This window comes from Pollicipes pollicipes, unplaced genomic scaffold (genome assembly GCF_011947565.3).
Source record: "Pollicipes pollicipes isolate AB1234 unplaced genomic scaffold, Ppol_2.1 Scaffold_4881;HRSCAF=5763_pilon_pilon_pilon, whole genome shotgun sequence".
NCBI classification, from domain to species: Eukaryota; Metazoa; Arthropoda; class Thecostraca; order Pollicipedomorpha; family Pollicipedidae; genus Pollicipes; species Pollicipes pollicipes.
The window spans coordinates 56,683,225-56,754,314 of record NW_023596576.1 but is presented as its reverse complement, the minus strand read 5'-3'; the positions used below and the strand labels follow the sequence as shown (position 1 = coordinate 56,754,314).

The 71,090-nt window shown below is 53.1% G+C and overlaps 3 protein-coding genes and 1 pseudogene across 3 annotated transcripts in view; 2 read left to right on the top strand and 2 right to left on the bottom strand.

Moving 5' to 3' along the window:
* Window positions 1-11,790, top strand: part of LOC119100635 (heterogeneous nuclear ribonucleoprotein R-like) — a 46,144-nt gene extending 34,354 nt beyond the window's left edge. The window contains 15 exon segments of the mRNA XM_037223712.1: window positions 760-939; window positions 2,940-2,986; window positions 2,988-3,155; window positions 3,157-3,273; window positions 3,605-3,623; window positions 3,626-3,739; window positions 4,598-4,635; window positions 4,638-4,674; window positions 4,677-4,804; window positions 6,213-6,263; window positions 8,089-8,230; window positions 8,858-8,952; window positions 9,682-9,836; window positions 10,201-10,363; window positions 10,936-11,790. Of these exon segments, the coding sequence (XP_037079607.1) occupies window positions 760-939; window positions 2,940-2,986; window positions 2,988-3,155; window positions 3,157-3,273; window positions 3,605-3,623; window positions 3,626-3,739; window positions 4,598-4,635; window positions 4,638-4,674; window positions 4,677-4,804; window positions 6,213-6,263; window positions 8,089-8,208 (1,019 nt within the window). The 3' untranslated portion in view covers window positions 8,209-8,230; window positions 8,858-8,952; window positions 9,682-9,836; window positions 10,201-10,363; window positions 10,936-11,790.
* A 1,875-nt stretch (window positions 11,791-13,665) lies between these two features.
* LOC119100817 (two pore potassium channel protein sup-9-like) lies at window positions 13,666-21,077 on the top strand (annotated as a pseudogene).
* A 5,456-nt stretch (window positions 21,078-26,533) lies between these two features.
* Window positions 26,534-32,197, bottom strand: LOC119100818 (E3 ubiquitin-protein ligase listerin-like). Its single transcript, XM_037223971.1, is given in 7 exon segments — window positions 26,534-26,762; window positions 28,328-28,495; window positions 29,731-29,814; window positions 29,816-29,929; window positions 30,612-30,829; window positions 31,710-31,840; window positions 32,106-32,197. Coding segments are annotated over 7 exon segments (795 nt in total). The 5' UTR covers window positions 32,126-32,197; the 3' UTR covers window positions 26,534-26,702.
* Window positions 32,198-37,235: 5,038 nt separating this feature from the next.
* Window positions 37,236-49,390, bottom strand: LOC119100634 (E3 ubiquitin-protein ligase listerin). Its single transcript, XM_037223711.1, has 14 exons — window positions 49,264-49,390; window positions 48,637-48,699; window positions 45,843-46,037; window positions 45,496-45,605; window positions 42,856-43,012; window positions 42,372-42,490; window positions 41,694-41,886; window positions 41,082-41,255; window positions 40,470-40,660; window positions 39,546-39,675; window positions 38,673-38,703; window positions 38,592-38,605; window positions 38,037-38,177; window positions 37,236-37,475 (listed from the first exon to the last, which is right to left on the bottom strand). The coding sequence occupies exons 2-14, from the start codon at window positions 48,676-48,678 to the stop codon at window positions 37,236-37,238; spliced, it is 1,737 nt and encodes a 578-aa protein (XP_037079606.1). The 5' UTR covers window positions 48,679-48,699; window positions 49,264-49,390.
* Between the last annotated feature and the right edge of the window lie 21,700 nt (window positions 49,391-71,090).

The window sequence follows — 71,090 nt, the reverse complement described above, 5'->3', positions numbered from 1 at the left end:
CATAGTCACTAAGAAAGGCAGTATGAGTTCCCTTGTTAGGGCTACCTTGTCATGCCCAGGTGCCTCATTTTAATTTTCATGCAAGTGTGAGGGGCAAGTGTGTGGGCTGTGGAGTTAATATGCCCTGCATTTCCAGGACATAACATCATGGCAGAAGGAAATGGAAGATGCCGCAGTCAAAGAAGAACCAACAACTTCCAATGAAAGATCTGAAGACTTTCAAAATTAGTCGAGCTTGGCCTCAATGAAAAGTTGCTGTGAAACTTGATGAGATCTACAAAACAGGTTTGTGATGGAAATAAATGCCTTTTTTGTTGTAGTGCACACTGTTAACTGAAGCTTATGTATCACAAAGCTGAAGCTGGTGTGCTTGAATAGCCAGCTTATGTGTTCAAAATGTCATATTTCTATTGAGTTTTATCATGCCTGTCATGACAGCAACTGAGCAATCTCAGTCAAACCTGCATTGCTGGGTTTGGTGCATCATAGATCATCTTTGTACTGAGCCACAGGGAACATGTTAACTGCATTTTGTATGACATGCCTGGCTTTGATTGGTATGCCAGACATCCAGCATCCAGAAGATAAAAACATCAGCAGAGAAAGTAGTGAAGGTCAAACCACACAAGTATGCCACAATGTTCGCAAATGGTGTAGACACGTGCTTCCTGCTCCCACCATCTTCTGCCATGTCCACAAATGGTCTTGCTGTGTTCTGACAATGTAATGGCTGACAACTTACTTGGTGTTCAATTTCAGAGAAACTTATCCATGCTGACCTTGATGACCGTGCACTGGATGCACTCAAGGAGTTTCCAGTGGATGGAGCATTGACTGTTCTGAAGCAGTTCATGGACTCAAACCTGGAGCATGTGTCCAACAAATCTGCTTATCTCTGCGGGGTAATGAAGACCTATCGACAAAAGAGCAAGGCACAAGGTTAGTTCATATAAGGATGGGTAAAACCATTATTGAGAATATCATTGATAAAACACACAATGTCTGTTGTTCTGATGGCTCAGTTTGTGAGAATGCCAACCTTCCAATTCACCCACCGCTGCAGGGTGAGTTCAAGCTTGCTTTAGGCGCTCACTATTTTCCTGCGACAGTGTGGCTGGTGGCAGCTGGCTGGTGGCAGCGGCCGTGATAAAGGTCAGATGACGGCGTAGGGCAGGACGGGATGGGTGCCGAGTGTTGCAGCACATTAGGCTTTCGCCATGTGAGTTCTGCGGTTGACACGGAACTGCTTGGTCGGATGGTGGGGGGTCAGGGCTGACACAACAGGCACTGCCTAGCGTGAGCTCTGATTCCAGGAATCCATCCACTCAAAAGGGTTGGATTAAATTTTAAAAGAAGAAAACCAGGTGGTCCTTGGGACATCAGATGTCACCATGAGATTTGGTGGCGGTCCAATCAGATGCAACAATGGAGTGTTAGGCTGAGCTACACATCTGTGAGATAGTGTCCAAGGCCATAGAGCAATGACCTGGGGTGATGTATGAATGTCAGACTGAAAAGTGAACATGCCTGGCTTTTTCTCCGGAGCTTGCAGCGCAGGGGTAATTTCTGTGGCTCATTTTAATTTATTAATGGACAGACTGCAGCAGTCCAGATTCCACAGACTTCTTTATGGTAAGAATAGATGACTGACCTAAAATGACCTGGGCCAACATGTATTGTTGGGAGTATCACCTGGCATAGTTCTTGATGCCTATTGAAATGCAGAAATCAAACCAATTTGCAGGATTTTGGCTGCCATGACCTTAAGGTCACTGAAATGAACACCAGTGACCTTTTGCTTAGGAGACGGTTTCTAGATTCTGGGCAGATGCATGAGGCTGGGGGCACTATGGACCAATTTGGAATTTGACATTGTTTGACCTTTTTTATGGTGATGTCATGACTAGAAATCCGAAATTTTGACTCAGATAAGTCCACCTGGATGCCAACCTCAACCCTGTGAATTAGTTGTATCACTCTCGTGTTTTAGGTGGGGGGGGGGGGGGGGGGAATGACGTCCCTCCACCCAAGCAAAGGATATTCAACCAGGCACCTGCTTGCATGATAGTATTACTTATTGTAGTCACATCGATTTTTTAGCACATTTTCATGTATTTGATCTTGATGTGCAGCACATACAGCTGCATGAACATCTCCATGATATAGCCCTCGCCTGCTACGTGAGAGGTCATGAACATAACATCGTGGTCACCAGATCATTACATATTAAGACCCTAACCAGAATGGCAGCTGCACTGATATAGAACGCAGTTAATGGGTAATGTCAGGATATGGTTGGTGGGGAGGTTCACCACGTTCTGCACGTTGTTTGTATTATGACTCCGGACACTCGTGTCGCGCCCGTTTGCCGAGCGTTTTGCGGACTGGCGGAGGCTGAATGGTGTAAGGGCTTCAGCCCTCCGGAACTCCGTCGCATCGAATACCAAACGGGGTGTCGGAAAAGTTGAGATTGAGGTGAAAGATTGAGTTTTCCAAATGTCATGTCTTGCAAGTTATGCGCTGGGAGCATACTGTCGCTCCATGCGGGGATCCGCGGCCTGGCTAACATAAGGTCAGACTCACGTTTTCAACAGGTGGTGCCAGGATAAAATGCAACCTTCTTCGGGTGACTGTGTACTTCCACTGTCGGCTTTGATAGTGTGTAGGTTAAAAAAAAAACACGTAGGTTTGAAAAACCCCGACCTTGATTTACAGTCAAACTTAGGCATCGTGGCGTGCGGTGCCACATAACAGTGAACTGCTCAAATCAGCATTGTCCACATATTTTGTTGAATTTTACAATAGCCACCATGCACCATGAGTCTGAGCTGGTGCGTGTCGCTGAAAGTCAGGTATTCGGTATGATCGTCGTTACTGCTTGCTGTCAGGTCATGCTCCAGAGGGGGTTTAGTTTCTGTGATTGTTATGTTTTGTTGCAGGCCCAGCCTACCCTGCCACTCATGGCCCAGATGAAGACAAGATCAAGGGCGATTCTCGATCGCACTGGCTTTACCCTGGATGTCACTACTGGCCAGAGGAAGTATGGGGGTCCCCCACCAAACTGGGAGGGGAAGCAGCCAGGCTCCGGTTGTGAGGCATTTGTTGGAAAGATCCCCAAGGAGCTGTTTGAAGACGAGCTCATTCCACTCTTCGAGTAAGTGCGGAGATATCTGGGACCTCAGACTGATGATGGATCCGATGAGCGGCCAGAACAGAGGCTATGCCTTCGTTACATTCACCAACGAAGAAGGTGCAAGGGAGGCTGTGAAACAGGTATGTACAATGCACTTTTGGGTGCATGAGAGGAGATGTATGGCCCAGGATGGGTATGCAGTTTCAATCCAGGAGATTGGATTCAATTAGTATGCTTCAAATGTGCTACTGTTGGCAATGTATAGAAAACCTCAGGTCATGTTGGTTTCGTTTTATACTGGATTGGTTTTTGTGCCAGATCTTCTCTTTGCCGCAGTGGCTGGTAATCAAGGTGGAAAATTTGCGTGTCAATGCTGTTTGTGATCTGCACAGAAAATTTTGTTGAGGTTGCTATTTGTGGTGAGGTTGCTGCGTGTTTCTATTAATTTTTTCGGCATTTCTCGTTCCACAGCTCGACAATTACGAGATCAAAAGGGGAAGACACTCAAAGTCAATATCAGTGTACCCAATCTGCGCCTTTTCGTGGGAAACATTCCTAAATCTAAGGGCAAAGAGGAGATCCTGGAAGAGTTTGGCAAACACACAGGTAAATTTATTTAGGGATTGCTTTGTTTCCGTTCACGAAATTGAGTTTGGTTTCATTTACAGCACTGATAAGCAATGCGCTCCCTGGTGTGCTTCTTTCCCCGCCCGCGCTCACAGGGCATATTAATACGACTGGAACGTGTGATGTGACGGAACGGTGCCGTGTGACCCCGAATGCGTTGTACCCCCGAATGTAAATCCGTCCAATTCTTCGCTCGTCGTAGACCGGGTTGACAAACTACGATGCAATGCCGTGAGGTGTTGAAGGCGATTTTTCGATTTTTTGTGGGGGATTGAAGTCAGTGCTTATGTAAACGTCACATTGACGTAATTCAGCGGCTTGCACGCCCGTTACTGTAAATGGGACTTTCCGGTAATGGTAGATTAGGGAAACAATGTACATGACTGCCTTCCCCATTCTGTTCAGTCCCTTGCTGTCTAAAGAAGCATATTTGGCAGATCACCCTGTTATGAAATTGTTTTAGTAGGTGTTAATGTCCCAGCCCATCACTGATGTGTCCCCTGACTCATGGCCACTTGCTGTGGTAAACCAATATCAATTAAGGTTGGTCAATAATTCTGTTTTCCTCAGTGCTACCTGTGCTGGCGTCGTACTTTCATGGCGGCGAGCTGCGCTAATTAACAACATAATGCAGGCTTGTGGCACCATCAGTTGTAATACAGGCGCGGATACTTGTTTCATGAGCCACAAGGTGCTAAGGCGCAATGTCGTTGTGGTCTGATTCGCATGTACCGTGACTAGTATTTGTGAAAAATGCTGACATCCGGGAATGGTATTTAGAACTGCTTGCTGCAGCTGGAGCATCATCTAACTGATTGGACAATTGTGTTACCTCAGAGGGCCTGGTGGATGTCATCATCTACAGCTCTCCTGATGACAAGAGAAAAACCGGGGGTTCTGTTTCCTGGAGTATGAGACCACAAGGCGGCCTCTCTGGCCAAACGTCGTCTGGGGAGTGGAAGAATCAAAGGGTCTGGAAGCTGTGACGTGATCGTTGACTGGGCTGACCCCCAGGAGGAGCCGGACAAGGAGACCATGGCCAAGGTACGTCTGGCGTCGGATAGTTTAAACGTAATTGTCATTGAACCTGTTCTGATTTCTCGCCGCTGCCCTGCAATTAGCGGTTTCCCTTACTGGCACGCACCTTTGTCGTGTTAATGTCGGAACTAGCGCGGCGGCACTCGCGTACCGTCATTCCCAGCGCCTATTTAGCGTTGGCGATATATGTTGGCAACCCGACGGTGGAGACGAGTGATTTTGCATACATGCTTTGTAGAGATACCAATAGTATTGGCTTAGTAGGATGGAGTTCATTGTCAGTAAGGGGTAGAATGGCCTCTTAGCCAACGCGCTTGCAAGCACTGAATAGCACGGTATTGGGATGGTTACAGCATTTACCACCCTTGATCTGTAGAGAATACGCTGGACCGATTTTCCAGCAGCGCTGGGTACGAGTTCCCGCGGAGGGCGTCCTGTGTGACTGGATTGACCGGCGTGTCAGCTGGCAGCTAGGTTACGGGGCTCAACCTGGGCTCGGGGCGGCCATGCAGTAGCATGGTGTGGCGCACGCGAAACCCTCTACATTCGTGTATAGATAAGCGCATGCACAATCATCCATTGAACATTGGGTGGCACAACTTTGATGATCAGTTCTGGTTACATGCTACAAGCTGCTTGCCTTGCTTTGCTGTGAAGTCAGTTTGAAGGTGCCACGGCGAACAATTAAAATTAAGAAAAGTGGTTACAAACGGGTGGTACGTGTTCACCTGACCATGAGTAGTTGGAATCGGTCTTAGTGTAAGGTTTTTGCTGGCCATTTCCTTTCATATTTTTGAGGACTTAAGATATGTATGGAACTGCCAGTGGTTCAAACATTTTTTAAAAAAATTTCTGTTGTGATGTGCACATAGAATTTGTTGCACAGCTCTTGCTCAGGCATTATCCGGCGATGATTATAGATACCGCGGCGATTATTATGAATACCACTACTGTACGACACTCGAAGACATGTATCCACGTGACAGGTGCTGTCGTTTGGGGCTGGACTTGAAAGGAATGCCGGTCCACAGCATATCAAGCATGTTCTAACTACAGCTGTAGTCAGGACTACAGAATGGGTTTGCTCTTGTGTGATGATCATATATGTCTTTTTTTGCGTGGCATGCGGAGCCAGTCGAACAGTTCTTTTTACATGTCATGCGGATCGGGTCAAATATTTCTTTTTCGCGTGCCATGCAGAGCCAGTGCTGTCCAGTGGGAGGACAGCAGAGCGTTGTGCTCTGTCAGTTATGATGATTGTATCTGTTTTCTCAATGACACCAATAGTTGAGTCCGGTATGTATTTCCCCAGGTCAAGGTTCCTGTATGCTAGAAACCTCACCCAAGAGTGCACGGAGGAGAAGCTGAAGGAGGCTTTTGAAGCACATGGGAAGATTGAAACGGTTGAAAAAAGATCAAGGACTACGCATTCATCCACTTCGAAGAAAGGGAGAACGCGTTGAAGGTTGGTCCAGCTAGTGGGGCGGATTGGCGCATGCTGCTTCTTTGGGTTTCTTGTGTCCGGAAGACTACAAGTTTCTCTTTTTCTAGGCAGCAATTTAACGCATGTTCTTCGAAAAAGAAACAAAACACTCCAGCAGCGTGGCAGTAAAACCTCCAAACGGGTCTAACGCCTCGTATTAAATGTCATATCCATAATATAGATGCCGTTGCAGCGGACTCGCATTTTGCAGGACCTCTGCGTTTGCGTAAGCCTTAAGTACATCACTAGAAAAGCGTGAAGGATGCCGGCAAATGGAGAGGTCCAAAATGAAGGCATTTCTGGTTGCATCCGTCCTGAACCTTTCGCGGTTACCAACATGTCAGTCGACCCGGCCCGTCCCCGGAAAGACTGCTTTTACTCTGTGATCAGATGCTTGCCGACCTCGCCAGCCGCCCATCGAGCGGTTGTAGGACGTACCACTTCGGCTAAATACTGGCCCGACCACAAGTCGAACCACATTGGACTGTTGTAATTTGATTCATGGTACCGTGTCGGATCAAGTTTGTTCCACAGCTTCTGTTTCCATGACTGCACTCTAGTAGCAAGTCGGAGCCAAAAAGTCGACTGTTGGATGCGTTCCAAACTTCATTTCTAGTTTAACTTGCTTCCTTGTAATATTTATGAAAGTTGGGGCAAGAATGTCGAGCACTATTACGTAAGATACGTAGGGCTGCCGTGAGTAGTCCTCATTTTGTACCGCTTGTCTAATCCTGCGATTTAAGAAGCTGACGGCTCATCTTATTTCACTGCTATAGCTGTTCCCCGTGGACGGATGTTTGCTTCATTCGCCTATCACCTGCGTGCTCCGCGCGCACCTGCGTATCCATTTGATGCGATGCTTTTTATGGAAGGCGAACAGGTCGTTTCCTTTCAAAGGAGATAGGAAACAGGTAATGATTGATATGCCCGTTTACAGTGATGTGGAAGGAAGACGTGATATTTTCCTCAGGCACCTAACGTAAAAATAGCGCAAAATTAACGTGCTCAGGTGTGCAAAGTGATAACTCTGGTGTTCTCAGTTGTAACGTAAGTCGCTGGGCCTGTCAATAGAGTTTGACAAACAGGCCATGTGAAGCTAGTCGCCATAGAATCATGGAGGATCCCGGGAAACGGTCCCGTGGCCGTTACCTTGTGGCGGGCAGCTGAGCCGCGCACATATTTGTGGTCGGTGACAGCGACTGAACAGCAAGGAGGAAAGGTGCGCGCCGGTACAAGGCGTGCAAAAATATGAGTTTTCAGTTTTTTTTTTTTTTTAGTCTTCTGGGTATATGAGGCTGAGACCGTATTTATCACTATTCCATAACTTTCATGTAGATGATAACCCGGTATGATTCAGGGTGTTTCCTCCATCCAAATAACGCGAGCGGATGCTTGTATGGCTCCATATAGGAGGGCTGCGTGCCAGAGAAGCTCTTATAAACAACTACTGGCCGCAACACTCATGCCAACTACTGTGGGACGAATTCGGTGAACACGCTATCGCTTCAAGTAGTACTTTATGACGGAGGCTGCGAAGACAGACCCTGTGAACCACGCCCTATAAATGTATTTGTGTTGGGCCACCATTCCCTACGTCATTTTGAACTACGTAGTTTGCCTTTCACGTAATGCTGGACTGTTTTATGGTCGTACAAGTCAGCTACTTGCTTAGGTTCGTTGTGTAACGCTTAATTTTTCAGCAGAATATGTTTCCGGTAAAAGATATGAGCGGGGAATTCGCGTGAGGCCTCTCCTCAACGTAAATGAATAGGCCTGTTACAGTGGGTCCACTTCTGTTGCCTCGCAGGCAATGGAGAGTCTGAACCAGTCGGAGCTGTGCGGGTCAACTATCGATGTGTCGCTGGCGAAGCCACCGTCTGACAAGAAGAAAAGGAAGAAATGCTCCGGAACCGGGAGAAGAGAATGATGAACATGATGTCTCAGCGAGGGTGAGCTGAAATGTTCTGGGATCTGCTCTTGCATCGGGATGGTCTGCGTCCGGTAACGTTAAGTACCGGCGTTGGCATTGTTCCGTCGAGCACTCCGTTTACGGCACTCTGACTGGCTGTGCGGCTGGTTGGTACATTTGTGTCGTCGATGAAGTTAAAGTGAAAGATGCACACTAGTGCCAGCTGTCTGCTTGCTGTCTGTGCCTCGGGATCCCAGTGAATTTGAACCAGAACAGCCTTACATGATATTTTATATAATGTTTAAAGGGAGCACTCCACATTTGCATGGACTTTTGAATTGAAAGTAGCCACCGTGGAGATCATTTGGTGCAATTCACAGCCCCGGTCACTGTGCGGTCCACAGCGCAGTTCACAGCGCCTTTGTCTGCTCAGAGTAATATATCGAGATTTAAAAGCTATTGGCAAAGGGCTGTCGGTTGGATGAGCTGGCTTGCCACATTCCCGCTGTCCTCGAAAAGGGTTGAACGTCTGTTGCATGAGGCGAGGATGACATTGTTCTAGAGGACTTTGAACCCCAACGGTATTTTGGGAGCACCTGCCGTAAGGTTGGTTTTAGCTGACCGTGCTACAGTTCAGCAATTAACCGTGATGGGGTTTTCCTTCAAGGTTCCCGATGTTTGCACCGGGCTTCGGTGGAGGCCACCGTGGCTATGCGCGTGGTATGGGTGGTGGCCGGCCACCGATGGGCCGTGGAGACTACGGTAAGTTCTCTGGATATGACTGCTACGCGGAAAACTACTGGTATTACTAACAATCAACGGCGATAACCCCTGTGTATGGGTCCAATGTACTCCAGTGACGCGACACGGACAACTGCTGGCATGAATAACGTCCGGTGGTATCCTGTGAATCGATCCAATGCTCGTCATTGACATCCTTTGTGAACCGATCCTGTGAATGCAGAGGTGTTATTAATTCGACGTGTGCTGTATGCGCGGTGTTTGCGTCACCGGGGTCTTTCAAACTGTTGGAATGCTACCGTTTATGTAATGGTTCTGGCGAGGCTGAATAACCACATGACATTGTGAAGCATGTGTATTGTGCATTGAATTTACTGTACAAAACGGTCGAATTTGTGTTCTGGATACTTGTGATGATTTAAGTTCAAGTGGTGCAATAAATGTCACAATATCGTGTCCGATGGTTTACCTTGTCCATCATGAATCCTGCCAGCCGAATCACAACTTCTGAAACACTTCTCCATTTCCCCTGGATCCTACCATCTACGTATCGCTACTTGGTGAGAATTTATACTTTCCTCTCTTAATGTCGCTCACACTATGACTGGCTTTTTCTGGACCTCTCTTTTCCTTCGTGTGACTGATTGACAAAATCGATGCGTTTTGCTCCATTATGAACATGTGGAACAAAATTTATGCCTGTTTCGTATGTGGCACGCAGGTGGTAACATTTGCTATTGGTCTTTCTAGATGTCGATTATGATTACGATTACGACATGTACGGATATGGAGATTATCGAGGTGGCTACAGCGATCCATATTACGACGAGTACTCTAACGACGATTATTATTACGATTATCCGGCAAGCTCTCCGGCTCCCCGTGGAAGGGGCAAACCTCCAATGGTGGGTGCTCTTTAATTTTTGGCCTGTTACTAAATTGATCCTAAATTGCTGCAAAATGTGTAGTATTAGATACATGGTGTCTGTATTAGCTACATATACATTTTTTGATATTTTGTCCTTGATCGAAATATTCGCGAGCGTTGCATCGGTAAAAGCATGTTAGTGTTCGTAGCCATGTTTGAGTCTTGGTTTAGTTGTGAACCCGAAGCTGTCAAAATGGTAAGAAAATTGTCATCGCCAGTCATGGTGCCCTTTCCGTTTCCTGGTCCCCGACCTCTACAGCAAAGGCTCACGTGGCAACGGCTGTGGTGGTCGCATGACCGCTCCAAAAACCTGCCGCTAAGTGACCCGCTTCTGTTTTCAGGCTGGCCGTTCCCGTGGGGTTATGGGGCCTCGTGGGCGCGGCGGTGGCCCGGTGCCGCTTCGTGGGACTCCTATGGCCAGGGGTACAGCAACTGGTCGTGGAATGGCCAGGGGCATGCGCCGTGGGGTGGGCAGAGGGGTCGCCAGGGGAGCAGGCTTACCAGGTTAGCAACATACATTCAGGTCGCGCCGTTCAAAGTTAGTTCCGTATGTGAGCTGTGGAGTGCATTTGCGGGAAGCATTATTCACATAGAAGACAATTGTAATAGCCTTATTCCTCGGTGAACAAACCAGGAGAATGAAGATATAGATGAGTTGATATTTCAGTAGCGCTTTTGTCGAACCAAAGCAAAAATGAATAAAAACTACGTCCAAAATTGATGTCCAAAATGTGTTGAATTCACTTCTGCTTTTGTTTCGATAAAAGTGTGTTGCCAAAATAGCAACCCATCTTTATCCCCATTCTCGTTTTTTATCCGAGAAAGGAGTATATTACTGCTGCCTCGGTTCTGTATGGATTGAAGCTCAGTCACAAAGTATTTGCGTTATGGACTTGGGCCTTAGGTGATGTTCATTTCACCTTACAAACTGTACATGTGTGCGGCCCCAGCAATCGGCTTGCTGTAAGCCTCAGTAAGCAATTGGCAGCAGGGGCATCTAGTTTCCAGGCCATAATCCATTGTGCGTTAGTTGAAACCTGCATGAGCGATGAGTCAAGCTTTTGATTGACTTTCAGGTAAGAGGAAGTTCGATGGAGGACATCAAATCCAGGGGGAGTATAAACGGCGCCAACCAAACAGCAACTGGGGAAGCAATCCCATACCGCAGCAGCCACTGCACAACAACGGCTACCGGGGCCGCGGCAATCACGAGTTCTACATGGACTCGTACGGCGAGCATTGGTAGCGGGGCAGTGTGCTCGCGGAGTTCGTCACTTCCGCCTCGAGGTCGGCGTCATCGGACATCAACAGTGAGCAGCGAGCCGGCTCAGCTCAGGGTTCGTGCGACCAGATCTCAAGCGAGTGAACGAAGTGACAACAGAAGACGGCGTCCTGGTCGGGGAGACCGGCGACCGGAAACCAAGCATTGAGACTGTCCATCGACAGAGTGGCCATTCCATCTCTAGGCCGGATCATCTTAAGTGATCGCCATTTGGTATAAACGTCAGAACATTTTCACTTCAAAAAGCGCTCACTGAAGCAGGCTCCTGTACTGGGTTTGTTGTTCTGAAGAAAGGAATCCCCATTTCTAGGTAGTGCAGTCGTGGAAACAACGGGATTTTGGTTCTTGTTGGCGTCCATCGCGCTTCAGCTGCGATATTGTTTCACGTGTGCTGTGTTGCCGTGCGCTGTCCAACCGTCATGCATTTGAACTGTACATAATGTGTATGCGTGCTCAGTGCCCTTTACTATACTTGTCGCTTACGTGGTGTCTTGCGGCCGCTAGCTGATTGATTCGAGACGTCTTTTTTGGCCTGGTTTCTCTTTCCGGACTCTGCCGCTGGCTACAGATGCGATTTTTACCTTTAGAACGTTATCGACACCGAGAACTATTTCTTTCATATGGGAGAGAATACATCGGGCACACGGTGTTGTTTGTGTCGGTTGCAGTTTGCCAAGCGTCATCTGCCTTCCATGAACGCCGAGGACGCTCTTCGCGCTGTGGGCTCCCAATTGCCGAGCTTCGTGGTTACGCAGGGAAGAAAGGGCTGCGGATCGTAGCGAGACAGCTGGTTTCCTGCTGGCATGTGATGAGATGGAGTTGTAACTGAGAGTGCCTAGTGCAGAACGAGATGAAGTATGAATATGAGTATCGTAGTGTAATAAGTATCCTCACTTCAGGCCTGGTGTCGGGTAAGCAGTTGTGAGTGCGCCGTCGCTCTGGTGGGTGCCCGTCCATCAAATTTGTATGAAGATGGTGACGGGATGCCACACGTCTAGTGCGTTATCGCAAAAACGCAGGCGCCAGCAATTTCCGGTACGGGGTCTGTTATTCAGGAAAGAATGCAAACCCATCCGTGCAATGTGCAATTTGTGTCGTTTCACACTTAATTCAATTTGTATTTGTGTCACGTTTTCATACGGACGTGAGAGACGCATCGGTCGGCGTGGCGGGTAATATCCTGAGCCTCGTCAAGCAAGCCATGGAGGGCTCGGGACGCCCGGTAAATCACCCAGGCAATGTGGGCGCTCCGCGTCAGATGGCGGGGGTGCACTGTTGGTCGCGCCGATTAGTGGGTACGGGGACGGTGGCAGTCCGGCAATAATGACTCACTTGGTTATGAGCCTAGCTCGGGATGCTCCTGCCTGACGCCCGCCCCCGACGAAGTGCAGTGACAGCTCAGGCGCATTAGCGTGGTGGGACGCAGCAGCCCCGTATCGATCTCGCGCAGAAGAGGAGACTGCGACGCGCCGTTCAGCGTTTGTTGTCTGCTCGCGTGCTGGGTTTGACAATCGTACTAATGTCAGAGTAGTGAATGAGGGGAGCGGTGGTGGTGGTGGGGGCGTAAAGCGGTGATCGTCAACGTACCATAAACCGAGATAGCCATTTGAGTCTGTATCAGGGCTGACAGCTATGCATTTTGGCAATGGCTTATCTCACTCGGCATCGATCGGTTCGCCGTCCTTGTTCAGTCTCCCAGCGTACAATAGCCAACAGCTCCGGTGAGGAACTGACTGCTATCCTGGGCTGTCGTCATCGGCCCAGAAGTCCCGGCCCCGCCCCCCCCCCCCCCACGACGTTTCATTTTCCGCCCCTTTCCAACAGCCTCGGGATGGTCACACCCTAACCCTTTCTTATCGCATTATCTGCCGCTTTCCTTACCTTTTCCTCTGGTCGTTGAGACGCAGCCAACGGACAGGCCCTGGCCCATGCGCTGTTTTCTGCTGGTGCCTGGCGCTGCCTAGAGCGGAAGGTCCCAGTTGTCGGTGGTTCGAGCGCCCGTAGGACGCGTAAATCGTCCAAACAGGCCGTAAAGCATAACCAGCATCCCGAGCCTAAAACGTTCCCGGATTCAAAAATAGAGCCACTAAGCGATGATTGAAGGGACCCTCTAGTCTGAAAGGAAACCCTGGACCCCAATTTCATCCCCCCTGCGCGCAATCCTGACTGGACTTGTGCCTCTGATTCCTCTTTCACCGGGACGAGAAACGCTTTCCAGTCGCTCCTGATATCTTCGGAATAACGTGAAGTAGTTACGTTTGGACGCGTTCTTTCAATGTGAACAAACAGCCGCTTCCTCGAAGCAAATCGTCCCCACCACCACAGCGAACATCCTCGAGTTGAATAACAACGGGCCTAGGATGTTTTCTGTTCAGAAATTCATGTGGTGCTCTGCCAGACATCGGCAGCGTCCAATGCCGCCGTGCGTATCGATCTGATAAGGGTGCGCCTGCGCCCTTCCGACGCCACGAGACCGTAGGGGGCCGTGGCCTGGCCACAGCGGGCAGACCGTGGTTGGCTAGGCACGAGAGCGGGGTACCGGCCAGCTGCAGCGGACAGACTGGCAGACTGAGCACGAGGCCGCCAGCGTACCGGACGCCCCGCCCGGGCACAGTGGGCAGACGGCGGCGGAGGGTCGGACTAACGCCCGTCTGTCAGCGCAAACCAGAGCCGTGAGTAGCTAAGCACGGGTCGGCGCAGGCAGTCCGACTGGGAGGATCCAAGTGTGCGGACTGCGGGCGTCAGTCAACACTCGCGTTCAGTCACTGCGTGCCTTCCGCGTAGTCGACGTGCGCCTTTCGCGTTAAGTCTGTGCTTGCCTTCCATGTAAAGTCAACGCGCGCATTTCGCGTCAGGCCAATGCATGCCTTCCGCGTAAAGTCGATGCGTGCCTTCCGCGCGCCTTCCGCGGAAATCAGGCCACGCGTAAACCTCCGCGGAAGTTGTGCGAGCCTTTCCATTCGGATGTGCGTATGCCGTGATGTCATTTCACGCACGTCGTCACTCGGTTTCGGAATCGAGATGCTCAGCGGCACACCGAAGTGAAAGCCTTGGGGCGGCGAGTACCTATCCGACGGAAGCAGCACCCCATTTGTGGCCTGATTCTGCCATTGAAATATGTGCATTCTGCATCTCACCTCTTTGATCCATTTACATCACCCCTCGCGCGGTCCCTAGTGTGGTCTAATGGGAATCAACATGTAGGTGCTTGATATAAGCTAGGAAGGCATTGCTCTGGTTTCGACATCATGGGTTCAGAATTCTCATCTCGACTGTTGTCGACTTCCGATGTGACAGAAGGTACGAGTTAAACGACAACTCGTCATATTGTCAGCAATCCACGTTTCAAGTTGTGCTTTGATGACGAATTATACCATGATGACTCGTAATCATTCTACATCATGATCATTATAAGACACTTGCACAGCTTGAAACGCCGAGAATTGACAGCATGAGCCATGTTTGCTTGATAGCGTCGTTAGTCAGTAGACACCCCTGACATATTGAGGATCGATAACTGTTAGCGTAAGAATTCCGAGCTCATTCAGTGTACTTGGTGAGGCCCTGTTCTTGAGGTCAGTTTCAGTGGGCAGCTGAGGGTTAATGAACCCTGTCTCGCGAAACAACAAACCAGACACTAAGTTGCGTGTTAATGTTGCATCGAGGGTTCTGTAGAGCGCCGCCTTTCTGTACACCACACTGTCAGCGTGACAGGCGATCCATCAAGAGTCGGGGACCCTCGCCCCCCCCCCCCCCCTCCCCCGTCGGCGGAACCCATCAGCGGCGGCGCCACTCCCCGCGGCGTCAGGTCGACGCCGCGCTGGTAGGGCGCACCACGCGTGTTGCAGGCTGAAGCGGGCGTCGCCCGGCGGGCCCGGCCGGTCCCGGCCAGCATGCCATGAAGAAGCAGAACATCCGCACGCTCTCGCTGATCGTCTGCACGCTCACCTACCTGCTGGTGGGTGCGGCCGTGTTCGACTCGCTCGAGTCGGAGCACGAGGTGCGCACGCTCCATCTGCTGACCAGTGAGTACCGTCGTGTGGGCTGCCGCCCCGGAAAAGAAAGGCCAAATTGCTTCCTGTTACCAATTACGAGTACTTGTGGCCCATGCGAGGGTGGGTCTGTCCTGAAACTGATGCGACCGTGCAGCCCGTTTGAAGTAATCAATCTTTCAGATGTGTGTGATAAAGTGAGTCATTTTGCGCAACCGCTACATAGACCCAATTTGGTAATCATCTCAATGAATAAGTGGATTCATTTTACCGGTACAATCAGATGCGATTTACGTATTTCTTCTTTGGAGCAGTGACGCAGGCAGAGACAGGTACGCCTGGTTAACCATCAGATTATGCGTGATGTTCCCATCCCTCTCAAAATGGTTTCCGCAACCGTATCTCCACAGAAACAGCGCCCTGCCGCTATGGAACAGACTGAAATCACTAGATCCCTGAGTCCACTGCCACAATTTCATAGTGAAAACAGGCGGAGCCGAGTTCATCGTTGTGATTCTACCGTCCGAGACTGTCTGGGTATGACCCCGATCTCCATCCGGTTCCGCGGAGATGTTGTGGATGACAAATCTAGAATAAAAAAAAATCCTGGCATGCTTTCAGACAAGACTGTCACCTGAGACACGCACACCTCGTCAAAAGATGTCATCTGAGACACGCACACCTCGTCAAAAGAGGCCCGACATGCTCATCGGTCTGGCCCACATTGGTAATCAGACACCCTCTCCCGTCAATATTTCTCAGCGTCTCGGTCATTTCGCGCTCCCCTACTGCCTGACAGCTTTTTGACAGTAGCTCGAAAAACATGGGTTTCAAAAACGCTGAGTCAAGGACTCAAGTGTGTTCGGCTCAAGGTAGATCACATGTATGTGCGACTGAAGCTTGCTGACTCACCGCCCGCCGGCTGACACGTGCGATTGAAGTTTGCTGACCCACCGCCTGCCAGTTATCGAGGTGCATCCTCTAAACTTCCTACGTAAATTCACAGTACTGGCCAACTCCCGGGTCTCCCCCCCCCCCTCCGTGTCCTCTCAAGCGTGGCGTCTGTCTAATGGTACTTCGTCACGCGGACCAGATTCCCTCTTCTCGGAGGTCCCGAATGCACCTATCACCAAATCCAGGGGGCCGGATGCTGGAAACCAGCCTGAGGACGAAGCATGTACTTTCTATATTTTTGTTGTTACGACAGGGCTAACCCGGCGGTTAGTAACATGGAAGTATTAATCATCCTCAATCCTAACGACATAATAACGATATCATAATGAAAAGTTCCTTGAAAAACTTTCGCGCGTCCCAGGTAGGATCTTATGGGGTCAGCGTTGGCGCCACCATGTGGAATATTAACCAGGTAGGTATTTTGGAGAGCAATGTAGCGGTGTCTCCCCTCGTGTAGTTGGAAGTGTCCACTGGACCAGTGCCCCTATTCATGCCGCACGACCAGGGTTTGTCTTTGCTAAAGCCAACGATGCCCGTCTGAAAATCAAACAGCCTATGAGATAAAACCAAACAATTTTACAACGTCATTCGCCCACATGCAACGGCACGCGCTCTCCCCCTCGCTGGCTGTGTCCCTCAGATCCATTGATCGGTGTTTTCCTCTGACCGCGTGCGGTGCTACAGACATGAGCTACATGATCAGGAGTAAGTACAACATCTCCGACGACGACTACCAGATCGTGGAAACGGTGGTCACCAAGTCGGCGCCGTTCGGGGCCGGCAACCAGTGGAAGTTCTCCGGAGCCTTCTACTACGCCATCACGGTGCTTACCACCATAGGTAACGACGCAGGGGAATTGGCACAAAAGTAATGTCCAGTCCCGATGGGATAATGAGCAGCATTTGTTTTACCTCGGAGAACTGTCAACTCCCCGCGATGGTCCGTAACCAAGGAGGATATGGGGAGTCTGGCCGCCGTAGACACGTCATTGAAAAGTTCACGCCTCGTTCATCAGCATGTTCGTTTACATACGTTAACGTTACTCCTTACCGAACAAACCGTAGAAAATCATCTCGCTCATCATCTGATTCAAGGCGTGGACATCGGCGTTCATGCACTGTTACAAAGCGTTTGGAAACGGATAGGTGGTGCGGTGCGAGGCATCCGTTCTGGCGTTTTTCTGCCCAGTTAACTGAATCCGTCTGTCCCTTTCCATGACCGGTCAGGTTCGCCTCATTCTGTGACCAACAGAAACCCGTGCCTGACCGTTCCGTCCCGCTCGCCCCGATTCCCGCTCTGTGGCCGGCGGGGCCCGTCTCTGACTCCCTCTCTATGACCGGCTGGGCCCGTCTCTGACTCCTGCTATATGACCACCGGAGCCCGTCCCTGACTCCCGCTATATGACCGCCGAAGCACGTCTCTGACTCCCGCTCTATGACCGCCGGAGCACGTCTCTGACTCCTGCTCTGTGGCCGGCAGCGCCCGTCTCTGACTCTCGCTCTGTGCCCGGTGGGGCCCGTCTCTGACTCCCGCTCTATGACCGCCGGAGCCCGTCTCTGACTCCCGCTCTATACCGCCGTAGCACGTCTCTGACTCCCGCTTTATGACTGCCGGAGCACGTCTCTGACTCCTGCTCTGTGGTCGGCAGCGCCCCGTCTCTGACTCCCGCTCTATGGCCGCCGGAGCCCGTCTCTGACTCCCGCTCTGTGGCCGGCAGCGCCCGTCCCTGACTCCCGCTATAAGGCCGCCGGAGCCCGTCTCTGACTCCCGCTCTATGACCGCCGGAGCACGTCTCTGACTCCTGCTCTGTGGCCGGCAGCGTCCGTCTCTGACTCCCGCTCTGTGCCCGGTGGGGCCCGTCTCTGACTCCCGCTATATGACCGCCGGAGCCCGTCTCTGACTCCCGCTCTATGACCGCCGGAGCACGTCTCTGACTCCCGCTCTATGAGCGCCGGAGCACGTCTCTGACTCCTGCTCTGTGGCCGGCAGCGCCCGTCTCTGACTCCCGCTCTGTGACCGCAGGAGCCCGTCTCTGACTCCCGCTCTATGACCGCCGGAGCACGTCTCTGACTCCCGCTCTATGACCGCCGGAGCACGTCTATGACTCCTGCTCTGTGGCCGGCAGCGCCCGTCTCTGACTCCCGCCCTATGACCGCCGGAGCACGTCTATGACTCCTGCTCTGGCCGGCAGCGCCCGTCCCTGACTCCCGTTCTGTGACCGGCAGCGCTCGTCCCTGACTCCCGCTCTGTGGCCGGCAGCGCCCGTCCCTGACTCTCGCTCTGTGGCCGGCAGCGCCCCGTCCCTGACTCCCGCTCTGTGACCGGCGGGGCCCGTCCCTGACTCCCGCTCTGTGACCGGTGGGGCCCGTCCCTGACTCCCGCTCTGTGACCGCAGGATACGGGCACTCGACGCCGCGAACCGTGGGCGGGTAAAGTCTTCACCATGTGCTACGCGCTGGCCGGCATCCCGCTGGGCCTGGTGATGTTCCAGAGCATCGGCGACCGCGTCAACCGCGCCAGCTCCATCGTGATCCGCTGCGTGAAGCGGCTGCTGAAGTGTAGCTCGCAGGAGGCGTCCGAGCTGAACCTCATCTGCGCCGTGTTCACGCTCAGTGTGCTTGTGATCACGGGCGGCGCGGCCGCCTTCAGCCGCGAGGAGGGCTGGACCTACTTCGATTCGGTGTTACTACTGCTTCATCACGCTCACCACCATCGGCTTCGGCGACATGGTGGCGCTGCAGCAGGACAACGCGCTCAACCGGCGCCCTGACTACGTGGTGTTCGCGCTCGTGTTCATCCTGTTCGGACTGGCGGTGGTGGCGGCCAGTCTGAACCTGCTCGTGCTGCGCTTCGTCACCATGAACACGGAGGACGAGAAGCGTGACGAGGCCGAAGCGCTGCAGGTGAGGCAGGCAGCCCTGAAACGCCCGGAGCTCCCAGAGTTCACGTGGCGTGTAAATGTAGGCACCACGGCCCAAAGCACACGCCGCCGCCGGTCCAATTTGGCCGCGGCGCCCGTCAGTCCCCCCAGGATCGATTTCATCCTACGGCCTGCAAGCATAATACCTCCGGCTTAGGAGCTTGCCTGTCGTCTTTTCGTGGGCTCTAGGGTTCTTTGTTCTCGCCAACCCAAGGGCGTTCGGGTTTATCCTAGCTTTGCTTGATAAATAGACAGAGGCAATTTCCTGTGGTGGGCTGTTGGCCCAAAAAATTACGCTAAGCGGAGCACGGAAAAAGGACGCAAACAACTGTTACTCAAAACAGTTAACGTCACGTGTTCCAACTAAACTTAGTGCAGTGTCTACTCGCGCTATTGGATAGTGTAGCACACAATCACGCAGTCACATACTGCCAGAATCAAGCGGGGTAAACATGTCAGCTTCTATTTGCTCCTGTTCCTACAGCCAAGTTTGCTATACCTGCCGCCTCCGGGTCGCCTGCACGCCTGTGGCTTGCGTGACCAGCACCCTCCGCCGCCATCACGCCACTCATGTCCCGCAGGCGGCACAGGAGACGGTGCAGCTCGAGGGTGACGTCATCACAGCCCGCGGCGCCAGTCTGGTGACGCGCGAGCACCGCGCCTCGCTCGGTGACGTCACCAGCGTGTGCAGCTGCCGCTGCGCGTCCTGCTGGCCACCGCTGCCCTTGCCGGGCAACAGGTGAGCTGCCGCTGTCACGGGCTCGTCCCCGCTAAACCGCCTGCGCGCCCGGCAACATCAGTGGTGACGCAAGTCACGGGCTCGCCGGACAGGGCGGTCACGGCGAGCGCGCACTCTCTCTACAAGCGGAGCAGAAACAACCCATAACTGATCACGTGGATGGATTCAAAGATCAGCAGCAGTTCGAGAGGCAACACGAGGATTGAAGGCGCTACGCGAACAGCTGAGAAATGACAAGATGCTGGTCTATACGTGTTACGTTACTCAGGTGTCGCTTTTTGCGTTGAAAAAACAAAGGCAACGAATTTTGCGCGGCAGCAACATCCACAGAAGCCTTTCAAACGGAATCCATCGTTTCGGAGAACGCCCCGCACAAAACGGAGCGAAAAAATAACGCTTCCGACCTGCTGAAATGCTATCGATTTTGATCCTGGGGGAAGTTCGCGGCTGCTCGTTACCCGCAGCCTTTACCGAATCAATACGGGCGATCCTGCTGCGGCTCGTGGCCCGGCCGCGACAGCACCGCCGATAGCACGTAAATTCCGGACTCACACCGAAAACAACCAAAACGAGAACTCATCCTAGCAGAAGCCGAGCTTTGTCCGCGCTAGACTGGTGTCCATCCGTCCACCCGAGTTCCTGATGATCTCGGTGCCCAAATCTTCCGACAGCTTATTTTTAATCGGGGGCACGGTCACGACCGGGACGGCCATTCATTGGTGGACGCTGCTTGCAAGCAGACTTAGACACCCTTCAACGCTGGGATGCTGATTAAGGGCACCGCACCCATCGTGCTACTTTCACAGAGGCTATCTCTTATCGTAATGGTTCTTGGTTTACGCCAGATCTGAACGATAGCGCGCCCGGACTGAATAAAGTGGGACGTTAATCAACGTCTCCACAGGGATGTGGTAACCGCAACACCACTGCCCACCAAGAACCACATGCCAGCATCGCGAGACACCATTGCTCCGTGAAATGTTCTGTGCGCGCGCTGTTGCCTGCCGGTAAAACACCGGTAATGCACCGGTAATGCCGCGGTAATGTGCCGGGAAGACACCGGGCCATTGTCGGTCCGTGCGGCGTCCCGTGACGTATGTCGCCCTCCTCCCTCCCCACAGGCGAGGCACCAGCAGCCGCTCGTCGCGGCACTCGCGCCGCCTGCTGTCCAGGACCGACACCCTGGAGACGCCCAGTCCGACGGTGGAGGAACTGCTGACCGCTTGCCGGCCCCGCCTCAGTGGCGCCGCCAAGCGGGGCTCCGTGTAACCAGCCAGCGTCGGGCCGAGGTCGGCCGCGCCCCGGGCCCGGGTCGGGACCGCTGCCGGTCAGACACGGGAGTCGGGAGCGGCGGCGGGGCCGTCGGTCAGCCGCGCAGGCCAGGGCCTCAAATCCGGGTGGCGAGGCGGTCCGGCCGGGCGGAGCGCGGATGTGGGGACGTGGCGGCACGCCCCCCCCCCCCAGGTCTCGTGGAGTTCAGCGTTAGCCCGCGCTGGTAAATGGAGATAACTCGCTGCTGAAAAATGGGCTGTCCCTCACCTTTTGGGGATAATCCTATGCCCTTTGGACAGGAGCCACAAGGAGGCCGGTGGCATCAGGAGGCCGGAGGCCATCCGTCAGCAGAGCTTCATCACCCCGGCTCAGTGGGGACGCACGTGCACTTGAGGACCGGCCGTGGGGTAATCAGACTGTCCCTTGCCTGGCTCCTGTCTTTGCTCCGGGGATAGCTGGCGGGATAGCTGGCGGGCGGCGCTTCTCGAGGCCTTGCTAGCGCGGCGGGAGAGGTCACCAAGGCGCCACGTTGAGCGCGGGCTGTTAAGTGGCGTTATTGCCATGTGACGCCGAGTAGTGCTGAAGCAGGCGGACTTCAGTAGACGATGTGACGGGGGCCGGACGCATGCGCCAGTCCCAAGTGTCTTTGTCGATTGTACAATGTTTGGCGTTTTTTTCATCAGATGCAGATCCGCTAGGCAGAAGACAGTTGTATTACTAATAAAAATAGTACCAAACACCTGTTGGGTTCAGAGCTGATGGCTGTGAAACTGAATTGAAACGGAATGCTTCACAGCTAAATATATCGAAGCAAACATCAGATATGACGAAATAAGCTCACGCATAACTATTGGCATGCTTTCAAGTGGAAAAGACTGCTGTAGACAGCACGACTCTCTGTTAAGTAAATATGCCCCTCTTTACGTCATGGTTTGATTGCAACCATCGCACCTTGCACAGCATTGGTTAAAGCCACATGACGGCCACTCTATCTGGAAATTGCACTCACCAACGCCATATATAAACGAATCGACAATTGTATTTTTGGTCTTGATTGCCGTATGCCTTATAGAATGGCAAGAGTTAAATGACGTTATAATGACGTCATGAGTGCTCAGGTGACTTTGAAATACTCTCCTCGATATACCTTTCCCCATTTTTGCGGGCCTGAAAATCGATGCTCAGAAACTTAAAGTGCTTAGGTCTTAAGAACAGGATTGTGAACAGCACCGAAAGGTCTTCAGATCGCTATTTCAGTACAAAACCTCACAGAAATGTTGACTACTCGCTTGGTCCCTTGAGGGAAGGTTCGTGGTGGATTTGTCGGCAGATCACCCAACAACGAAACTTTGTCTTGCATCCGTGCCCGCATTTCCAGACCTCATTCGTGACTTGTGTGCTTGAATCTGTTATCAGCTGAAAGGTCAATGACATTCTGAGATGCTTACCCCTTGGCAGAGGACCAGACCTTGTGCATCACGACGTTCGAACGTGCCTCAAGGACCTCTAAATCGAGAGACAAATTCGGAATACAACTGGGACTCCACCTGCTATACACGGTCGAGGCCCGACTGGGACTTCACCTCCTACACACATTCGGGGTCCGACTGGGACTCCACCTGCCACACACGGTCGAGGTCCGACTGGGACTCCACCTGCCACACCAGTTCGTGGTCCGACTGGGACTCCACCTGCCACACACGGTCGGGATCAGACTGGGACTTCAACTCCTACACACGGTCGGAACCAGACTGGGACTCCACCTGCCACAAAAGGTCGGGATCAGACTGGGACTCCACCTGCCACACACGGTCGGGATCAGACTGGACTCACCTGCCACAAAAGGTAGGGGTCAGCCTGGGACTCCACCTGCCACACACGGTCGGGATCATACTGGGACTCCACCTGCCACACACGGTCGGGATCAGACTGGGACTCCACCTGTCACACAAGGTCGGGATCAGGCTGGGACTCCACCTGCCACGTTAATGGTGTGACGCCCGGTTGGCTGGCGGTCGTCTCCACCGTAGAAGAGCCTCAGCATCCCACATCCCGGAAAATGAGCAGCGAAACATAGCAATTATATTCGATCAAAACGATGCTGAACGCAACACATTAGATCAACCTCCGTTAGATTGATAGATGAATAGATCACGCCCTGTCAACAGTCAGGACAATCACTGTGCTGGCTGCCATTTCACTGCTCTTCCCCCTAACGCTAGAGACAACCTGCACGGGCCATCCGCCCCACCGCCGTGCGAGTCCCTGGCCCCACATTACATTTCAGTATTGGATTGCATGAACCGTATTAGCATGCACGCAGGTCCTTCGGGATGGAGCATTACATGTGGAATGACGCCCTCCGAGAAAGTAATGTTTCCCTTAGGAGCCATAGCAGCCAAAGGCAATGTCGCCCCACCATCTAGCTAATCAAGTTGTGATGGCGCATAGTAGCATAATGTCACGCACTTCTAGCCCCTGCCTGATGACTATCAAGGTGGTGCCTTATAGTTACGACGCGCAATTGCCGCAGGTCATGTCGGTTTTCCAGAGTATCAACACCAACATTTTACGCAACAATTCAACCATCAATGTTGCTTGGAGCGGAAGGTACATGAAAGGAACATCGATTACACCCATAAATAGGGCATATAAGTAGTTCATACATCTACCTTAATGACAAAATGATCTTATCATCGGGCTTCGGCTGTCGGAACCCAACAAAACTTTCGTCACCACAGACGGCTGTCACCTAAGGCACTAGTGAAAGCAAAGTGGAAGTGGATGTGGTGAAGGTGCTGATAACGTCAGCAGTGACTTGCTTCGGTCACTGACAACACAGTGAAAACAGCACGGTGAAAAACAACAACAGCAGGAGTATATACTGAGCATGCGGTAGAGAGTCCGCTGATCGACCGCCGCGCCAGGCGCTCCAGCCGGCCATGCACCGACGGCTTCCGTCTGGGCTGCGGTCGGTCGGCGCCGGGGGCGGCGGCCTCACGGCGGGGTCCGCTGGCCGGCCGTCCCCGACGACACGGCAGTCCAGGACTCCCTCACTGACCGGCGTGTTCGGCTGTCCTTGAAGACACGGCAGTCCGGGACTCTCTCACTGACCGGCCCGGACCGGACCGGCGCGGAGGCTCGACCGGGACGGCAACGGCAGCTTCTCCAAACGGCAACGTCGCTGGGAAGCATGGCCATGGGATCACGCGTGCCGTAGTGGTGCAGCTGTAGAACGGACAGCGGACACCGAGCTCCGCTTGGGACGCGGGGTCACGAGGGAGGCGAGAGTTGCGTGGCGGCGTCACACTCCCGACGACTGTCGACAAGCCAACCGGTATTCAGCATCCTGTCGCACAAAAGCCAACCAAACAGTCCGTTCACGACCGTTCTTCAGAAGTACTCTGGAAACGTGCTCACGCCAGGCAAAAAATCATGCTATTTGTATGCTTGGAGTCGTCTGTGCTCGAGAGCTGCAATCATGCAACTTAAATTGATAGATATTATAAATGCCTTTTCTGGAAGCTTCTGCACCTCTCACGTATGATACCGCGCTCCTGGCATCCCACGACCTTTAAGTACCAAGCGCAGTACTTTCCAGTCTACTCATCTCTATTTCGCCCTTAGGATAGGTTGTTAACATGGTACTTCCCGAGCCAAACAACAACAATAACATAGTTCATACTCGTTCTTACCTCTTATGCGGATAGGGTCATGTGGGCGGCTCAGAGATCTAGAAAACTGCTCCACACATCGCTCGCACAGGCCACACAAATCCCATCGCAGAATTGAACTAGGTGGTCTCGCTAGTGGCTATACTCCACGTAAGCGAAGACGTCACCCTTTTTTGCTACCATAACAAACATTTTCAACTCAGTGCATGTAGCAACACCCAGCCAGTGCCTGCCTATTGGCGTTGCCTGGGCGGTTACGGTCCTTGCCTCACACAAGATCTGGTTATATCGTGGTCTCCCCTCCCCCTGAAAGCTCTCGGATCCCCTCCCTTGGAGAAAGTCCCCCGCCTGATGCGGAGCACCTGCTCCACCGAGTCCCGGTCATATAAACAGCCCAGCGCAGCGCGCACAACATGGCTAGTTATTCGCCTTACGGAAGTAATTTGTGCAAGCAATCTGTGAACGATACAATGGGCACACAGTTCCGCTCCCAGCTGGAACACAGTGATTAATCTTCCTGACCCTAACCGGGACGCAATTACTTCCAATCTTTCCCCGCTGAAATGCTGGCCGTGATGACTTTAAGCGTCGGAAGTGGACCTTACTTGCCGCGGTGTGGTTGGCAAAGTCGTGGACGTTCGCGGGGGCGGATGCCGGCAGCCGGGCCGGATATTTGACTCGGCATCAGCCGGCGTTCTGACCGCTGCGTGACATCGGTCCAGCCCCGCGCGGGCCCGTCCGGTCTGGTCCGGTCCAATAGCCGGACCAGGACCATTCTGCGGCGTGTGACAGCATGTGACGGCATGTGACGGCATGTGACGGCAGAGTGCTCCATGTCATTCCCTGCGTACTCTGGCCGGACGGGAGCGGCTCGGCTATGTGAGCTCGCCACTGCGGATCATTTGTGCGCTGGAGTGCGTTCGCTCTCACTTCCACACTGTAGCAAGCTTGCCTGGGAGAAATGGTTACTAATTTCACATCAGTTTACCCACAGCGACGGAACAGTTACACATTTGAGGGAGGTATCTAATTATACAGCGGTCAGGCGGGGGCGTCATCAAAAGTAAGCTGGGGAAGATACGCGGACTACTTGATCATACATGTACATTGCACAGTATACATCACTTTGCGCCGCGCTGGTCCCATGCACTTGACACTGGGCGTGACGACATGGGCTCCAATAATCACGTTCATGGCAAAGTAGCGTCACATGTTCTAATGAATCAATAACCCATTAGGATAATTTTTCCCGAGTCGAAACGGGGGTGGTAAACTATATCCCTTGTCAGTAGAATACAAATACAGTATCTTGCGATGTGCAGGGAAACTATACCAGATTTCATGTAATGCCCTTGTTAGATAATGTCATTAGCTAATTTACAAGCGTAAGCCTGCATGTCCGTTGTACACTCCTTTAGCCAGACGCGCGTCACGGACGGCTGGGGGATAGCCGTGATATCTGCACATGCGACGGCTTCAAGCTTGGTGACGGCCCACGGCCTACATTGACTCCCGTCCCATACCGGCATCGGCCACAGCGCACGCAGGATGGGCTGAGTTTTGGCATCTAGTCGGGTATTAACCAGAACCAGCAAAGACGACTCGCTATGTGTTTGCGATGGAGCCACTACATTTTGAATAATTTGCTACTCTGCGATCATCCGCTCCGTAGCGAAGAGTAACATAACTCTGATTAGTCTGAGGACTTCGAGCGCACGGCAGAGTTCGTGACACCGCGTGTGGCACCCGCTAGGCACGCCGCTCATGTACAGCGGCTGCAGCTCTGGTCGGCTGATGAAAGTGCTCTGTTTCCACACCCAACACACCGTCATTACCCGCCCGTATATTATCTCACGCGACCGCAAGCGTGCAGACACAGCACCGTGCGAAATATATTCCTCGAAACTCTCGTGGCTAACAGTAACGCGCCACCCAGTAAGACCGGCCCCGGTCACGCGGCGTACGTCCGTCGCGACCCCAGGTCGATCCGCAGAACCGTCTCAGCGGACTCAGAACAGCTGGCGGCACATGGGGCAGGTGCTCTTGCTGCTCGTGTTGAACCATTTGTACTGCGGACGGAGGCGGCCGGGTGACACCAGTTGAGTCCAACAGGCGGCCGGGTGACACCAGGTGAGTCCAACAGACGGCCAGGTGACACCGGGTGATTCGGACAGGGTGACACTGGATGAGTCACGAGAGGTGGCCGGGTGACACCGGCTGAATCGAGCAGGGGGCTGTGACACCGGGGGGTTTGGACAGGTGACACTGGGTGAGTCGCGTATGGTGGCCGGGCGACACCGGCTTATTTGCACATAGTGGCACTGGGCGAGTCACACGAGGTAGCCAAGTGACGCCGGCTTATTTGGACATGGTGGCACTGGGTGAGTCACAAGACGTAGCCGGGTAACGTCGGACCAGAGGCGTTATACCACGTAACACGGCGACGCCAGCCCGGTGGTGCACACAGACATAGATACCACGGCACACCACCGCAGATCCTCTTCCCGGCTGGACCAGTACACTTCGTAAGCGCACGCGTGCATGTCACGTGATCATTAAGATACAGCGCCCCTTTGGACCGCTCAGCTATGAGCGGAGCCGGCTGATAGCGTGACGTCGACCGCGATTATCGAGCCGCGTCCACACATGCAGCGAAGCACACAACAACGGCCGACGGGCCGGCAGTTTATGGCGGCATGCAGCAGCCACGTGTCCGAAGACGCGAGCGGAAATGACCGTACTGCACCACAACCTCACATCCATAACATCGCATCATGATCCATATTGTAGTCGCTAATGCCAATGACGGCAAAGGCACCGCAGCGTCCAGCTCATATGTCCGCGTGACTCACCCAGGTCTAGGTAAGCCAGCCGGAAGCGGCTCCTACATCGTGTTCGAACCACACACATATACAAATACATATCAGTACAATATCTGGCTTGCCATATATTATATGGGTTTAACTATATATATATATATATATATATATATATATATATATATATATATAATATGACTACATCAGATGGATTAATTTCGAATGTGTCATATGCTTCCAACGGTAGTTCCATACAGAGTTCGCTCGCAAGCAGCATTGTGGCATTGACTCTATTTCATTGCGATGCTCGGAAGCCAAGAATGCATCAAAACAGTCATCAGCTTTCATTGGCCACTCCAAGACCAAAAGTTCTCTACTGTCCTGACCACGCGATATCAGTGAGACCTGAAGGCGGCGTAGGCACGTAACCCTGTCACGCGTCTGGCGCCGTCAGGACCAGAAACGTGTGCTGAATTTGGCGGCCTCAAAACGTACCACACGACAGGGAAGGTGGTGATGTCGAATGTCACACAAATTCCACAACTCTCGTGCTTTCTGTGCAGAGCGAAGTGAAGCAAACATGACAGGAACAACAAATTAGCAAAAAAGTAAAATAAACCAGCCACCACAAGTGAATGCATGCTAGTGTTTGATATTCACTTCGAGCATATCAAGCATATGCAATGCTTAAATCCTCATACCCGTGTATCAGTGTTTGATGCACCCTTGGACAACGGCGTACGAAGCATCGCAACCCCGCGCAATGCCCCGCGAAGGTGCCGCTTCGCAGCCGCGTCCTCGCCAGCGCAACTCACCAGACACGCGGGGTGGAAGCGTTTCTTGCAGTTGCGGCAGGCCAGCTTCGGCAGCTGGTAGTTGCTGCCGTGCAGCACATAGAAGCAGATGTTGCACTCCTCCACACCCTGGAAGCGCTTGTCGATGTTCTGTTTCCAGAGAAGTAGGCCGTCCAGAACGCTGCCGTTCTGAAAGGACGCGCGTTCAGACAAAGCAGAGGTATGCACGACTGTCAGGTTCCAACTCGGGTCGCGCTGACATCCACACCCCGCTCTTCGACGCTTTTAATCGAAGAGCAACACGTGGGCAGTGGCTAGTGACAGAAGACCTCAGAAACAGAGCGTTTCAACTTGGTCATCATGATTATCCCCCCACTTGCACAGTTGTGATACTATGAAGTTAGACTGGCTTACCACAGAGCCAACATCAAACTTAAGTTCGGATGATAGCAAATTCAAAATAACGGCTATCTATATCATAACATGTTCATCACAAGCCACCCTATCATAGCTCCGCCCAGCGTAACCCACGATACCAGCCTTCACACATCCCATCACAAGGAGCAAACTGATTCACCCCATCGTCAGAATCTCCAAACATCTGTCCACAGGCAGTCCCAAACCACCCGTCCCCACGACGCGCCCTCTGAGTCCACCCGTCCCCGCGGTACGCCCTCTGAGTCCACCCGTCCCCGCGGTACGCCCTCTGAGTCCACCCGTCCCCGCGGCACGCCCTCTGAGTCCACCCGTCTCCGCACGCCCTCTGAGTCCACCCGTCCCCGCGGCACGCCCTGAGTCCACCCGTCCCCGCAGCGCGGCTCTGAGCCAACCCGTCCCCGCGGCACGCCCTGAGTCCACCTCTCTCCGCGGCACCCCCTCTGAATCCACCCGTCCCCGCGGTACGCCCTCTGAGTCCACTCGTCCCCGCGGCACGCCCTCTGAGTCCACCCGTCCCCGCGGCACGCCCTCTGAGTCCACTCGTCCCCGCGGCACGCCCTCTGAGTCCACCCGTCCCCGCGGCACGCCCTCTGAGTCCAGCCATCCCCGCGGCACGCCCTCTGAGTCTACCCGTCCCCGCGGCACGCCCTCTGAGCCCAGCCGTCCCCACGGCACACCCCTGAGTCCCCCGTCCCCCGGACACCCTCTGAGTCCCCCGTCCCCGCGGCACGCCCTCTGAGTCCACCGTCCCCACGGCACGCCCCTGAGCCACCGTCCCCGCGGCACGCCCTCTGAGTCCAACCCGTCCCCCTGTCCCCGCACGCCCTCTGAGTCCACCCGTCCCCGCGGCACGCCTCCTCTCCACCGTCCCCACGGCACGCCCTCTGAGTCCACCGTCCCCGCGGCACGCCCTCTGAGTCCAGCCATCCCGCGGCACACCCCTGAGTCAGCCGTCCCCCGGCACGCCCGGCCCGCGCGCCACTCACCTGGTGCGTGAGGAAGGTGGTGAGCTGGAGCATCCACATGCGCCACTGTCCAGCGGCCACGCCAACGCGCCGGCCGGCAGCGTCCTGCCACAACGTGGCCGAGCGGGTAGTCGGTCGGCAGCTTGACCACTAGCTCGGTGCTGACCTCCTCCATGGCGTACACGGCCGACACCTCGCGCACGGAGGGGCGCGCCCGCACCTGCCGCACGGCGGGGCACGTACAGCCGGCCGACCCGAGCGACGGCGCTTCATGCGTGGTGCACGGCAGGCGCCGAGCGGCGGCGACGGGCGCGCGGAGAGGTGCCGCGGGAGATAAGGGGATGAAAGAGGCGCAGGGCAGAGACGCGAGAGATGATCCCGCGGATGCTCTCTTTGGGAACAGGGGGAAGAGAGACACATTGGAATGGCAACACTGGTCAATTTGTCCTCAGCACCAAGGGAAAAGGAGCGCGAACGACACTGGGGACCAACACCGCGTTCTGCATAGCACAAATAAGAAAACAACACTACTGCGAAGACCGCCACTTCTGTACCTGCGTGTGCTTCCGAGAAAGCCGACCCTGCCGGACACATCAATGCACGCAGAGGACCGCGAGCATCGCACGCCAGCTAAGAAAGCCTTCCAGCTCACCCCAATCAGCCATCGTTACTGGACCCCTCCGGTGAACGCCGCCGGCCGGCAGCGATCCGCTGTCCCCTCCAGCGAGCGCCGCCGGCCGGAGGCGGTCCGCGGTCCCCTCCAGCGAGCGCCGCCGACCGGCAGCGGTCCTGCCGTCCCCGCCAGTGAGCGCCGCCGGAAGGCGGCGGTCCGTGGTCCCCTCCAGCGACCGCCGCCGGCCGGCAGTGGTCCGCTGTCCCCTCCGGGGTCCGCCGCCGCTCACCGTCATATTGTCGATGGCCTTGTCGGCGGCCTGCAGGCGACCGAACTCCTCGGCCAGCAGCAGCGGACTGACGTGGTCAGCCGTGAGCCGCTCCACACGCAGCGCCAGCGCCCGCTCGCAGCTCGAGCGCCAGGAGCGGGCCAGCACCGGCAGCTGACGCAGGAGCTCGGCGTACGTCCTGCACGCCCAGTGGTGCACCTCCTCGGCCGAGCCGGACCCTGCAGACATGGGGAGGTCACAGATCGAGCGCCAGACCCTGCAGACATGGGGAGGTCACAGGTGGAGCCGGACCCTACAGACAGGGGGAGGTCACAGGTGGAGCCAGACCCCGCAGACAGGGGAGGTCACAGGTGGAGCCAGACCCTGCAGACATGGGGAGGTCACAGGTGGAGCCGGACCCTGCAGAGGGGGGGGGGGGGGTCACAGAGCCGCGACCTGCGCACGTAGATGGCCAACGCTGTGGACGGGTGTGGGTCACCGAAGGGGGATCTGAGGATAAGCAGGACCTGCTGACAGACACGGCGCGTAGGGAGGCCACGGAATGGGCTGGAAACTCCGACCGACGCGGGACACGCTGAGAGGTCATGAACCAAGCGCTACACCCTTGCGCACGGCCGCAGGCAGTGTTGACCGCACGCGCAAACACGGAAGCAAAGTTTTCTTAAACTACGCAAAGGATGGGCTGATTGGCGATTAATGTGGCTGCTTGAAGGCATGAGACATCATAGCGCATTGTAGAGAGACCAACATCAAATACATCGGATTCATCCTTAAGGTTTTAGAGCACAGGGACTGGGTAGCTACATACCATCCGATCAGCCATGAACACAACTAGAGACATAGCGCAATACATACGATGACCAACACCTACCAACAGCTGTGCCGTCCTCAAACTGACCTTAAGTTTGTAAAAAAAACAAGTTGTCATGTCCACCAGCGGCGTGTGCGAGACATCGCTTTTATTGACACCGCATGAATCTATAAACCTCGAAGTTGTGAGCCATGGAATGGTGTTATATATCAGTAAGACATGACAACCCACGCCACAAAGTCCAAAGGCTGTTAAAACGCGGATTTTTTCAAGACTGGTGCATTTACCTGACAAATCGAAAATCGGCTCCAGCTCAAAGTAGGACTTGTGGGTGTCGGCGTAGGACTCGGGCACCTCCGGGGAGTCGGGCATCAGAGAGAACAGCTGCTGAAGAAGGTTGTCCAAGAGGCCATCCTCCCTGCAAGATAACCACGCCTCTTACACACGCCCACCCGCAGGTCTGCACCGGTGTTGAGGTGACAACAGACGAAGGCAACACCACGCTCCGTGAAAGTGGCATGCACACAGAGCACCAGCAACACTATCCAGTCTATTGGGACAGTCAGAGCAGCTGCATTCGCCTAGCCCCAGTGGTTTCCAAACTGGCCGTGCTTGGCTAGGAGGGCTGACCACCTCAGCAGCGACCGCCTGGCCACCGCGACAGGACCCGCCAACCGACTGACCTGAGCGCCTCGGCTGTCATGACCTTGCGGGCCGTGTCCAGGTGTCCGGCGTACGAGATGGCCAGGTGCCACGGCCATCAGGTGAGTCAGCACCACACAGTGCGACTCGTGGCTGGGGTCCACCAGGCAGGTCTGACCGGCGGCCAGGTCCGACAGCAGGCCTGACACCAGCGGCTCCGTCTGCCACGGCAGCGGCCGGTCACCTCCGCGCCCCGCCGCACGGCGACGGCTCCAGAACCTCCCACACACACGTCAAGAAGCCCCTCCCCACACAGAGCTCGCGGCAACGCTGAGCTCGTCACACTTCACAGCACTGGACACGGCCTGCCAGCTTAGGACCCTTACCTGGCTCGTGATCAGCCTGAAGAGGGTCGGCAGGGCCAGCTTGGGGTCGTCCCTGCCGTCCTCCTGGTACGGACGACTCTGCTCGGCTTCGGCCAGATTTGGCAAAAACCTGCGACGACCATCCCAGCTTTGTCAAAATGGCCGTGGGACCTGTCTGATTAAAACCATCAACGTAACCACAAGTAGGCACATAACATAAACCATTGTATCCTTTGCGTGCCTTCGCCCAGATTAAGTTATAATTCCTATCAATATATATAGCGAACGTTCCCACTATGCAACACAAACCAAGCGCCACGATCTGCAGGGCGCCACAAAGTCCACCGTCGACAGAGAAAAAATGCATAATTCGTGACATCATAATTTTCCCAGAGAGCCAAAGGCAAAATGCAATAAATATGCTCCCTCAAGGCATTCTTAATTTATCACTACGATGTGCACCGCTGGATACCAGAACCGCTAGCCGAGGTCTGCCACGTGAACCGACCGTCACTCGCCTGTGCATGGTTCGCCAGGCCACCAACTGGACGCAGCGGCGCGGGGCCGTCAGCAGGCGGCGCCACCACGAAAGCAATGTTATAAAATCGGCCGACAGGTGGCTCTCGTCCAGGTCGGGATCCACCCGCGCGGGCAGGGCGTGGTGCAGCAGCACAACGCCGGGCGCGTGCAGCACAGCGCCACAGACTGCTGCCAAGGTCTCGCAGAACAGCGGACTGGCGTCGGCCGCCGGCGCGCCTGGAACGTCAGCCACACGACCCGTCAGTGCCCGAGGCGTCCAGCACAGGTCACCCGACCGGGCCGTGAGCCAGACACCGGGGCGAGCTTCGAGGAGGCATCGACGCGTCAGGCGGTGCGCACAACACACAACACGGCTGGTGTTCACATGGTGACACGAAGCGCACACATCGCGTTCTAAGGGCGCACGCACATCGTGTTCTAAGGGAGCGCGCACATCGTGTTCTAAGGGCACAAGCACGCCGTGTTCTAAAGGCGCGCACACATCGTGCTCTTTCTTAGGGCACGCACATCTTGTTCTAAGGGCACGCGCACGGTCACGGAACGAAATATCATTCCGATTAAAAAACACACAACGGAAATACTACCAACCCAATACCAAACAGCTCGATCGCTAGAACACCTAGCTAGCGCAACCAACCACGCGCGCCGCTACTGAGCACGAGGAAGTTGAGCCCACAGCCCCGACAAAGCGTCGCTGTGCCCCGGCAGCAGCTGATCTTCGACTCACCAACCGCCATGACCGCGAACACGGTGAGCAGGGAGCGGTGCCACTCCGGGCAGAACAGCTCGTCCCACTCGGTTACCAGTTGGCGGTTCTGGTCAGCCTGGTGCAGCACGGCGCGTCGCACGGCCTCTGCGGTCCGGCAGAGGGCGTGCAGCAGCACGGACCGGCCCACCGACGCGCGGCGCAGGTCCGCGCCTTCCTGCAACGGCCCAGGTCACCGCCGGTCAGAGGTCAGCCCAGGGCGGAGGTCAGCCAGGCGGAGATCAGCACAGGGCGCAGGTCAGCACGGGGCATGGGTCGCCATGGATCAGAGATCCGAGGTCAGCACGGACCAGAGATCCGAGGCCAGCACGGGTTAGAGGTCCAAGGTCAGCACAGGTCGGAGGCCCGAGGTCAGCACGGGTCAGAGGTACGCATGGTAGAAGCCAGCACGAGTCAGAAGAAGGCACGGGTCAGAAGGTCACCACTGGTCAGAGGTCAGCACAGGTCAGAGGTGAGCACGGGTCAGAGGTCAGCGCAGGTCAGAGGTGAGCACAACAGACAGGTGGACACAGCAGCTGATGCGGCTCAACATAGGCCACCCGTGATGCGTGTGGCTACACTCCCGGCGACCCCGGGCACCACTGCCGACAGAGCGCTACAGGTGTCGTCACTCCCCACCAGTGAGCGGAAGAGGTACAAACAGCAGGTGCCAACTAACACCCATATTTAAAAGAGTAAGCATTTATCACCAAACTTATCGATCGCTACACATACAGGCAGTACAGCCAGTTGACGGGCGCCAGGATAGCCGCCGGAGCCGTCGGCGTTTCAGGCCGCCCGACCTGAGCGCTGGCCGCCGGCGGGCCTCACCTGTAGCCCGGCCACCCAAGAGGAGACGGAGAGCAGCAGCAGGTCCCAGTGGGTGGACTCCAGCAGGCACGCGCAATGCTCCAGCAGCGCATCGAAGAAGTGCAGCACGGACACGTTCTGGGTGAGCCGCGTCCAGTCGGCGTCGGCCTCCTCCCTGCACGGGGATCCAGTCAGCTGACGGTGGACATGGCATGCCGGATCACACGGCTAACTGTATTGTACAAGCGACACATCAGACAGGCCGACATACAACCGGAAATTTTCCCTTGGTTTCTGTTCGCTGTTCTGCTAGCTTCTGCACACTAAAATATGTACAAAAATAATATACTCGAGCTGCTAAGCATGCGTGGCATTGCATGGCCAGAAACTGAGAAACAGGGTTCAAAAATTTAAGCGACTTCTTAACAGCATACCAGCCTCAATGACGTTCACCTCGGTCGGTATTTGGTTCTCTACCCGCCGAAGCATCTAACAGCACTAATGATCAGTATCGGAACATCTGGCGCGCCTCGCCACTGCTCAGAGTGCAGCGACGGAGCGCGGCGCCGGCGTCGGGGGGCGCCACTCACCACGAGCAGGGAAGCTGGCCGTCGTCGCGGGCCCGCACCACGGCGTCCAGCAGAGCCAGCGCCGCGCCGCCGGCCTCCACCACCGTCCAGTCGGCGTCATGACGAGCGGCCAGCTGGCGCAGGGCGGCGGCGGCCAGCGTCAGCCGGCCCAGGCCCGTCACCGGCCGCCGACTCCAGCAGCCGCAGCAGCGCCGCGTCCGGCAGCAGCGGCACCGACGGCTGAACAGCGCGGTGCGTTCGGTCAGCGGCCGGCCAGCCGAGGTGGTTACACAACACACACATCGACAGCAGAGGCGGGACGGACGGCAGAGGCGGCGCACGCCCGTCCACTGACCCGGCGACGCAGACATACGACTTCCATCCTCGCTACGCTCGCTGCCCACCTTATCCTGAGCAAGAGAGCGACAGCAGACAGCGACAGAGCCAGTTGAATGCTATGGAAAGTGACATTACACGGACAGCATTCATTCGCACAGGTGGATTCATTGCGTACATACTGCATCACACTATGACCAGATCACGTTTCGTATACAGGAAAACGCGTCGGCGGTGTTTCCCCGCCGCAGCCTGCTACAGCTGCTGCAGCGTCGCGGCTGACCGCAGCGCCCTCACCAGCATCAGCTCGACGCTGTCCTGCAGGCGGCCGGCCAGCGTGTCGGGCTCGGCGCCGGACAGTCGCAGCAGCAGCGCCAGGGCGTCCGCGTCGACGCCATCCGCGCCGGACAGCGCCCTGTGGCCGGCAGAGGCGACACACCGTCAGGCAGGGGCGCCACAGGTCGGACACTGACCCGGCGACATGGCTCATTGAAGAACACAAGAACACGCGTACATGGCACGGGAAAATGAATGCTGCATAGCCACAGCACTACTACGTTTCAGAAACTGTCACGTTACTGCTGAAACTTTACCGCGCAAAGTTTCAGCAGTAACACGACCGTCGCACCGGTAGAATGGGAATAAGAAACGCGTCACTGTGAGTAATGCGCGCGCATCGCTGGGATCACTGTCATCATGGGCCACAGTTTCTGCCGCCACCACGCGAGGCCGCCGCCTCGTACGGCCGCGGTTGCCGGGGGCGGGACTGACCGGTCAGTGACCGCCTGCAGCAGCGCCTCCCGCTGCTCGGCCGACAGCGACGTCACCAGCTGCGCCAGCTGACTCTCGGCCGTCTCCAGGCCGTCGGCGTCGTCGGTGGGGCCGCCGGCCAGGCGGGCGGCGCCAGCCTCGGTCACGTGGGCGGCCAGCAGGTCGGGCAGGTATTGCGCCGCCGCCGCCGCCGCCGCCGGCTCGGCGTCCGGCCAGAGGGCGGCCAGCTCCAGCAGCAGGCAGCGCAGGTGGGCGGGCAGGCCGGCCGGCCGCTCGCCAGCCGGTGCCAGGGTCGCGGCCGGCGGCGGCCGCAGGCTGACACGCCGCTGGAGCAGCAGGTGCAGCTGCGCCGCCGGGCGCCGCGCGTCCGCCGCCCAGCCATCCGGCAGCAGGTCGGCCAGCAGCGGGCAGAAGCGGGCGTCGCCCAGCAGCCGCGCCCAGCCCAGCGTGACCGCGCGCAGCCGGCGCTGTTGCGGCTCAGCGCCCGCGCCGGCCAGCGCGGAGCGCAGCTGGGCGGCCAGCACAGCGTCGGCAGCCGGCTCCAGCACGGCCAGCCGCGCCTGCAGCGCGCCCAGCGCCGCCACCGAGCCGGCGGCGGCCAGGCCAGCGGCGTGCGCGCGCAGCAGGGACGCCGAGCAGCGGCAGCCGGGCGCCAGCAGGGCGGCCAGCTGCTCGAACCGCCAGCTGCCGGCGGCGCCCTCCGTCTGCAGCCGCTCCGTGACGGCAGTGAGCAGACTGGCGGCCGGGTCCGAGGCTGCCGAGGGAGGGGACGACACTCTCTAGCCCCGCTCCCAGGGAACGCTCAGGCGAGCGAAGTCTACATACAAATATCACATGACACTAAGAGAAACAATAGGCAACGGTAACAACAAATCACCAAGTGTGACACAAAGACGCCACCACGACGCATATCGGACTTGTCAACGAACGTGCAGATTGGCAGAAAACGAAAATGAAGTCCTGTGAGAATGCAAGAGCTTAGAGGATTCTTGGAGGAGAAAACTCCCATGTTCTGACTCTATGAAGGAAACGACACTAGCTGCGTCCTAACGCACCTGTAGGGCCACTCTTGCCGTGATCCTTCAACAGCAGCGGAATGGCCTGAAGCGTGTGTTGCCACTGATCGCCGCCAGAGTCGCTAGTGGCGGTGACGGCGGCCAGGACTGCCGCGTGCAGCTGGTCGGACACGGCCCAGCTGGCCAGCTCAGGGTCGGCGGCCGGGCCTGACCGCTCCATCAGACGCAGCAGCTCCAGCACCATGGACATGTGACCCTCCTGCCGGCGGCGGGCAGGTCGGCGCGTCAGCTCGCTGCCGCGCGGGACTGGCGGTCCAGGTACACAGTCTGTACTCTGTCCGTGCTACAGACGCACCCCGAGTGGTGATGGTGATCGGGCACACACGTCACGCTATATACTACACAACTTATCAACGCGGGAAAACATTTGCTAGGTCCATCTGAATGGGCTTATAAGCGATGGCTGATGTCTGTTTTGCGGAACGACAGATCGCATGATTCACTGGGAGGATTCGGCACATACTGACGCGACTAGTTCTCGGATTTTCTGCCACCTGTCAAGTGGCTTTACAACGACCTGCCTCCTAAACTCGGCACTCATTATGCACGCTGCCGTATTGTGCACGACCCGGCCGACCTGGTCGACCAAGTGGCATCATGCAAGTCGCAGCGGACGTGGTGCCAACTGCATCATGCACGCTGCGAAACACGCGCATGATACTTGATGGTCAACGACCTGGCCGCCACCACGCCGCACACAACCGCGCCCGCTGGCAACCAAGGCCGACCAGCGCGCGCGCTTCCCCCGGGGCCGCCGTACCCGCGTCACGTCCAGTGCCAGCTGGCTGCGCTCCTGGCGGCTGCAGAGCCGGTACACGGTGGCGAGCAGCTGCACGGGTAGCTCGCTGCGGCCCGCCTCCAGCTCCGGCCGCACCAGGTCGCGGTAGAGAGCCGGGCCGGGCTCGCCGCCGCCCGGCGGCCGCGCCACCCGCTCGGCCACGCCCGGCACGCCCACCAGCAGACGCGCCAGCTGGCGACGCTCGGTGGCGCTGGCCGCGGCCGCGCGCACCGCGTCCATCAGCCGCTGGCCGGCGCGCGCCGCGCACTCCTGCAGCGGCGAGCCGGCGGCGCGCGCCAGCGGCGATGGCCGAGCCGGCGCCGGCGGCGGCCGCTCCGCCGGCGGCGCGTCGGAGAACGTCACCCGCGCGCGCCCGTCGGCGGCTGGCTCGGCGGCGCCGCTCGCCGCCGCCAGCAGCAGGTCGACGGCGGCGGCGCAACGGTCCGGCGCCGCCAGGTGCTCGCGCAGCAGCGCCCGCTCCAGCGCGGCCCAGTACCGGACGCTGAGCGTCGGCGGCGGCGGCGGCGGCGCCCGCACCGTCCGCCGCCAGACTGTACAGCTGGTTGAGGCCGGCGGACAGCGGCGGCAGCACGTGGCCAGACACGGCGCGCAGCTCGCCGGCGATGACGTCACTGGTGACGGCGCACAGCTGTGGGACGGGACTCGCGTCAGCGGACAGGGCACGACGAGGCCGGGTCACAGCCGCGTGGGACGGTAGGAAGTCACAGCTTAGTTAAAGAGTCGCGCCGGGTAACACCACAGACGACGTGCGGCGGTAAAGCAGAGCGACTGAGAATCGTGGAAATTGTAAGCAGGAAAGTTCATGGTGGTAAACGCGATTGGCAGGCAATACACGAGTGGCCGTTGCGTTCAGTGAGTTGCGGAGCGAAAGGATGCCACTGGATGAAGTGGCATAATGCTCTATTGTTGTTGTTATGTCGCATAACGATTATTAAACATAATGCTAGCGGTATAATTTTGGCAGGTAATCTATATCACCTGGAAACAAAATCACGCAGGACAAAACCGTAGCCCACATGGACTGTATCTCAAGTTTTCCAAAGATCAATGCCACGCAGTGTAAGTCCGTAGCCTACAAGAACAATATATCAGCGAATCGCTGAGATGGATGGACGCATCCCAGCACAAATTCCATAACAAAGCAGCTGACACATTTGCGCAGAACCGATGTAACGAAAGGAATAATTGCCCGAGATTACGTCTCCGCCTGGTGTTATTATGCATGCGACGTTTCGGCACAGCGTACACGATAGCCGATGGATCAACGGACCGAGACGTTGTGTGTGCAACGTACATACTGACGCACCAGATGGGGACGGTGGTCCGAACAATTATCCCACTCGTGGTACTAATACCTTGCCTAAACCCTTCTGTAAAACTTGTATCAGATGCCTCCACTGCACGAATAACAATGACGAACCGTGATGCAGCAATGTCACTGCCACATGGTGGCAGACCAGCACAGCTCACCTGATCGACAATGACGGCGACGACGGGCTCCGAACAGCCCTGGCGAAGCAGGTACAGGGCGCACTCCAGCAGCGAGCGCACAATAACGGACACCTCGCGGGCGCTCTGGGTCACGCGGTCGGCACTCAGTCTGGCGAGGAGGGTCACACCGGTCACGCGGCAGCTCATCAGGGGTAGCGGCTAACTCCGCCAGACCACGACACATCCGCGGCGAGGACCAGTTCAGTCGCGCCACGGTCCACCCGGCGCACATACCGCCAGCGTCCAGCATATGGACGTCCTCCGCCGGAGCGCATCCCGCCCGGGCCCAGCGGGCGCGCTCAGGCTTTGGTTCGTCTGAGCCGTGTGGTCCGTTACCGACCCGACCGGTCTACGTAGGACGTGACACTACTCCAGCAGCGGCCCGCAGAGGAGCCTGGCAGGCCCGCGAGCTGCGTCCTTCGCCCATCGTATTTTTAATAGAGTGCCAAGACTTCCCCGTCACACCCTGCAGCGGCTCAGGCCGTGCCCTTGCTGGGAGAGTCGGTCGGCCGCCGCACCGTGTTCGATCGTGGGCACAGAGAGCAAAAGTAAGCCGAATCCAAGACGCGTGAAACAAACAACGATGAATAACGCGTGCAGAAGTATGGATCATTTGAACTGCGGATTCATAAGCAATGCGAGGGTCAGGCTGGCTTGGCCAACGCTGCGTAATAAAGACCACTTGTGCTTAGCGAGCTTCGACTCTGGCTTTGCCGCACGCCCGCATGCTATTTGTGGTACATCGACCCCCAAAGGCATCGCGCGCACGCCATTTTGCCAACGCCGTTCCGTCCAGAGGGTAGCAGCCGAGCAGCGGTCGTGTTTTCCCGCCAGCCGAGCCGCGTGCTTATCTCACGTCATCCATCGAGGCTTGGGGACGGGTGGGGCTGTGGGTCACCTCACCCCTGGTACATGCTGGAGAGGAAGAGCCGGTGGAGCTCGTCCGGATCACCGGCCGCGTCCTGCGGCAGCCTCGAGAGCAGCACGATCATGAGTGGGTGAAGGGTGACGGCGCAGCCCCGGCCGCCCTCCCGCAGCACCGTCCACAGCTGCGGCAGCACCGCCTTCCGCACGTTCACCAGGCTCCAGCAGTCCTGCGGGAGCACCCCGTGCGGACTCAGGCGCACGCACGGGGGCACGCGAGCGGTGGTGGGACCGGCAAACGCGGGGCAACAGTGGTTTCTGCTCGTACGATTGCAGCGTGCACCCATAATACACAGGCAGGTGGTGGACCAGGCGCAAGTGACGCAACGACGCAGTTGAATCATACGAGGACAACCCGTGCGCAACAAAACTCATCTGAAACCAAACTTGTGGCTACGCCCTGCTTCCCGTCTTTTCGCGTCACTATCTCCCCAAATCCGACAAAAGAAAAGAACACCAATGCCCAACGAGACAACTGGATCTCTCAATCCAGAACGATTGATGCGACACTCCCACTGGCTGCGACTCGCGAGGGGGGGGGGGCGCCCCCCGGTTAGGGCGAAAGTGGGAGGGAGGGGGGGGGAGGCGTACCGGCACGGTAGTGACGAGGCAGATGGCCGCGTCCCACGTGTCCGTCAGCACGGCCGGGTCGCGCTCGTTCAGCGCGTGCAGCGCGGCGGGCGCCAGCCGGGCTCCGGCGGCCGCCACCAGACCGGGCCGACGGGCGCAGAAGCGCGACACCAGGCAGAACCACCAGCGGCGCACCTGCACGGGCGGCACGGGTGAGACGCCGCCACGGACCCGGCCGACCGGAGGCCCGACATCCATCTAGCTGGATGTCCCGGGTGTCAACATAAATTCATGCTATCGGACTGCTGGCTCCCCGGCCGCCGCCGGCCGTGCGAGGCTCCGCTGGCGGGGCGGCGGCTGCTCTTTGCCTGTTGCCCTTTGACCCCGAACCCTGACATTATGACCCGCTCGCAACATTTGCCAGGCCAGAAGCACCTAGATCCCAGGTTGACTGCCAGCCGGCCCAATGCTGACAAGCCAACCCTGAGCGAGGCAAAGAAGCAGTCCAAGCGCTGAGCCCGGGCCGGGGGCACAACAGTATGAAAAACATCGACATCCTTGTCATCTAAGCGGCCAAATATTGCCACCGTGCGGCAGGCAGAGACGACGAGCGAGCCATGTTGGCCTCCTCACCTGCGGGTGGCTGTGCTTGGCTAGCTTGACGAACTTGTTGTGTGTGACAATGTCGGCAAGAGGCTGGTCAGACGAGGCTCCCCTGGCGTCCTCGGGGTCCTCGGGGAGGAGCTCCAGCAGCTCGCGTAGTCCCGAGAGACAGCCGGTCAGCAGGCGGACAAACCGTGCCTCCAGCTCATCTACCGACATCACACTGTGGGGAGTAGACCAGTCGGTCAGTGGGCGGACAAACCGTGCCTCCAGCTCATCTACCGACATCACACTGTGGGGAGTAGACCAGTCGGTCAGTGGGCGGACAAACCGCGCCTCCGGCTCATCCACCGACATCACACTATGGGGGCAGACCACCCGGAGGGGGCGTCATTTGCCTCTCCTCCACGTGTGAAACTGGAGGATACTGGTGGGGATGATGTCGGCAGAGGGCGGTCCCTGGCTCATCTCCCCCGACATGCTGTCTCCCAAACAAGTCGCAGACAATGCCATCGCAAGGACCCCAGCGTGCACATCCTGGCCCTGGACTGCATTAGGTCCAGCAGCCCGTGGACAGACAAGCTATCACACATTCGCGTTTCTGTTCACGACCACGTAAAACACCCGGACAGTGCGAGACGCGTTCAAATTCGCAAACTGCATACTCTGCGTCGCTGCGCTTTTATTCAAACATTCCACATCACTGACCTGGGATCTGAGTATGTCTGGGGCGTCTGGTCATACAGACCCTCCTTAACGTATGCTAGGACGCTTGAGTAGCAGAACTTCACAGCACCAGATTGTTTCTCAGGTACAGAAAACACATTCTGAAACACAAAAGTCCGCATAGCAAATCGCAAGCCGCAGACCTCAGGGTCTCCGTGAGCGAGGTAATAACCCGGCTATTGTCTTCACCACTACGCAGGAACTGCTACAGAGCTGATGCCGAGGGCCGGGGCCAGTGAGAGCGCTCTTAGTTCACATGCCAGCAGTTAGCAGAGGCGCTGGCGTGACGCAATGGCTCAGGCGCGGAGGTGACCCCCAGCGCCCACCCTCATCTGCCGCGGACCTGACCCGGTCGCGGCACCAGCACGCACCTGGAAGGCCCAGTGGTGACTTAGGCGCGGAGGTGACCCCCAGTACCCACACCCACCCGCCACGGACCAGGCCCGGTCGCGGCGCCAGCACGCACCTGGAAGGCGCGGCGCGCGGCCGTGGCCGCCGGCGGGTACGGGTCGTTCTGTGAGCACAGCCAGACCGGCACCAGCTCGGCCATGTGTGGCGTGGCCGCCTTGCGCACGCGCAGCAGCAGCCGCTGCAGCGCCACGTGCGACATCTCGCGGACGCGGCTGGAAACGTCGGCGGTCAGCGGCGCGCGGCCGGGCGAGGGCGCCCCCATGCAGCACACCGGCACACACGAGCAGGTACAGCAGCGGTGCGATACACAGGTTGGTACACAGCATGATAAGACGACTCAAAGATTTTTATCGGTGCGCAATGAAAACAGAAAGTTAAGGTGATCAGCTGCTTATGCATTTCATTAACACGCGCCCGGGTGGTCGGTTGAATATTCTTTGCTCGGGTGGGGATCAAGTTGACCATCCAGATCTCAGAGACTAAGAAAGCTAGATACACCAAATTGGCAGGATGTAATGTCCTGTGTGTCAATTCACTTCTGCAAGAAGATCAGGTTCCTAGGTCATGACCTTGGGGTCCAATTCGGTCAAACAATGTAAAAAATCAAAATAGCAACAGAAACTGCTCCATACAGCAAGCTCTAGAGCAATAAAACATGCTGGCTTTGACCTTCGTCTGACCTTCATACGTGACCATGCGTTTAAGACATTTGTTCATGCCATTGTCGTGTTGCTTAAGAAACTATAGCAGAGAGCTATGGCTTTCTCTAACATTCCGCTGTTGCATCAAATTAAATTGTCTCCACTGAATCTATGGCCTGACTTTGACCTGCCGTAGGTTAGCGACCTTACAAGGTATATCTAAATTTTTTACACCACATGATCCACTATTCAATTGTCTGCAGCCATGCCAAAGTTGGCGCGGCTATGCCGCGCCGTTCGGAGACCACTCCGGAAAACCTTTGGGGGGGGGGGGGAATTGACCCCCGAGCGCGTGTTAAGCGTCTGCTAACATTGTGCTTGTTCACGTGGGCATGCAACCACTCATAGCTTGATGATCTGGAACGAGCCGCTGTCATGTCAATCTTTTATGTTATTATCACGGTCTGGCCACACACATGGGCTCATTCCTTTTATCGGAGGCTAAGCAGCATGGCACAATCAGAACTACATCAGGTATAGTGATGCTTAATGTTGAATTAATGCAATGACGGATACCAGTACGCAGTCTTGCTCCCACGGCGTCAACTCATCTTTTTTATCCGCACTTTTGAAGCACCACCACTTATTAACGGCATCAGCTGGAGTTGAGGCGTAGTGCTGACTCAAGCATCAATCGAAAATTCAGTACCAATAACCGGCCGAACTGGCCGAAAAACGTAAAGACACGCGTTGTACCACTGGAAACCATGTCATGCAGCGGTCGTTCATAACCACGGCACGGACGGCCCATTAGCCGGCAGCCCAGCCGGCGCCGCAGCGCTACAGCGGGGAGCCGTCAAACCGTCGCCGGGAGGACGCTCGAGCGACGAGCGGCTCCCTCTGAGTGCAGCTGACACGCGGGATGCGTCTCTCGCGAGCGGCGGACTCATACGCTTATGAGTCTTCAGCTGAGACAATTTGTCTGAAATTGCTCTCTTGGGGGCTGTGAGAGACTGATTAACATACAGTCCACTCTTTACGTCCGACCTTCTCAGAAACAATCCGACCAATCTTCATAACGGGCGTTCCTGAGTGTTTTGGTGTTGAAACATATGACTGTGTTCTCATTCCGAGGCTGACGAATGACTAAGTAGGCAGCCCTTATAACATTCTTGTCCGTCGGGAAAGTTCTAGAGAATAAAGGTGCCCGCAAGAGCGTCAGCGTCTTTCCCTGTCTGCGGTTGCCTACGTGATCGCTCCCAAAAGGTTAACATGTCGCGCGACTGAATCGCTCCAGCCCGTCAGCCTGGTACTCCGGAGCCGCAGTACGGCGCTGGCTTGCTCCGACGCTCTTTTGAAAACGTTCAGTTTGCTTGTCTCGATTCAAAATATCGATTCCTAGCTACCCGATGTTGTTTTCATATAGACAAAGGATCCGCTCACTTTTATGCCATATTCATGGGGCCTTCCAGTAGTCCTTCGAAAGACATTTCAATGCCATTGGATGCTCTTGAGCTCGGACATCACGTCTGTACTTGCGGCATTCTCATGCTTAAGGGATCACATTCCTTTCCTGTTCTCTTCCAGCGACTCAAACATTTCACCTGTTGGCCTTCGCCACGCGAGGTCGACGTTCCCTACGCGCATGGTGCACAGCCCATGCTCTGCGCTACGGAGCGTATATTTGGAGACAGGTCCATTACGCGGCATAGCGGCCATACTGAGCTGTGCTTCCGTGGACATAGGCAACTAGCCACCGTTCGGCACTATGTCTCGCCCGGCCACGGCTGCTGACCGTCTTCCACGAGCTCACCGCTCCGCTCAGGCCACAGACCGGCCCCCAACATACGCCTGGCGCCACCACAACGTACACCCCACGGGGCGGAGTGAGCCTGCGGGCACGTGCGGTCATGAACGGTGGTGCGATCGCAGTTCAAATACGTTCACTTATGACCGAACGTTCCCACACCGTGTGCAGTTACTGCTGTCACTGGGCAAGTTAAGCAGCTAATGACACACCGTAATCCTGCTGCCAGTCTGCTGCGTGGGCTTACTTGTCAACGTCTGTCGCCAGCTTGCGGTACAGCCTGGGCCAGAATGGCAGAGCCAGCTTGACGTCGTCAAGGCTGTGACTGTCACAGAGCTCAGTAAACTCTTGTGTGGCCTGCGGAAGACACATGTTTGTGGGGTGTCATGGACATGGCGTTATTAAGGTTGGAACACACGGTCTTCCTCCAACCAGCTTTGTAAACAAATTGAATGCCCGACTTACAACATAAATATGGGAAGACGTTTAAAAAACACAACATTTTCAGCAAACAATAGTTGAAAATTATCTTCCAAAGCAGCACACAAATTATTGATTGGCATCTCACTGCGATACAGGACGTAAGCGCAGTACCTTTGACTTCGTGGTCGCATCTTTTTTCGCCATCTTCTTCAGCACTGCACGCATCTGGCCGGAGACAGCTCCACTACTGCCCTCATCCTGTGCCCCACCCACTGGTGCGGGCACATAGCCCAGGTCACTGAGTGCACTGAACCCAATCAGCTGGTCAGTTCCCAGGCGCTGGGCGTGCCTGTCGCTGCTTGAAGGCTGTGAATGAACAGCAGATTGTGTGAGGGTTGTAGGCTTTTAGCACATGCGTATAACTGTCAGAAATTGAACATTGAACTAGCATTCTATGTTGAGCAAAGCAGGTGGAACACGCTGAAGTCACATATCTAATCTTCAGACACAGACTGGATGTTTCATCATGCAAATAAAAGACAACACAAAAGCGATGTGACATGTCTTACAGTGATTTAACTTTTATAATCCCCGGCCCTCTGCTCATTAGCAATATATGACTTGGAGGGGGTATAGTGTTTAAGTGGTTCGTGTCTACACCTCCCATATAGGAAGTCAAGATTCTAATTCTGATTGCACCATGTTTTTTAAGAGCTACTACGGCCAATTCAGTTTCTGGTGTCCTATTAACCCACACCCGGCCGGGGGTCTGAGACAACCGCGCTCGGCCGGGGAGTCGGCTTTTCTCCAGGACCTCCAACTTCTAGACGCCGTATGAGAAAAACAAGGATACCGTTGTCAAAGTCTCGTCTAATCACCAAGAATGCACGTCAAATTTTTATCTTAGGTCAGTTGGGAGGCCACCAAAGGTCACGAAAGGTAAAAAAACAGTCGTTCCTACATATAGCTAAAACCTATGTTAACATGTCAAGACGGGTACTGAGAGCACGGAAATAAGGGTAACACTGTGTCCAGCGCAGTTCAACCATTTCAGTTCCCCCACTTTGGTCAGGTCAGATTAGGTCACCATTCAAAATAGGTTCACCAGTAGCCTACAAGAACGATACTTTTTCACGATGTGCTTCTGACTAAGTTTATTTTGTTAGATGTAGCTGCGAGGCAAAAATAATTCAGACATAAGATACCATTCTGGGCCGACCACGAGGTCATCTGCGGTTGATTTGGGTCAACCTTATCAACATTGGGTAACATACCACCTGCTTTCCTTAACATTATATCACTGACATATATTGAAATAAAAAAAATCAAGTGGTAACTGGGTCCATGTGACTGGCACAATGCCCTTCTGTGGTCAAAAATAGTGTATCATAATCTACAGGTCCCCAAGAACACACAGCTATTGTCCATGTTATACATAGCCCATTCAAGGCTTGGAATTGTATCTGAAACACACTGAGAACAGGTATGTAGGTATAGGAAATTATATGCCATCAGGTTCACAAACACACTTTAGACAAGATTACACACACACCACACTTGTTCATCTAGCCTCTCCACTACTAACAACATAGGTCATTCACTTTGGAGTACCTCACATGACCTTGCATACCCTCACATGACCCATTATGACCTCATGATGCATAAGAACATCAAAATATGTTTTCAGTAGAGCATTCAAATTCTGCATCCAAAATTACCTTAACAGTCTGCCTATTTTGAGCTTAGCATGTGTTTTGCAGAAGGTACCTATAGAGGTAGGTCATCACCTGGACCAAGGTCATGTTGTCTGTGGTCATGTTATGGTTGTGCATATATGTTAACACTCTTTTACCATGTACCAACAATGAAACCACACAAGAATGTACACAAATTTCCATTATTGATGAAAATAGCAAATATTCACATGACCTGACTTCAGGTTGCTGACCTCACATTTCAGAAAAAATCTGAAAGCTATGAGCTGTAGGTGCTGTCATGTTTTATTGCAGTAACAAGTTTGAACAATGGAAAATGACCCACAAAAAGTTACATATGGTCAAAGTTTTTTAAAGGCTGACCTCTTCCACCTGATCTAGGCCACTGATCTTGGTAGATCAAAGCTTAAAATTTGCACAAAATTTGATGCCACGTTGATGGATGAAAAGGTACTGCAAGTTTAGTGTTGTTGCAAGGATTTGTACCTGTATTCAAAATACCTTACCTGTGTTCAAAAAGCCATCAGGAGAAGTGAACTTCCCCCTGGGTATGTGCAGGTAAAAGGGTGTACCACACTATGTGTCCAATTCTTTTTTAATAATAAACAGAGTATACAAAACATATTAAAAAAGAACCACAGCTAATATGTACTAAAATCACACTTCTACCAATAACCAAAAAGCAAGTGGACCTGACAGAATATCCATTTTGCCATTTTCAGTTGTTGTAACAGCAAGACAGACAGGAGACTTTCATCATGACATGCATCAGCCACCATATGATTTCTTCTAATTGGTTGTGGGTAATAGCATAGAATCCTTTGCCAAACCAACAAATATGACTTAAGCTCTCTTCATCAAAACAGGCATGAGGAGAAATGCAACACATACATGCAAGAATTCAAATGAACGTGGATGTATGGACGAACATCCTTTGCAATCCAAGAAGCAATCAGATCAGCCATGCTTGGAATTACATACATTCAGCATATATTGTGACCAATTAAAAACATCATTCAACAACAACATTCAACATATTCCAACATGCCTAAATTGGCATAAGTTCAAAACACATGCGTTAAATTTCAAACACTGAATGCATATTGTGACTGACTCAAAACATGATACAACACATTTTACCATGCCAAAATTCACAACTTGCAATCAAAATTAATGCATCTATTCATGTCTAGCTGAGTTAGTGCACGCCCAGCTACAAAGACTGAGCATGCAGACCATGAAGATCTTACCTGTGTGTTATTTTTGGTACGAGGCTGCTTCTTTCCACCCATATCTAGGAATGTTCTAAAAACCTGAAACAAGTACATATTCAAGCTGTAAATAATAATTTCATAACTTAATGGCATTCTGCAGAATTTGGAACAGTAATAATGGACACAGCACTTGCAATCAGGAATATATGACATCTGCCCACAACTATGTGGACACCAAGTTGCCTGCTCCCCAGTCCACCAACCATGGCAGATTTTGAAAGGATCTTGATAAGGCAGAGGAAGGACACAAATTCCAACTTAGAGAGCTTATCAAAACTTTGGGGCAGAATGATTTAATTTGACTTTCATGGCAGCATTGAGTATTCTGACATAAAACTGGCAAGATCAATGAAAATAATTGATGGTTAATTGTACATTTGCTGTGGTTTGCATACTAGTTTATTCCAGTGAGGGCATTTACATTATATCTTCTACTCCTTAGATGCACTGAATTCCAGTCATAATATAAACTGAAGATTACATACGCATAAACACTTAAATGAAATGAAGCTTGTCCCTAAAGAAATCCATATGGCACTACAATACATCCAAACATGTCGCTTGTTATGCTCCGCTCCAACAAAAAATCACCATTGTAATTACCTGGAGATTGAAGTCAGAACACAATTCTTCACGAATTCCAGTAACAATGATCCACCAGACCGATAAAAACGCAACACAGCTGGCTACTACCCCCCACCTCCCCTATCGTTGCCCACACGTGATGCAAGTAGTTTCAGCTTTCGACAGCTGACCCCAGATTCGTGCGGAACTGCGCCATTGATGGCTCACATGCGTAATAATGCCCTTCAGCGGAATCAATGCATTACATAAGTTCACTGCTGTCTAAACGGCCGACTCAAAAATCGGAAAGTGGGGCGAATACTCTCCATACTTTTACCAATTGGGTTACAAGGTATCATTTCATCATATGTTATAAATCAAGATACTTTATATCAACATGATAACCTCCATTCGAGTCGGTAAAAATGGGTGGCAATTGACATTACCAGACAGATTTCGATGACGCTCAAAGATACACCATTAGAAACTTCTTATTCGATTAGCACCTTGCGACTTAACCGGCGGTCAGCTTGTCCCGGGGTCACCACGTTGACATCCCAACAAAAGATGGCGTCACTTAGGGGGATAATGTAAAGTTTACCGGGGCTGTGCGCAGACATTTTTATGAAGGGTATCCTCAGAAGTCCTCGTCAGGCAGTGATCGCGTGCTTAAGTCTGAGCTGTCATATCTGCCCGTCTGCCATGCTTGCAATTTAAGAAAGCTCTCCGGACGAAAAACGCATGGAGGGTACCTATTGCCTAAAAAAAATGACCGCGTGAACGTACAGTGGTCGGAATAAACATTGGTGTAACAAACAAAAACACAAAAGAAACGGATTGCACGTAGCACATGGCAGCCATCACTGTCCTTAGAAGTTGCAGGCCCAATTAAAAAACTCGGCACTATCCGACTCGCATCATACGTGTTCTAAAACTGTGCCAGAATCTGGCGACCTCCGATCATTAAAGTAATCTTCAAATGAGTGGGAAACAATGCGTGAGTATTGTAACAGTTTCGATTCCGGAGCCTATCAAAGGGAAAATTTCATATTTCAAGGTCTTAAAATGAACATCATGTGTGATGACATAATCTCACTAATAGCTACTGGTATGCTTTAAGTGGAAAAGGCTGCTCAAGACGAAGCAGTTTCTCTCTTTAGTAAATATGCTCCCAATGCGACATTGTTTGACAACGTCGTCGTACCTTGCACATCATTGATTGAGAGCCCATCGCTTGCCGCTATGTCTGGAAATCGTATCCTCGAACACCGGACATGAACGACTCCACAATTACATATTTCTTGGCATTGATCGCCGCATGGCTAATGGAATGACAGGATTTGAATGACGTTATTATGACGTCGCACATGCCTGAGTGACCTTAAAATAGTCTCCCCGAAATGGCCTGCACATTTTCGCGGGCGTGTTGCTCAGAAATTAGTGGGTTTTGGTCTTAAGAAGGGAGGGAAGTGAACTGCACCGAACGATGCTCAGGATGGCTATTTCGTTTCAAAACCCCATACAAATCTGAAACATTTCTTTCGAAACAAGCTCCACCGTTCGGCTGGCAACACCCCGTTTCATCAGTCGTGATTTTGGTGTCCTCATTGACTTCATTCGAGTGGGTTGCGATGGGATAGCGTTTTAACCGTGCCCAATGTCAGAAATACTAGTCTAAATACTAGTCAGATTAAAACTTTTTAAAAACAAGCTTTTGCTATACATATGGATGTGGGATATAATTGCATTTCATCAGCCATCGATGATTTTATCACATGGTGATCTTAAAAGGCGTAGATGATAATTTAGGATGAATAGTTTTTTATCTCAGAAACATCCAAAATGGCTATGCTTCTCAACTCACGCCGTACGATTTGAACAGCCGTGATGAAGGATAAGGTGCCCTTTGTCACCCTTCTCACTGAAGTGACATTCATCGCAGTACCAGGCCATGAGATGACAACGCAGCCGTGATCATTCTTATAAACTGCATGTATGATGTAAAAGGTCTTCTCCACCCGACTTGCGGCTGGCAGTTTTACCAGCAATAATGAATCTGGTGACCTCAGGTCGCCACAACGACATGCAGTCTTGTGAGTAGCCATAGGAGGGTATTGCCATCTCCACCTCCTATCTCGGTCATCACTGGTCCGACAACACATCCCCCACATGGCCCGCATCATGGGCTGTCATCCATCGTCATGAGGCCCGTGATCTCAGACAGGTAATTCTGATGACCTTCAAATCACGAAGCATTCCGACTGGCAGAACACGATTTCATCAGCTATACTAGATCTGACGACCTCAGGTCACCCAGCCAGGCTCAGCAGCAAATCATGTCACCAACGCATCGTTTCGACTGCACAGGCGTCTGCTGGCGGCGCGTCTCGGCCGTTGCGGTCAGGTCACGACTGGCCCCGTTAGCAGCTGTTCGGCAGCGACCCGTCTCGGCATGAGCTGTCCAGCGGTCTCTGGAAGTCATCTCGTCCTCGCAGCACGTGGCTACCATTCTTCCGCGCGAGGAAGTCGCACGCTGCGCGCTTTCCACGAATTCGTCTCGCGGCTCCAGAAGCAATGCCATGCTCTTTGGGCGAACGCCTGCGGCTCCATACGAAGTCGTTATGGCTCAGCACACGCTGGCCTTGCGTCTGTGGGTGTGGCATTGGAATGCGATGTTCTCTGCAATCCGGCTTCAGATCAGATCTGCTCCAGGTTTTCCTTCTCTTTCCTTCAGATCAGGAGAAATCGCTTCAGCTCATCGCTTCAGATCAGTTCGGGAGCAGGTCTGGAGCTTTTCTTCACAGCGACAACAGCAGAGGAAGCACTACTTTCAGCGACCACACAAATGACCAGTGGCGTATTGTGTCGCACCAGAACCCTCAGTTGAACATGACCAGGTTGTGGATTTGATGGAGACGTGACAAAGGGCTGAAATCATAATGATAGCGAAGAAGTTTGAAAGCCAGTGCTAGCCCGATAATCGGTTACTGGCTTATTTCCATGTCTGAACTGGTAGGACGCCGGATATCTGGTTACCGCGTCAGCTTTGTGAGTTTGCATGCTGGGTACTGCTCATGTTGTGACCTGCCAACGGCGATCAATTAAAAAATGGCCAAGGAGGTCGCCCGGTGTGCAGCGGTTGTGCTGTGACGTCACTTAGCAGTTCAAATTTCCGGCGTAAATTGTCTATTAAATTTGGCTGATGTCTTGACATGTTGGAGGCTACAACGTCTTTGCGCCCAAAATGCTACGCTTGGTAATTCTAAAGGCTTTCCGCTAAAAATCCGTCAAATTCATAACAAAACATTACTTAGAATTGAACACAAACTTCTCGGGTGCTGTTCGCATGCTCGCTCCCCACAGGCAGGGTATCTGAGACATAGTCCAAGGCAGTCCCAATTTGTCAGCCTTTGCGTTCCCTGTTCGAATCATTTCCAACGGTCCCCTCATAGCTGATCATATAGCGAAACTGTTCCAATATTCTACTCGCGCACCACCATTCTAGTGCAGCATGGACAGCCTTATGTATTTTGAGTCCAGAATCATGCGTCTATTCTTATGCGTCAAATACCGTCGCTGATTGTATTTTACATCACCCATGGTCTTAAAAAGATAAGCAAAAGTAAAATGCCATCGAAGAGCAAAAAAATCCAACATACAGCCATGTAATTGTGGATACTGCCGTTGCTAGATGACTGGTTTTGCTTGATGTCACAATCATTTATTATTTGATGTGATTGCTTGCGTTAAAAAGATGTTGAAAATAAAAAATTGCTGATTTCAAACCGTGGACTTTACTGAAAGAATTAAACCTTCTCTATATTTATGTCAATAAATGTGAAGGTGGGTGTGCAACAGCTTATATATGGGTGTGTTCCTACTACGCACGAGCATTAAGTTAATGGGCACCGATAGAAAATTACAGCCCAAGACTTAGACACTAAATCATGAACATGAAACAGACGAAGTTCATATTTTTGCAACAAACGTGGTCATATTGCACTCAGGTCGATTACGTGTGCAGCAACATGTTCACCCGCAAAATACCTTTTTGTGAGGATTTATTCAATATAGACCACAACAAGTTGCGAGTGCTCTTAAGCCTTTAAGTGCTCGTGCCATAATTTGTGTCTTTCAGTTCTCAACCACTTATTGTGCTGTCAGTTTAGTGTTATATGTTAGCGCACTACGGTTTGCATTCCATGCTAAGCTCCTACCTCTCTCGACGTCTGTCTAATCACTGAAATGGTCTTCATTCGCGTGAGAACCGGAGATACAAGAGAGACTATCGTAAATGCCAATTGCGATACCAGGCTAGTTTTGGAATTTATCAAGGCCAGACTGAATCTGGTTGGTATGAAAGAAGAATTGGACTTATGCGATGAGTGGGGAAATATGCGTTTTCTACCGAGAATGCCCCCCAACTTTAACTGTCTAGAGATTCTCACCCCGAGAGCAGTATACTTTCCCGTCCTCATCACAACGGAACCGGATGTCCAGTTTGAGGTGAGATTTAGAAATATAAGGTTTCTGTACGAGTGTAGCGGCAGCTGGCAGCCGAGGCTGGGACAGCACCAGGGGCGCCGAAGCGGGCTTGGCATGGCGAGGTCGAAACCAGACAGCTTAACACAATATTGTTGGTCTGTCGCGTTAAATACATTAAAAGCCAGTATCAGTGTCGGTACCAGCGAAAGTATGCGGCCGTTCTCAGGCTGATTCTACAGAACCGTAAATTTACGCTTGTAAACGGTGCTGATGCTCAGGTTTGACAAAATGTCATTTATTTTGCAAGGTTACAATCGTAAAGAATGCATTGATTGCACCAATCTGTATGACGTCAAAAAAGCTCGAGTGTATCCGTTCAGATCTTTCCTTGTTGAATTCCGCGCTTGAAAAAGGCATATTTCGTTCATACCTATCAGATCGTTTACGCGGTCATCGTTTATCGTTTGCTTATCACATATCGTTCATCGTTCATCGTGAATGTACACGCATATACACCAGAGCTGAGTAACCACCAGCACCACTAAGCCACACTGCTCGTCTGTCGGCAGTTCCTTGTGCGCCCCCCGCACATCCACATGTCGGAAAAGCTGACAAGTGACCCCTACCGCAAGCAGAAACGCCACTGGCACAAATTCCAGCAGATCGTGCTCGCGCTCGGGGGCTTCTTCCGCTCACAGCACGAGGCGAAGGCGGCTGTAACCCAGGTGGTCGGAAGCCGCATGGGTCAAGGAGGTCAGAGCAAGGGTCGCGGCCCACTGACCAGCATGCGGGTGACCTCGGGCGGTAGCATCGACTCGTCTCGGAGTGGTCGCGGCAGCCGAGAGACCAGCCAGTCCCGCAGGGGACAGAGGCGGGCGAGATCGAGGGAAGCCGCCCAGCGGTCCGGCGCCAGGGCGAGACAAACACTGACTGAGCCTGATCGCGGATCTGCCGAGGCATCGCAGGACTCAGAGCCTACAGAGAGCAGCGAAGAGAGCCAAAAAGGCCAGGATACTGACAGCGCCGATGGCCAAAAGAGTCCTGCTGTGCCGCCAGAGAGTACAAAGCCTGTGGCTCCTAGCCTGGCAGTCAACGATATCAAGCAGGAAGAACAGAACACCGGCGAGGTGGACGGCAAAGCAGAGTCCCAACACATCAACGAAGTTTGTGAACACACAACGGGAGAAGCTGATACCCGCACGAACAACACACAACCTATCGACGAGGATGACCGTGATCGAGAAATCGAGGCTAGCAAATGTTCAGCCTCATTGCTGAGCAAACAGACCTCCGCACCAGCCACCGATCTCGGAGCCCTCGCCCGGACTACCGAACCTAGCGAGTGCCAACTGGCGAACGGTTCGGCGAGCACAGCCGCGGAGAGTGCTTCATGTGCGACAGTGAAAGGGTCCCAAATGTGCTCCCAGATCAGCGAGACCGGACGGGGCAGCCAAAACAGCATTCTCAAACAGCCCAGCGTCGCGTCCGCTGCTTCAACGGGGGACAAAGCCGAGCCCGTGCAGGTCACCAGCGAGCCGTCGCAGATGAAGGCGAGGTCAGGCTCCGTCGCACCTGTGACGAACGGAGACGCGTCAGTGCTAACTAAAGAAGCGTCAAGCAGCCACGCAGCGGACACGGGACGAAGAAGCAGGATTGCTGTCAAAATGAGATGCCGATCCCGGCAGAGAACGGGCAGTGGAACATTCGGGGATGAAAACGACGCGACAATTAACACAACATCTTCCCTTCTAAGCACTCTGCAGGCGGCGCCTGACGATGATCGCCCAGACGTGCGGAGAATCAGACCGACACTAGTCAGAACGGTGCCTTCGCTGATCGATGACCAGTGGCGGCGTAGGCGAGAGGGGGAGCGCATCTGCTCTACAGCCAAGCTGGTGTTCGTCGGGTCAGTGAAGAGCTCGGACCTGTCGGCCCGGGTCCAGACCGCCGAGGTCGAGTCGGTGCAGAGTCAGGTGAAACCCGCTCTCTGGAGTGCCGGGTCGAAGCTGCTCGAGATCTGAATGAAGTGTGGGGGTGTGTGAGTGACTCGTGTGCTTGGGTGCCGTCACTATCGGAAGGCTTTCAAAACATAGTCAAAGTTGCCCGTCTAGGGCGCTGCAAGTAACACTGTTGGCTGCGCCTTGTTACTTGCATTGAGCCAGACCTCCGACTTGCGCACTTTTTAGCCATGAACGGTGTGAAGAGTAGAACACACGTTTTCAGCAAGCAATATGGTACTTAAAAGGGCATGAAAAAGCTGGGCGAAGGAAACCATAGTTTGGATTTCTGAATAATAAAATATGCCTCTTTTATTAAACCTTCTCAAGTGAAACACAGATATCGCTAGCCAAAGTTCCAGAATGGTTGGACTCTTTTTTCATTTTTCCCTACATTAATGCTTGGGACAGCTGAAGCTTGCTCATCTCGACCAAAGTTGACCGTTTCATATAATTTCGAGCATAGTATTGAATTTCTGCACGTGACGATGTAGTTAAAACAGCCTCCGTGGTACAGGGAACGAAAGGTGCTATGAATGTTAATGTTGTATTGTTTGAATGCATGAATTCGCCGCTTCGCCCGTGCCATTCGTCTCAGGTGATGATTGCGGTGCTGGCATCAGGATGTGCTGTGAAATGTTACTTCGGGTGCCTTTTCTCACTTCGTTGGCAATTGTATGTTCCAGAATATAATGCAGCGTGCTAAAAGCTTATTTTTACTGTTTTCTCCCGACCTTTTTTCCGAGTTTCCGCTGCAGGATCGTCAGTATTTTGATTCCCTGCTCAGGCCCCCTCCGCGGCCACGCATGCGACTCCAGGCTTGATTAAGCCGACAGTGTTTCCCACTGAGCTGCGGCGGACGTAACGCGGGAATGGCATCAGATGGGCCGACAGACTACGATACATAGATGCATACTGGGCCCAAGGCCACCCGCGACCGCGTAGTACTCTGACAATGGGGGTGTTTGACTGCGGGCAGTCGTGATGTGACACTGCGTGACCCGGTAGCACTGCTTCGTTACCAACAGGCTGGTCACAAATTTATCTCACAGATCGCATCACTTGAGTGGTAGCTCCCAAGCAAGCAACATTGCATCAGAGACCCCGTCCACATCACACTCCCGAGAAAAGCAAGTAATGCGACTTCATTTCCATAAAGTCTTACGATCTGCCTATTATAGTACATTATGCACCCCAGTTTACCTACTCCACCAGTGGTGGAAAATAAAATTCAAGTTTCTATGGCATATTAGTAGCATGCAATTAGTTCATTATGACAATATCTACTAAGGGTGAAGACAATTACCAGTTGAAAAAAACGAGTCAACACTTGGAACTCTCACATACCGTTGATTGCGCGGAACTCCCTGATTTTTCACCGGATGCCCCTTCCCCGGCCGAGGATTTGCAGCTGCATTCCAAATCTACTCAGCTGGTGCGGGCGGCTCCAGTCGGCGTCAAAATTGGTTCAATCTCGTCCATCACGTCATCGGAATCGCATGACGACGAGCCGTCCGACATATTGGAAATCGCAGTGATCGCGTCGACGCCGACCCCGCCGTCGTCCATCACGGTCCCGTCCGACGGCCGCTGACGACTGACGGGCGGAAGGACCGCCAGCACCACAGCGTCACCGCAGCTGCCTCAAATGATCGACGTCCATTACCGTGATCACCACGACGAGAGAGACAGGCCTGGTGCCATGTGCCGAGACGGGGGTGTGGGAAATGGTGGCAGCATCATTATGCACTGATTTCCGCTGGTTGCATCGATTTTTGTGGAAGATTACGGTGAAAAGCAACACAATGGTTTTAAATGTGACCAAGATCAAAAATATGTTTAATGCAGGATGTATTGCAAAACAATGTTGATAGCCATTGCCATGTTCGCACAACAGGCGTTTGGACTAATATTTCTTTATCAATATTTTGTGCTCCGATGCGTTCATATTGTTATGCTACGTCTGACAATCCAAACAAGCTGAATATTGCGCAAAGAAATGCTAACAGTGTCATTTTCGGAGTTGTCTTCCCAGGCTGTAAACATTGTTTTGCAGCGGAAATCTTCTAGCCCGTTGTGGGGCATCACAGCGTCGTATTCGATATTGTACACTCAGCTTCTGAACTTTTCGTATGACCTGAACAAGGCATCTTCATAATGGTTCGCGAACGGTCCAGAGCGATCACTATGCTAATGGCCACAGACGCTACGCCTCATCCCCAGTCGAGCGCTATCAGAAAAACGTCAATCATTCGGGCATCCCAATCCACTGACCGTCGGCCGCGTCCGAGGCTTTCAGCGCCCGAAGACACAAAAACCGCGCCCCGTTCGCCTCGATGGACGTGTCAGTAATTATCGGCATACTTTCCCAGACCGCCCGAGAATTTTGAAACGCGCCGCGGCTGTCGGCGCCGTCCTGTGGCTGTGCAGGCTGGGCTTCTGATGCCGAACTGGAGTCTTTATTCGTTGCGTGAAGGCTGCTTGCTGTTATGAGCCAAGCCCTACAAAACTCTGCTAGTGGAGATTCCGATAGTCTGTTGTAATAATGTACTTAACTGCACGCGTAACCCGATGACGTAACGCAGGAAAAATATTTGCATGCATCCAATGCCAATTAAATGATATAGTCCTTAGACAGAGCAAAAACATGTTTGGGACACTTCATTTATAAAGGCATTGACAATTGAACGATGATCAAAACCTCTCGTTGATGTACTAATCTCTTACACTAAATGACAGGGACTGCTAATAAATCCAGCTATATTTCTTCTAGAGCCATGGGAAAGCGTGCATAATACAAACAGCTTTTCAGCCCTCACCAACGCAGAACAACGAACGTGACGTCACTTCAGCATTTCTTGCTTCGACCCACGGTTCATTGGAGCCGTGGAGGTGGTTCCATCAAGGCACTGTGCAGTCAAATCTCAGAGCCCTTTTCGGCATCTTGACAAAAGTATGGCATAGCCACATGGATGAAGACACGTGAAAATGTTGTACGACACGTTTCAGTGCGTTTTCTAAACTCAGCTTTGATATGATGGCCTTCGCACCGGTCGCAGTTCACTGTCACCTCTTTCGTAACATGCGTATGACGTATTACAAGTTAGTTGCGTTTTACTTTGGTTTATCCTGTTGGAAGCGTGTTCTAGCTACGCTCTGAAAACTTGGGCAATAAGGCGTCCTAGACCCAGGCTAAGCCAAGGTTTTGGCAGAATGTCTTGGCTAATGCTAAGATTTCGCCAACATCCCGACTGGAGATTGTTGTTTCCAGCATAGTTATCTGGTATCACCACCCTTATTTGGAACTGGGGCTCATCAATGATTGCGCTGTCCAAACGTTTGAGCAGAGTACGTAATTAACGGATGTTAAAGTCGATTGGAAGCTTAGTCAGGTTGAGACAGCGTGCAAAAGGGCACGCATTGGCATGCATCTTCCTGACGGGCAGGGTCGTGGCATAGTGCCTACGGTGCTCTTGGGGTTTGGTGTCGTCCTGTACAAGGGTTTTAATCCAAGATATTAAACGGTAACGCGCTGGCGCGATATCGACAGCTCAGTTGTGCGTTATAAGAGACCAGCTCTGGTTTCTTACAGGTCTTCCATCAAAGCAAAAACATGGCACTACTGTTGCAACGTAATGAGGGCATGACTCGCAACATGACCTCCGCTACAGGGATAAAAAGGGTAACAGATCCTCCTCCCGAAATTTTTCGATGTCTTGCTCATTTTGTATGTCACTGCATGAGAGAAGCATGTCAACATCACCGATGTCCGCACACACTTTGCCCCATAGCACAGACCTTATCTAGCTAAATTAATACACTCGTACCAACTGAAGCAGGGGGAGGTGGTTCAGATTTTGCCCATTGCATCCGCACTTCCATTCCGTGGTCCCTAAATGCATAGTCTTTTTTCTCATTGAATAAGCTGCCTGACGTTTCCTCTGCAACATAACGCACCGCGGTAAAAGCCGCGCGTCCGACGCCCACCTGCTTCCATGGCTGGAGAGCGCCGCCGCGCCGTCAAACTCCCGCGCTTCCACCCCCGCGGGGACACACCCGACGTGACGACGAGTCGGGTAACTCGGCTGGCGCTGACGCATCTCCCTCTGGAGACGCTCGCTGCCGTCTCTCGTGTGCGTCTCCCGCGAAGGCGAGTGGGCACGGGCGGCCCGGTGATTGGCCCCCGCGGCCGGCCTCAGCGCTTTCGGGAACGACCAGATAAAATAATGCCTCCGCGATAGCGGCGTGGGCTGCAATCAACCATTTGCTTGCTCGAGTGAACTCTAATAATCGGCGTTGGCCCTATTCTGAGCGAACGCTGAACAGCCAGCCACGCTCAGATGGTAAGCACCCTCGACTCTACCTCACGTGGCTGGCTCTGGCGAATTTGAAGCTGCACCCAACTGATGACCGTTGGCGCCCTCGACTCCACCTCACGTAGCTGGCTCTGGAGAATTTGAAGCTGCACCCAGCTGATGACCGAAGCGCCCTCGACTCTACCTCACGTGGCTGGCTCTGGCGAATTTGAAGCTGCACCCAACTGATGACCGTTTTACGGCACCGCTGTCTTGTTTACTTTTGGTGCGCAGCGTTATGGTATATCTGGAGTGAATTATGACGAAGATGAGGCTGGCTCCCAACGCAAACGCCCATAAGTTGGCTCCTAGTCGGACTTCGTTTGCGCCGGAAAAGTATGTTGTGGATTTGGGCTGTGTGGTAGACATCCTTCGGCACTACATATTGTGCTAAGATACCAGAAGAAGTAAATTAAATTCTTCCGCATGGTCACATCATGCACATAACCAGAGTCTCAGTCGAAAAAATATCTTGCTCAAAACAGTAAATGTAACTGTTTTAATGTAATCCTTGAAGCTTAACAAACCCTGTACCACAGTGCATTGTTGAACATTTGTTATCACAGATTGCAGCGTTTTCTAGACCTGATTGATTTAATGTCGCACTGTTCGGAAGCCAGGAAACGATCACGGAGAAAAGGGATCAACGCAAATGCTCAACTTATAATACATTTATTTTGATATGGGCGAATGACACCTTGCCATGCAAACCCACGTGCGGATCATGACAATGGATGCCGCAATGATGGGTGAGCCGCAGTAGACCGCAGCAAATGTCATATTCCTTTGGACAATGGATGTCAGTGTCACAACAGCTCAGATAAATGGGCGCAATGGAGGGCCGGGGAAATGTGCACCGAAGTGGTGCTTGCCCCCCTAACTTGTGTCAACGCGCCCGATGCTAGCGGTGACACGCAACTGGCTCATATGGAAGCATACATCATGGCGGTATGCTCCAGCAGCTGGGAGGTAAACTGATACAAGTTACTAACGCATCCCGGTTGCCCCCAACATGGCGTAAAAATGGAAATTTCGGGCTGGAGGCCCTAAGCCGAAATCGGGTTGAGTTCTCTTCTCCTCTCTCCCTCTCTCTTTCTCTTCACTCACTCTTTCTCTTTCCTATCTCTTCTCCCCCTCTCTCCCTCCCTCTCTCCCTCCGCATTCTCGCTCTCGATTTCTCTCTCTCTCTCGGCCGTCTCTCTCTCTCTCTCTCATCTCTCTCTCAGTCCTTCTCGCTCTCTCTCGAATCTCCTCTTCTCTTCTCTCTCTCTCTCGCTCTCTCTCTCTCTCTCTCCTCTCTCTCTCCGCTCTCTCTCTCTCATCTCTCTCTCCATCTCTCATCGTCTCTCTCTCTCTCTCATCTTCCTCTCTCCTCTCTCTCTCTCTCTCTCTCTGCACCCCTCTCCTACGGTCTCCATCCCTGCCTTGCCTGCTGCTTTCAGGGCGGTGGCACAGTTTTGTTTACGGCTCAGTTGAGAGGAAAGGTGGTGTCTGCGGAATTGAATCGACGCTGAGAGTAGATGCCGTTCGGTCGACAACGTCATGGTTGGGAACAGGCGAGGCAGCGACACCACAGCGGCGCGGCCTGGCAACAACAGCCTGTTCTTTCCGTGAACCTATTTTTTCCGTCACTTCGCAGGGCGGTGGGTTGGCAGCACATACTGCTACAGTGGTGCTGATCCGCTGTTAATCGATTCGCCACCCTGCAAGGCGGTGGGTTGGCAGCACATACTGCTACAGTGGTGCTGATCCGCTGTTAATCGGTTCGCCACCCCCGCAAGGCGGTGGGTTGGTAGCACATACTGCTACAGTGGTGCTGACTCACTGTTGATTGGCCTGCCAGCGCTACTGAAAGACCAACGTTTTATGTGACGTGGGTTTAGTTGTGCGCGGATGCACAACGGAAGCTGCTGTGTTGTATCATTTAACTATTCCAACCTGCCCAATGGCGAACCGGGGAGAAGAACACATTTTGATGTACAAGAGCACACATCATTTGGAATTCGACCATGTGTACGGTAGAACACACGTGTCACCACCAAAAAAATCATGTTTCCAAAACCTACATCTTTCCACACATCTTGCAATGATTGCTTATATCTGGCAGCCCATGCCCAGATTACGTGCGTCCATACCATGCAAAGGCAAGCATGGCCCTGATCCCAGCAAAGGGTGGATGTATATCATGAGTCAATTCAAACGGCTATTGCTAGCTCACCACGCGACATTTGAGAAACACCTCACCCCATCAGCCACTTCCGTGAAACCACCCATCTCACGATGAAATATTCAAATCGCATTTCGGACGCCTGAACTTTGCGTTCAGCAGCATCGTCCGGGGCCGAGTGCCATTAAACTCTGCAACTGTCATCATTAGAAGACAGCCGGGAGCTCCCGTCGAGCCCCCTCAGCGGCCCCTCGGCCACGGCTCATTGGCGCCCCCCGGTCGCCGTGTCGACACCCGGCCACTCGGAAATCAAAGTTCCGCCGGGGAGCGCGGCGAGTTCGCGGGACGCAGCGCCGGGTGCCGGGCGGCCGGGGCGCATACGCGTACCATCCGGGCGCGGCCGATCCATCATGGCTGTCGCCGGCGCCGCGGCCGCGCCCTGCCCGGCTCCGAGGCGGCGCGATGTGCGCCCGGCGTCGTCCGTCATGCGTCCGTCAGAGCCGCCGCGGCCCGGCTGCCGACGCGCCGCCGCCGGGGGTGCGTTCGGCACGGTCGCCGCGTCACGCTCCGGTGACGGCGACGAACGTGCTCAGCGTTCCGCGCGCTCGCTGACGCAAGTCACGCGGGATTTTTTGTGGATTACGGAGATGCGCGTTGTTGTGTGTCTAGCCGGATTCGATGAAATTGTGTGTTGTGACAGCGTGTGGTGACAGGATATAAGGGTTCTATCTGTTGTGCACGTGACGATGAAGACAGCTCGTTTCGGGCGTTATGAGCCTGAAACGCAGGCTTTAAGTGGCAGCCTCAATGTTCCATCTCCTCAAATCCGATGTTCACATAACGGATCTATGAAAAAATACTGATACGCCTAAAAAATCCGACATATCGCGTCATTTCATTTATTTTCCCAACCATTGAGCTGACCAAGGCGTGCATGCCAATAAACAGGCAATTTATGCGACCCGCGGAGCGTCCTCTGCTGACCAGGGCCTCGTTCGTCACTGGCGCGTGGAAATTAATTCCTGCTTCGGGTAAGGTCATACGAATGGTAACGAAAATACTTGACTCACCTGTGACGTCACTGCCGAAACCCATTTCGAACTGGACCGGCCGGTTAAGTACCAAGTGCGGTAAGTCTTGGTTGTATGCATGGCAACGCCTGGTAACGTCCAACACGTGTCAACGTCGAATCAACACTTTGCCCGGTCATTCACTTGCCCGATCTCTAGGATCAGCGGTCTCATTTTCAGGCGTCAGAGAAAATCACCTCACCTTTCATTGCACGCTAGCATAATGAGCACACGCCAAACATAGCGAGCGAGCGAACTTTTTTGACAGACGGAAATGTGGCTGTCTTACGCAGTGCTGTACCCCCGGCGATTACCAAGCCCGCCGATCTCTGCTCTCACTTCACTCATGTCGTCAGTTCGTCACTGCAACGGCAAAACGTCCTTAATGAAAACGCTCCTTAATGAGTATAAAACACATTTCATGTCACTGTGGAACATTCTTTTAATATCTTCTAAGGGCAAAATATGAAATCCATAAGACCACGAAGACTTCATCACCTGGGGACACCAACGCATGATTCATTCTCCCGCCTCATGGAATTACCGGCCGTGGGTCTAAAAATGACCGCTGCAGTCCGGAAATTACCGGCCGTGGGCCCGAAATGACCGCTGCAGTCCGGGCACCCCAGACCCAAATATCTGACACAATATCAATACACAGACTATCAAATATCATGAGCTGAGGCCTGGGCTCAGCTGGTCTGCCCGTCAGGTCACGACCAGAACTGACCCATGTGACCTGTCTGTCTGGCCGTCGCGTCACGAGCGGAGCTGCTGTTAATAGATAACGCCGCCCACCGAGGCAGCAGCCTGTGACGTCACACGCCAGTGCGTCAGACGCGCTTAGAAGAACGCGTTAAGTCCAAATATGGGTCACAGTAAACTGATTCAGCCAAAGGAAACGTACAAAATACAGCCATGGTGCATCCAGATATCATTAGTAAACAACCTCACCATCAGTCATGCCGTCCCCCTGCCGTCGAGAGTTTGTGGTCCATTTGTCTTATCCCTGAGAGACGCCCATATTCTGGGCACCTATCTCACGTGAGAGTCAGTATAGCATGCCAGCAAATGCCTTTGTTGAAGGAGAGCATGGTCAAAAAGCGGCATTTGAGTATCCGGGATATTGTGTTAGGTGCATTTGTCTTATTAATAACATCACCATACTACTTACTACAACTGTGGGCTTACGTAAGTTGTTCAATGCATTAGTGGGGAACAATATTCACATAGATTAGACAGCAGTATTAGCCTTATTCCTCGGAAAAACAGACATCAGTTCCTTGTTGCCAGCATGGTCAACCGGCATGCCTTAAAACGCTAAAAACGAAACAGGGAATACCCTTTCGGCGACCTTTTTTTGGCAAAACACACTCAGGCTGAAAGCAAAGGAGTATGAACCCTATGCCTCTTTTAGAGCTCAGTCATTTACAGAGCGCAGTGCCGCCCCAGACAGGAAAACAAGTAGACCTATTCTTACAAAAGTCGGCGACCAAATCTCAACATACAGGTCTCATCATGGCCAATTATGCGAGCCGTAATATGTGCTTCTATGTGTGATGTGTGCTAGCTTAAACCGGTGTAAACCGTTTCCATGTGTAAATGATGCCTGACACGTGATGTGCGTGCTGTTCAATTGAAATCGTTTGCATGCATAATTGATGTGCGATGTGTGATGCCTGTTTACTTAATTCGCTTGCATGTTCAAATGAAGCGTGATGCGTGATGCCTATTTGCCTAAACTCGTCTGCATTTATAACGTATGCCCGCGTGTTCTAATTCTTAGATAGGCACTGCATCTTAGTAATGGCTGGCAATCGCTCTTGTTTATTGGTGTTCTGTAAAAAACTGTGACTTGCTGTTTCAAAGCATAGCCTGAAAAATCGAGTAGGATCGTCGGCATGCAATTTTGAATTTACTTCTGCTTTTGTTTCGATAAGGCATGTTGGCGAAATATCAACCAAATTATATCTCCATTCTCCTGGGTTTTCCGAGGAAAAAGGCTAATACTACTGTCTTATCAACTGTGGACTTTGTTAGAAATCTTGAACAGACCGCCATGCGACGCAGTTATGCAGTTTTCATTTTGCAGAATATGTTCCTCCGCGAACAAAAAAAAGGAGGAAATGGACGGCATTATGCCTTCCACGAAAGCCACGGTAACGTAATTCATCGTAAAAATGGTTCCTAACGTTGCGCAACAGGCACCAAAGTTACAACAACAAGATCGCGTTATAAGATGCAACGGGGTGGGTGAGCTCGTCCCAGATGTAATGCTCTAGAGCTTTCCAGTCATCGAGGGCATCTGCCGGTGTTTACAGACCAGATACCCCACCTCTCCACCGCTGCCGCCCATCTCTCCTCTCCTCGCGTCCTCAAGGGAGAACACTTTCGCCGGACGTCTCGGCGCCGACGGCCGTGTTATCATCGAAGACGACTGTAAATAAACCCCGGGTCCAGTTACTGACGCGCTGTCAGCGCCGCCGGCCGCAGGGGGACCCCGTGACCTCGCGTAATCGGCCGGGCTTCCGACGCATCGCCGCCTCCGAGCTCCGGTGACAAACGGCGCCGACGGAGTCGCCTCAGATAGCGACGGAAGGGTTGGAGCGCTCGTCAAACAGGTTGGCAGCACCGGCTCCGTGGCCCGCGCGAGGAGCGGCGCGCGAGCGAACGCAATACCGGCACCCAATTGCCGACGGTGGGGATTGACCGGCTATTCCAGCCCGAATTCGCCGGTTCCGGTCTCAGGTAATCCAATCAAAAAGAAAGGGAAAAACAGAGTAATTATGTTCGAGAGCGGATCGATCGAAAGGACGTGACAAACCGGTAATGGTCCAGACAACGGCGGGCAACACGTGGCCAACGACGCACCCTGAGCTTAGGGCGGCGAAATGAAAGCCGGCTCGTAAGTGAGACAGTAATTGTTGTGTTGTGAGCGTTAATGAAGACAGCTGGTGAATACTGGTTCCTGTGGTTCGCACCAGGCCGCTTCACCCCTGCGTTGCTACATTTTCGTTGCATTTCTTAGGATGTGGGTGAGCAAAGGTGGGCTATTCGAAGACAGACTGAAAACTATTTTCTCGCGCACCTTGTGTCCGTAGAGGGCTGGAGAATCACAGAGGGTACAGTCTATAATTCTACAAGACGATACATAGCTCTTAACTTTTTTGTTTCATGAGCTGAATTTGTGCTTGCATCTTTTCCTTCTCTTTCTTTTCTTTCTCGTATTATTCAGAACAAGCCCTGCGTAATTCTTCAGAATTCAGATGTAATTGACTCACTGTATCACTGAATATCTTTATTCCTCTCAAAATGTGGGCAATTTCGGGTTTGCATCGTGAAAGCGACCAGAGTACGTGCAGGTTAGAAATGAAGCGTCGCCCTCCTGGGGCTTGCTGGTTAAGCAATCTTCTAATTAATAAGTTTCACTCCCATCCAAAAAGTCCACTTAAGAGCTTTAAACTTGATATCCCAGACAGGATTCAAGTCCTACCGACCTTTCCCTAAATGGAAAATATATGGAAGGGTGAAAAGCTTGCTCTACATTATACAAAAGTTTTCTTCCGCTTGATGTGCCTGCTTTAAGGCTTCCAACTAAACACTTCAAAAGTGGCTGAAGGTCTCCCCACCATAATTGAAAAGCGAGGCATAAAAGGATAGAAGAGCGTTCTACAAACGTACACTGGCATGTCAACCACGCAGCCCGCGTTGCGTCACAAGTTAAAGGTTACTATATTTTGCTCCTGGCATTTCGTTTTCATAAAGTATGAACCTGTACAACAATGCATCATAGCCAGCATACTCGCTCCTTGGCCGTGAGGCTGGAGGAGAGTGGATTCCATACTCGTTCCTTGGCCGTGAGGCTGGAGGAGGGGCGGATTCCTATACGAGAAGGGGAGAGGCCCATCGGTCAGTGGAAAACCAGGGGTGAGTAGATCAATGATGGACTCTACAATCGCTGGCTACGCATGACTTCTGGCCACCGTCTACATCTAAGACAGCAAATGTCATGCTCATAGCAGCATCCAGCATAGCCGAATAAATGATCGTTTACTGAGGAATCCAGCGGCCGCAGACTCTTAACGAAATAGGAAGCAGTGTGGTTGAAAATTCGGGGAGTGGGTGGGGAGCTCCGCTCCACTTAGGCAAATTAGTATGATTAAAGTCAATACTAGATAGCTGACTCCCTGAAATATTCTGACCAACCGCGCCTTTTCAATATGTGCTTAGTGTAACTTAACCTGGAAGGAACGAGGGTGGTGGAAGCGACGGAAAGGAATCGACATGGAACCAAAAAAGCGTTTGAAAACGCTTGGGAGTGGTGGCGCGCCGAATTGGCTGTTGCGATGAAAAATAGTGCTTGTTTATGAACGCGACTCTGCGATAAACGTCTTGCCCTACATTGGTATGCCTAAGCATGTGGATTGCAAGAAAGCCACAAACAGGTTCGCGAAGATTTTACAAAATAGTTGAAGAGCTTATGGTTTGAAACTTCTCGATATTTCAGTATTTCTCGGTGGATCCGTGAGTGATGTACCCACATACAATAATAGTCTAATGTGGCATGAATGCACTTAAATTTGACGGAACATCCTACATCATTGCGGCACATACACTGCGTCATTTGAGCAGCAAGACTATCGACCAATTCAAAGTAATGCAGATAAATTTCGATGCTGCAAAATTTCCAGCTCAATGCCAGCTTGTGGTCGTCGTTCAGCTGGTATTTTTCGTGCCGATGAGAACAGGACGGGGAGGTGGTTGCAATTGGAGGAAGAATATCACTTTCAGATCGAAGCGTAGCTGTAAGTATATGCACGTCGCTACATTAGGAGGGTTTGATTATGTATGAGCAGACAGTTTTTCAAAATCTTCTCAGCAGGTTAGGCTTTGCACTAAAGTGTGTGATGCGCGGCGAATGCTTGGGCCGTTCAAAACTGACTGGCTTTCCGCCACTAACGTTACTGCTATGCGCGGCTGAAATAAGCTTTAAAGTTTAACCAGCTAGTTTACGCCTGAGATGTCATCACATTTGAATTGCTTTTCGTAGTTTTGGGCAGCATGAAGTGCCGACACCAGAATATACGTAGTTTAGTGTCGTGTGCGGTGATGGGTTATTCTCGGAATTTAGTGCAGATCAAGTTTTGTCATGGCCACGAAGATCTGTTCTTACCCTTTCATCAGCTTGCTCTTCACAAAAATAGCAACTTAGCTGAATGCCATGAATAGGAAATGCTCTCGGTACGCTACACAGCATACACGGGTCAATGGATACCTCTCTTCGTCTTCGTATGCAAGCCATTGTTCATAACGTCATGTTGGGAGCAGAGCCTTGTAAATGCGGTATATATAGACCACATACCTGTAACAGGCGTAATAAGAATAAGGCATTGAGTATCCATATGTAGCGTGACGATTTTGGCCACTTTGGTTCAAAGCCACCATGTGCGAGCTGAACATGTTTTCATGGTGGAATGACCATTTGAGCTTTGGGCATGTTTGCGCAAAATGGCTCTTCAGTTTTGCTCAGCGTGGAATACAAGGCCTGACTGCAGCAACACTGGAAGCATATAAGAGCCCGCAAACATTCTGCTCATCATTCGAGGCGACCACTCTTCTTCGGCATTTTGCCGGATGTTGGGTTCATACCTGAGCTTCGAGGCATCGTCCAACGCAGCTCATGGACTCTCATGCTGTGTTGGCCTTGGAGGCGCACTTAAAGTGGCGGCGGGCCGGGCATTGATCATTGGACTCGTTATTCGGCTGGATTTCAACCCGGTCCGTTTCCGTTATGTCACAAGTAATTGAATTATAATGACAAGATTAGGGGCACGCGGCACTAAATTATGTGATAATTTGTCAATCTCCGTGCTGATTTGGTCGAATGCTTCTGATAACTGCTCCAGGTAAATAGGGCTCTCTGATGACTGTGAATTACATGGCGCAGCGAATAAAAACAGCAGGATATTCACCTATTGCGTGGTGGGGGAAGCAAAAGGCTTGGCGAAGGCCTTCGTGTCCTGTTTTGGCTGCCAAAGATTTTAAGCCTGTGCGACTGTCTCAGGCATGCGGACAGCCCGCACGCTACGAAAAACATCGCAAGTTCAGCGAAGTCCTTAACGATGATTTCGGCAATGCATTCCGGCATTACCAAACTAGGGAGAGGCAGATGTGCCCAGCGTTTTCTTGCTGCCTGCAATCGAGGCTGCCAAACGGGCTGGCAAGTGCTCGGAGAAGGCAGCTATCTGCCGTAGCGAGTGCCACATACAAATTCCACTTTCTAAATTGGTCTCTCTGACTGCAATGCGTGTTTCCAAGTCTTTGCCAATTCACTCTTATCTCCCGGGTTCCTATGCTTCCATTGTCTTCAGGGAAGGACTGTGATGGCAGGCTTTGCATGAACATCAAAAGCGCGGAGAGCAGCAGTTGGTGGCGCACCCCATCCGTTGTCAGGCGCATTAAGCTGTCGCAGCAGGCCTGTTAGCGCGACTTGACAAAACACCCCCGACTGCATTCGGATGCATCAGATGGGGTGCCACGGAGGGGTGGGGCACCAACCAACCGTAGCCGCAGAGCTGGCTCGATTGATCGCCCCGGCATGGCACGTGCGGCTCTCTATGTTCTTTTGCAGGGGTTTGATGTTGTTGAAAGCCGGCCGTGGCTCCCAAATGTGAGGGGTGACCCACCCCAATAGAATGCTAAAAAGCACTTTAATCAATTCATTGTGTGCTTCTGAGATGTGGCCTGCGCCCCCAACTTTCGTACACATTGTGCAGCTCTGCCCTCTCCCTTCATATGTACGTTAGCGTCACCATCGTGGACAGGCTACCAAGTTTTCGTTGGCGCCTACCTGTCTGGGAAAAACTGTTTCAATTGAGATCATTTGACAAGTATAATAATTTAGTCATATAATTTGACTGATGAGACAGGACCATCGGCAGCTATTGGTCCGAATCAGGTTTGGATGCAACATGATTTGTGGCACAGTCTCTGATTTGAAGCAGCCTGCTGTTTTTTCGTCTCTGCTGGAGAGCCCTGAGGCGACCACTTTATTTGATTGGTGAGAGGGGGGAGAAGGAGGGCACGGATGACAGGAATACGATAATCACAAATCTGTAGAGGGGTGCTTACATTTCAGATCGTCTGCGCGCACAGCTGCGGAAAACACCCTCGACATTATCTAAGACCATGCAAATGATATTCCGATGGCTATTTACCACTGGATCTCCGTCAGTACACCTAGATATGCGCATCTGATTCAATACTGATGGGAGATGTGCCCTTTACGCCCGGACCGTTCGAGCTATTCACTTTGTGGGTGATGCTAAATCATGCATTTTTGTTAAGCTGTTTGAATGTCATATGCTGATCAGTGCACCATGTCATGTCCAAATGTGCGTCTCGTAAAATTGTCTTTCGTTTACTTCTTTCACCTACAACTAGCGTGGTAAATATCCACCTCCCATGAACGGTCAAGTGCGCTCCTGTCAAGACTTACTGTGGCGCAAGACACCGTACATCAACGCCCACTAACCACATGCAAAATAATAATCCATGTCGTAATCGGTCACACTCGCATACCCAGCTAAGCGATGAAAGACAACATGACATAATACGGCCTTATCATGTGGGAATCTGAAGTGGGCATTCCACTGGTGTCACTAACGTGCACTGATGCTAGTGAAAGCATTCGTAGCATGGATTAGACATACTGAGTGCCTCATTTGTTTAATTTATTGTTTCAAATGCCGTTTTTCTCCACACGCGCCTGTCGCCACCCGATGCACACTGT

Excerpts from the sequence above, each read along its gene's own strand:
- LOC119100634 (XM_037223711.1), bottom strand. The coding sequence starts at position 48,678 with ATGGGTGGAAAGAAGCAGCCTCGTACCAAAAATAACACACAG. Across the intron at positions 46,038-48,636 it reads GTACCAAAAATAACACACAG|CCTTCAAGCAGCGACAGGCA; the intron begins GTAAGATCTTCA and ends GTTCATTCACAG. Across the intron at positions 42,491-42,855 it reads CCGCGCGCCGCGCCTTCCAG|AATGTGTTTTCTGTACCTGA; the intron begins GTGCGTGCTGGC and ends TTTGTGTTTCAG.